The 72,089-nt window shown below is 40.2% G+C and overlaps 2 protein-coding genes and 1 long non-coding RNA gene across 4 annotated transcripts; 1 reads left to right on the top strand and 2 right to left on the bottom strand.

Moving 5' to 3' along the window:
- Positions 1-25,031: 25,031 nt before the first annotated feature.
- Positions 25,032-39,587, bottom strand: LOC137105033 (uncharacterized). Its single transcript, XR_010911769.1, has 4 exons — positions 39,374-39,587; positions 34,249-34,435; positions 33,128-33,223; positions 25,032-27,469 (listed from the first exon to the last, which is right to left on the bottom strand). It is a non-coding gene; the product is annotated as an uncharacterized lncRNA (long non-coding RNA).
- A 5,933-nt stretch (positions 39,588-45,520) lies between these two features.
- On the bottom strand, positions 45,521-50,685 carry zic4 (zic family member 4). Of its 2 annotated transcripts, XM_067486593.1 has the most exons (3): positions 49,531-50,685; positions 48,802-49,422; positions 45,521-46,820 (listed from the first exon to the last, which is right to left on the bottom strand). In XM_067486593.1, the coding sequence occupies exons 1-3, from the start codon at positions 49,955-49,957 to the stop codon at positions 46,381-46,383; spliced, it is 1,488 nt and encodes a 495-aa protein (XP_067342694.1). In that variant the 5' UTR covers positions 49,958-50,685; the 3' UTR covers positions 45,521-46,380. The 2 variants fall into 2 exon arrangements, with proteins under 2 accessions (XP_067342694.1, XP_067342693.1); XM_067486592.1 differs by having other exon boundaries at positions 48,802-50,683.
- A 2,940-nt stretch (positions 50,686-53,625) lies between these two features.
- zic1 (zic family member 1 (odd-paired homolog, Drosophila)) lies at positions 53,626-57,018 on the top strand. Its single transcript, XM_067486595.1, has 3 exons — positions 53,626-54,893; positions 55,322-55,485; positions 55,913-57,018. Exons 1-3 carry the CDS (start codon positions 53,933-53,935, stop codon positions 56,108-56,110), a joined length of 1,323 nt encoding a protein of 440 aa, XP_067342696.1. The 5' UTR covers positions 53,626-53,932; the 3' UTR covers positions 56,111-57,018.
- Positions 57,019-72,089: the final 15,071 nt, after the last annotated feature.

Genomic DNA, 72,089 nt, shown 5'->3' with positions numbered 1-72,089 from the left:
GTGCAGGGTGCTGAGATTTTAGAAAACAATGTAGAAGTTATATTGAGATAACCTTTACACAAGAGTTGATATTTCACCTGCATTACGATTACCCTGAAAGTAACCTACTTGTTATTTAGTTCTAAGCCTCCTCTATCAATATGCTTCTATCTATTTGAGAGAGGCATCCGTCAAATGTGTCTACTATGCAACTAAATGGGGCACAGGGACGTATCTATCTAACTATAACCTTTGCAGTGCTGATATTTATGATAAAGACCATTAGGCATTTGTGAGTTGCTTGCACAAGGGCTTTAGGGCTAACAACGATCGTGAAGTGGGGCGCTATCCAGGGGCTTACATGGCTGTCTGTATCATCTGTCTGCGATACAGCACAGTCTCTGAAGGAAATGTCATTACCTGCTGAATTACTGAGGTTGTGACACAAGCCTCCTCTCTAAAGCCTCTGTTATGAAACACAAAGGACAATAGGAACAAGACAAATTGCTTTCTCTATCTCTTTTTTCCCTTCTTTTCTCGCCCTCGCTTTCTCTCCCTTTGTCTTAAGAAGCCATATCTTTGATGTCAGACCCTCTGCTCTTCTCATCAAAGGCTGCACACTAACTGGACAGCTCTGTGCTCATCTTGCTGTCGGACAATCTACACTCCTACAGCAGGTAGATAAGTAAATAAAAGTATATATATTTACACACGTTGTAAATTGTACTAAATAGACTATATCATGCTTAATTCTACATCAGATGAGTTGAAAAGCTGTATCTTATAAACATATCTGTATTATTCATTGTTATGTCATTCAGTTGACAACCTACACACCACATAATGCAACTAGACTTCAGTGTCTTAGGTTGTATATTCCTAATGTGAAGCAATGTACACTATAAATCCTATTAACTACATAAACATTATGTTTTATATTATGTTCATAATTATTTTTTGCATATTTATATATTTACTCTTCCATAGGACAAATACATTCATGTGAACACTATTGTACTTTGATACCTTATGAAGACAAGGCTATATTGTTTTACTCTCACACATTTCTAGTCCAGAACTACACTCTGATTTGGTCAAATGTAATTCTAATTTCCCATTTTTTTTGCCTGAGGCAAAACTCTCTCCAGCCTGAGGCTGTTTGAAAAGCAGTTGGACACAAAAACAGACCCTGGGAACTTTGCCCATGCAGTCAATCAGTCAGACACCCCAGAGTGCTCAGACCCGAACAGCTTGTTTTTTGTCTACGGATATCAAACAACTTCTCCTCTCCCGTTAGATAATAAAAACATGTAAATAGGAGTGAGTTGTTTCTGTCTTTTTTTTTTTTTAAGTCCAGATAGTCGGTGGATATGCGCTGTCTCTGTGGTCAGGGACTGGGCAGCATAGCGGACATCAAAGGCCGGCAGAGGTTTGTGACGGTGAATGCAGCTGGTGTCTGAGTTTTGGTGCTGGACAGAGCTACAGGCAGGGCCTCAGCTGCCCCACAATAAAGACGCACAGGGGAAGGCAGCGCCTTCAAAGGCTAGACAAATACACACTCAGCCAAATCGACACACTCAGGCAAACAAGCACAAACACAACACAAACCAACAATGCCCCCTGAAAATTATTTTCTCCTACAAAATATCATACATTTTTGACAGACAAATCATGAAGTCGTGCTGAGTTTCCCCTCTTTTGTCTAATTTCTAAAAGACAGTGCTTTTTGAAAGTAACATTGCCTCTTTGCAGCTGCCTTTATATAATGTTTGTGTTTACATCAGTGCCATTTCTTATGTGCAGCAAAGTGGTTTCAGAGTGAGATCTCCATGTGGGCTGTCTAGGGACCACCAGGGCCCTAGAGGGATTCATAGGGATCACAAAGGGATGACAAATAATTGTTTTCATTCACTGGAAATGATTCATCACTACAGAATGTTGACAAATATATATTTTATAGTGTTATTTCCTCTGTCGTCTTGTTAGAAAACAGAACATTTGTGGCTGTTAAATTGTATAATGGAATTTCTTTTTTCATCTATAGAGGGAGATGAGGAGAGAAAGACTAAATGAAATCCTGATGGCATGCTGTGGACAGCATCGTGTCTGATGTGGTCCTGTCAGTCACAGTGGGAATGTTGTTGACAGCTTTTCCCTCGTGTCCACTCAGGATAGTATGTTCAGGATCCTTAAATACTGAAGTGAATAAATATAATAAAAGGGCAATTTATATTTCGATAATATCGGTTGTTATTTTGAAGTAAAGTACACTGATATTTTACCCTAATTAATGAAGCCATGTTCACATCCGTTTACAGTTGTTTTTTTGAAAAGATGATTTTAGAGGACAGTTTTTTGGGGGGCTGGGAACTCTCAGTTCCAGTTTCAGCCTGTAGAGGGCATGCCAAAACAGCAATCTGGTCAAGCTCAGTGGGGAGTCCGGAGACATACAATATCCCCACAGGAAAAAAGCACAAGGCGACTTTCATCTGTCCATAAAGGGAAGAAATGGTTTTGTTAGATAGAGGAACTCTAATATTCCAATAAAGAGAATATGAAAGTTCAGGGCTGATTAACTCAGATTTTACAACATAACCATTTTGCAGTGACTTTGGAAATGACATTTGATTTAAATCAAAGAATATTACCTGCAGTCGCATAAGCCATTTTTGTGCAGTACTCCTGCCTAAAAGGATGTGTGTGTGACGTTATTAATGGTTATTAAACTGACCATTGAAAGTACACTTTTGTCAAAATTCCCTCTCTTTGCTTTCTCTTGGAGGGAATTTAAACAAATCACTCATTAGAATAACATCCTCGTCTCTATTTAAACGGGTTAGAGGTCCTGAATAAAACATGACTTATCTATTGCGATCACGTTAGCTGAGCCATTATTCATTTAACCATTTATTTATTACTCCATTCATCTACATAAATATTTAACTATGTCTTGGCATCTTTATGGACTGCTTGCTCTGCTGCTCAATTACAAGGAGCAGTGTCCTACCATGGCCATATGCCTTCTATCTGGCAACACTATATCTCCACAATTTATGGGTGCCAACTCAGAGCAATATCATTCTGTTGGGTTTTATGTATATCTGTGCAAGTATTAATCTGGGCCTAATGACTGGCAACAATATGTTCCAGCCTGTCTGCCCAATAAGACCACTATTGTATACATATAATATGGCATTAAATAAATTGAGTGTTCTTTTTCGTTGTTGTATAGATTTAATGAGCACCCATATGGGGTCCTCATGAGAGGCACGCTGACTATGAGGGAGTCTGGACTAGTAGCTTGACTTCAATAGATGTATGGTTTATTACTCTCACACCATATATTCACACCATATATTATAAGTGTTTACAAATTTTCACCTTCTCTCCTGCAACAAAAGCTTCAGCTCGTTTGGCAAGGTGAGCATGGAAGCATGGAGAACCGAAGGGAAGCGAGAAACCATAAACACCCACCATGGGTCCTCCTTCAAAGTGATGAACAGCAACAAAAGCAGGACTGGTTGTCTGCTGCGAGACAAAAAGAGCATTTGACCACCTGGGTGCACATCACTTTCTTGTGCCGTTTCGGAAGCCTGACTATCTGGAGATGCCCCCTCTAGCATTATATGCGGCTGACTCAACCCACTCCCTAACTCACATACATACTGTAGCTTCCTTCATTCCGTAGAAGCTTGATCTGACATGCCTGCTTCTACTGCCAGAGAAATTTCTCCACAATGTGGTGTGACCTCAGAGCTCTGTGATTCTTTTGTGTGTCACGGTGCCTGCCAGGTCACCACCAACCACAGTGACTATTTGGTCAATCAAGAACACCAGTATTGCCTGTAAATGGGGGGGGCGGGGGGGGGAAGCCAGGATTACTCCTTAAGGTGCCTGAGGAAGTCTACTGGACTGGGATTTGACTCCTGGTAATCAGCACTGGATTGCTTACTTTTCCACACAATGTACATCCTTCAATTGTGCTATAAATCATTATACTGGGGGTCAGAATTCCAGAAAAAAGCCCTCCTTTTTTCAAATTTCCTCTTTCTGTGCTACCCTCATGGTCCCAACAAAGAAAAAGGCAAAAATCAAGAAGCCATGTCGAGTTCATGCTGCTGATTTAAATTGTGAGACTCAAATCAAACATGCAGCCCACATAAACCCCCCCCTTCTAAAAAAGGGCTTTTTGTCAATTACAATCAAAGGTAGTTTCACTGTTGTCTTTTTTCCCCCTTCTTTTCTTTCTTTCTTTATTTCCTAAGATCACAGAATATTGTGTACACCAACTTTTTATTAGAATCCTGAGCTTTGGCAACATATTTATCATTATTTTTATTATTATTATTATTATTAGTGATTTGTTTATTTTGTTATGTGTTTGTGGATGCAACATTAGCTCAGTATTGATTTAATAAAAGCTTCTGAGCCAAAGCCAATGATCTCTTTTGTTTACACAGTCAGTAGTGTTTCGTGCTTTCAAATGAAAGTAGAACACATATACTATTCTTCTGCACTCACAACAAGATGCATTTACACATTTCAAAAGACTCTTAGTAATATATGTTGGGCTTATGAATATAATTCTAGGACCATTGCTTTATCTACACATGCACATGAAATATGAACGTTAGTTCGATCTTGTCATTCACTAAGCTTTAGCAGGACCTTCTATCAAGAGAGCAGATGTCTTACTTAAGCTTGGATAAAATCCAAGAGGAGGGTACATACTCAATAATAAGCAATAAAAAAATCTTTTAATTAAGATTTTTGAAAGCCCCACATTGCCACAACTCTTTGCAAACATAACTTCTCTCTATCGGGTAAAGTTAGTGACTGGTGGCGTCCTGCTGGCTCAGCTTGGCCTGCGAAGTCTGGCTGGCGCATGGGTGACATGTCTGGCATGCCACTGCTGGCTCTTTTTGAAACCACAGAGTGTGTGTGTCTGGAAGGCCATGTTTCTCGTGTCTCCATCCCCCTGAAACAGCCATCACTCCGAGAGGATGTTTTCAATCCCCCTGCCCCATACCCCTTGGTGCTCGGAGAGCAGGTCAAGATTGGCCCATCAGTCACAGACCAAAGGGCGGGGCCTAGCAGCTGGTGGCCATCAACAGCCGTTAAGATGTTCAGTAGTTTCAGCCCTATCACATGTCTGACCTATGAAGATATGAATTTACCTTACAAAAGCTAAGCTTCTTAAATGAGTATATATGGGACTAATTGTTTAAACTATTCTACATGTTTGAAAAACATAAAAATGATTGAAGTAAATTTTAAGAGTACTTAATATAGAGCAACTTAACTGTCACTCTTTGATGTAGACTCATATAAATACTCACACATTGACCTCACATGGCGGACGCTTCACACACATGGGTCATATGTTTGTGCACTGACACATTCAGCTGATACGTCACAAGTTCAAAGAAGGAAACCCATGAGGCAGTCATTTGTGTGTTTACCCAGGTTTGGGTCAGTGTTTTCAGGTGTGTATGCACCTTTACATGCCCTTCTTTCATCACTCATAGAGGCACACACACACACCATTTACAGCCAAACCCATACCTACACTGACGCACACTTTCCCTGATGTTGTTTTAGCAGGGCAGAGCAGCAATGGTCTGGAACCGGCCTGTTTTTCAGTGGAGGTCCAAGTTTGGCCAGGCCTAAAGGCGGCAGCCATCTGATCCCTCCCGAGGTGCCTCTGGTCAGGGACCCGTTTGAACCTCCACCTGCTGAGAGAACTTCACTTTAGATACATTGTTCAGGCCTCTCTGAACACTGTGGAGGGGAGGTGGGACATTATGTTAAAGTCAACACTGCAGGATCAGTCCACTCTTTGTACTGGGCTTTGAGGGTGACCTCCAATCTTGGACTATGTAGAGTGAAGACAGTGCAGTAGCTCGTGTAGTCACGCTCACACATATACACACATGTACTAAGGAGAATGGGATACACTTTTATTATCCAAATTTACACCATTTAGACCATGTTTAAACTTTCATACAATAAGTCAATGTGATACTAAGCAGTGAGTAGAATTTTTGAATCCTTTGAAAGATGCTGATTACATACAAATAGCCAAGAGTTTTTATATATTTGATACCAAGGTGGCTATTTCTTTGTTATATAAGGTCACATTAATTTGGACTAATATATAACCAATTCAGTTAAACAACCAAATTTGCCTGAATTAAATTGTAGAAGTTATGCTCCTTCACAGTTCCTCTGGTTAGTCATTACTGATATCCTGTTGTTACTTATCAACAGTAATAGGATGTGTGTGGCCATTTGTAGCAATGTTGTAAATGAATAAGCAGGGCTGCTTTCAACAAACACAAGAATTTCCTCAATTCATCCGTTCTGGTAACTTGTTTTGTACCTGGCTGACTGCTTTACCCCTCAAATACACATTGCCCCACACTGTGGTTATTCTATCTCAATAGTTTTACTGCAAAAGTGCCACATTAAATATTTATATCAGTATCACAAAATCAAGTCACATATTTCTTGAGAGTAAACAGAGGTCACATTCATTTGGCAACCATGCAAAAACTGGATTGTAATGAAAGCGGTTAAGTATGTTATGTACGGTATCTTCGTCTTGACAGAAGTTTACACATATGATTCACTTGTCTTTTTTTAAGAGTTTTATTTTACATTCACAAAAACATGCAGCAGAGTGCACTGCCCTCTGTATATATACACAAGTGCTGCTCTTTGCTGCATGTTTAGGTTTTCTGTGGTGTTTTCTGCCTGTGCACTCTACTTGTCGGAAGAGGCAGGATGAGAAGTCATCCATCTCCAGCTAACAGCCACCAGTCTGGCCTCATGCTGGAGCCCCAGAGAGAGGAAGCGATCGCTCACAGCACAGGAGCACATTCCCCCTCCACACAGGGGGGACAAGGCCATTTAACCCATCAAGGCCCAGTCTACTTTTCTTTGCTATCATGTGAAACTGTGTTTTTGTAACCGTGTATGTGCATGCACAGTCATTAGTACCAGGTTCCAGTCTCTCCTCACTATGCTGCTCACACTGGCGAGAAGTTAAATAGCATTCCTGGGGTCAGACCACGTAAACAGTAGCACAGTACATCCTTCACATCCCTCTACCTCGACCCCCTGTCCCTTTATCTGTCCTTGAACCTCCATATATAATTCCTAGAGCACCCACCCCCTGTCTCTGTGTCCTTCTGGCATGACAATAGCATCCTTGGACACACAGTGTCTTGTAGTATAACCAGCCTGAGGAATTGACACTCCAAGTGTTTCCCCACACTTTTTCTAATGGCATTGTGAGCCCCCTGCCACTGCTGGGATGGAAGTTGTTTAGCACCTCACTGTTTTTACTTTGACAGAAGAGGGACACTAGAACTCCCCTGGCTATATACAGTAGGCCTAGACCAGTTCCACAGTTATCATTTCCACTGTGGGCAAGCTTCCTCATATTAAATCACATGTATTTCTCTGGGTGATAGTTTTTTTTGGCTAGCCTAGCTAGCTCTGTAAGCCCTGGGTTGGTTTGAGGTTTGAGACATACGTAGATACTGTAAATGCTCTGGACAAGGCAACTGTAGGTGACACCAAGGTGAAAAGCTCAATCTGTATATGGGCAAATTCCTTAGACAGAGAAATATGTGTAGGGAGATAATAGTTGACCATGCACCATTACAGAAATAGAACTGTCTATGAAGAATGAGAGGACAATGACGGGAACACTGGAAATGTGAGAGGTCTTGCGTGGTGAATACATATGTACTGAAGCCATTGAGTGAGAACAACGAGAACTGAACGGGTAGTTAGGTCAAGAAATGAAAGGAAATGGAGTCAATAAAGGTTAGGCAGAATGACTTTTAAACAATAAAATTGACGACCCTTGTCTGTAGAAGTAAAGTGTGGGCGTTGTGAACCATGACCAAAAAGCTATTGTTGACTAACATCAACCGAGTGCATTATCTTTGACCCCTGCGGCTGGAAATCGAAAAAGAGTGAAGGGAGGAAGAAAATATGAATTACAGACAAACATGTGGTGGTATGACAATGGAAGGCAAAGAAATGAGTCTTTACACATTCAGAGTCAATTCTCTAAATGATTGTACAGTAGCAAGTATCCTCAGGTGTATCCATAAAGTGCAACAACGTTTTTTTTTACGAGCAGTGCTGTTCGTGATAGAAAGACATTGTGGACAAAAACAGACTGCAAAGGTCATAATTATTTGCGGTCATGCTGCTCCTCACTTAACAGATGGAGACAACCTGAGTCAACATTTTTCAATTAAAACAGAAAACACAAACAAACAGAAGGGAAGAGAAAACACACCCTCCACGTGGACTCACACACACACACTAAGACGTACACACAAGCTGGAAACACGGAAATGACCTTGAGGACCTGATACCTCATTAAAAGTGATGCTCAGAGCCGGCAAACAGGGTAATTAGACAAATCCTGCTCACACTTAGCAGTAGTACACAGAGCGGGGGGTGGAGAGATCACATCATGTTTGTGTGTTGTAAAAGCTGTAAGAAAGCCTGTTTTAGTAAGATCTTTGTGCAAATAGCTGAAGCCAATTAGGTCTGTTAAACAGGAGGGCAAATGAATACAGACATACATTGAACTGACACGCTAACACATGTACACAACATATGGATGCATTAAGTTTTGGATATGGATGAATGACCACCTCACTCATTGAAATAACAGCAACTGTAGCTCCATATGAGGCGAATATAACAATTTTATTTCACTTTAGTATTTTATGCACAAAGTGCTCATAGTTTAAAAGTTTTAGATGAAGTACTTATTATAGAAAATGGATGTTTAACTATTCAAAGTACACCAAAATCAAAGGCCAACTTTCCCTTTAACCCTGTAACAAACTCTGAGCAAACATTTATTCATGTTTAATAAAGTGTAAAATGTGGTGCTAATGAACAGCTCCAAATAGTTCACTAGTGTCTTTTTTTCATGTGTCACACTGGAACCATTAGTTGTTGAACTGTATTGTAAAAGTCACCGTCCATGTGTCAATATGTCCAATACCCAAGAGGATCCTAATGGACTGGGCTTAGGTCTCTTTTGATGTGAAAGAGAGTGACAACTGTGGACACTACATCTCACTGGAGCTTTGTTCTGATGACAAAATGGAAGTACAGCATGTTTTAGCCAGTCACCTACAAAATATCTGCAATTAAATTAACTTGATTAACAGATATTAAACAGGACGTCTTTTTCGGTTGTTTATATTGTTATATTGTGCAATATTTGGGAAAAAGACTTTCAATCATACATTTTTCCTCAACAACTTGCTTTAGTGTCTGTAACTTTTCTTTATAATACTGATCTTTTCCCCCAGTGCTGCTTGTTTTGTTAATCTAAAATGACCTAAAGCTGCTGCCTGCCTGGTCTTTTCCTTGGATCAGGTCTAATTAATGTATCATTGAGCTGTCGTAAGTTTGCTAATTTGTTACTAGTGCAGCCAGGAAGAAGCTGTTGAACGAGAGTGGACTGACTTTATTCTTGTTTGTTTAACTCAGCTTTATACATTTTCTCAAATACTAATATTTAGTAGAACTAGTCAAAAATCTGTTAAAACTAAAATACAGACCTGACTAAGTTATTCTTCATGTCTTTACACTAGTAAATGTTGCGTCGGGTGTGTTGCTCTGTTAGCATTAGCTAATTTTGTATGTACTGCTGATGAGACGTTGTTGTCTTTTATTTATTTATTTTTATGCACCTCAGGTTCAGTTCTGTTTTCCACAGGTCCTTTACTCTGTAGTCTTCTCCTTATCTCTCCTTGAGAATAGTACCAAGAACATGTGTGTGTGAGTGAGTGTGTGTGTGTGGACTAGCCCTTTAACACTAAAGAAAGGTAGCAAAGCAATATTGGTTATAGCAAGTTTTCTTTCTGATTGACAGCAGCATTTTGGTAAACATCATCTCAAGCTGACAGCCCCAGAGAACTTAGCCAGAATATGACAGCCATCACAGACCCACATCCACACATGAAAAGGCTTTGTGTTGAGAAGCCCCTCTACTGAGACAGAAGAGGACATGTTGTTCGCAGTTAGAAACAGACATTTCGAGAGACTGGAAGAGAGAGTGTGTGTGTGTGTGTGTGTCTCTGTGTGTGTGTGTCCTAGGACAAGGAGTGCTGATTTAGACATAGCCAACCCAAACACAGATGCCCCAGTCCTTCCTTCCTGTGGGTAACAGAAGGAGACACAATGTGTTCAAGAAGCCGGAGCTGACAAAGGGATTAATCCGACGACAACAAATGCTGCAATCTCTGGCATAAGTTGTATCAGAAAAATACATATCATATGGTCCCAACAGCCTTGACACAGACAAACATGCATGGAGAGCCAGAAATAAAATAAAAAAATAGCACTGAAGGAAACAAATTTAAAATGGAGTAACTTAGTAGTTTTCTGCCATGGCTATAGTGTCACACATCTCAGCACCTTCAATGAACCAATTCCTTTAGCTCTGGGAATAATTCTGTAGCAGTGATTTCTTTATTGACATATAGAATCTCCCACTGGTAATCTGGCAATCTCACTATTATCTCATGCTTTCTTGCCATTGTTGGTTCTCACATCTTCTCTCTATCTCTTCCTGTGGCTGTCTTTTTCTCTCACACCCCGTCTGAATGTTGTTTTGGGGGGTTGATATGAACCTGTGAACATCTGCCTGCAATACAGTGGGAGGAACAGTCAAGAGAAACTGAGATGAGGTTGAGTTCATGTGAGCCACCCATGGCGCCGGACTGTTACGGCCATCAGTAAATCTACCATCTCACTGCTATCAAAGGTTCACTCTCTGTTTCTGAGTCCGTTTGTGTGTGTGCGTGTGCGTGTCCTTGTCTGTCTGTATGTGTGTGTTTTTTTTCTCAAATAACATAATCCCATAAGAGGGTGAGGGAGACATTTTTTCCAAGGATGAGGGAGAAAAGAGAGGAAAAAATGATGGCAGTGAAAAGAGAAAAGGCGATGAAGTGGGGGTGGGGGGGTGGCAGAGTAGAGCAGGAGAAAAGCATTAGTAGTTCCAGCCAGCTGCCAAATGATGCCCTTGATTGCCTCTCTTCTTGTGCAGAAACAGAAGGTGTGAGGGGTGATTAGGCCTGGGCCCGATCCCTGATGAACAGATGTTAATAACAAAGCCCATGTTCATTGTGGTTAATAGCCAAGCGCGCCAGGGCTGGCTGCTGAGGCTAGGGGAAAATCTGCCTCCATAGCTCTTCTCCTCTCCTCTCCCTTCATGGGAGAGAGATAGGCTCCCTCTACTAATGTTTTGGCTGTACACTAACGTAATGAGCATGGTATTTGCAAGAAAAGGTAATGATAATCAGTCACGCGGGCAGAAAAAACACAGCAAATGATGGTGCGTCGCATTCAGGAGATAGAGGAGCTCAGGGTTTGTGCTGTTAACTTTTAGTTGATGATAGCCTTTTGATGATATCAGAGATAAAGGGATGTTAATAAAGCTGGGCTGCATGGCTGAAATCACTGTTGCCTCATTTTTGATCCTATTAGGCTATTGTCTTCTGGCTATAATGACAAGAGCTATAATGGGTAGAGAACTTGTCATAATTCCGTTTCATCAAAGCCAAATCATTCAATTCGAAAGATCGCAGATGAATACTCAGCATCTAAACTTAAATCATCCTGTGCTAACAAGCTAAAAATAACACTTTCGGTATATGACGGGGGCAAAGGGTCAAGCCAGAAAGGGTTAACAGTGTGGAGAAATACATCATTATACAATCCCTGTTTATGAAAGACAGCCGCTCCCACTACAACACCACTTCCTTCCTTCAAAAGATTACACAGTTTACACATAAAACATTCAAGTGCAATGAATTATTGAAGTGAAGCAGATGTTGTAAATTGAATACTTTTTGCTTTGTTTCAATTGCTGAGGAAAAACTTGCTATTCTTCCTAAGTATGTATGTGCTGACACCAATTCTCTTTTCTCTCTGTGTACACAGCATGGAGGGAGACTCATCTCACACTCAAATATCTCTGTGGGGAATGAAAAAATGGCAGAGATGCATGCAGAGGCCACTCCTTTTATCCGGGCCATGGAAAGAGAAACATTGGCACCGCTGACAGGGAAAATGTGACATTTTCTGCACTGATACCTCACATCTTCAAATTGATGCCTTGTCTGAAATAGACAGAAGGAGGTGTAATGAATGTGCTTTGGTGACACAAAGACATGCCACCACGATATTGTGGGATCTCAGCTCTTGAGCATTCTGACTGGTTTGTCTTTTAAGGCACAGAGGGCCAGCTGTTTATGTTATTCAAATGTAGAGGGAAGGGAGAAAATGTGTGTCCAATTACTGTAGCAGGGGATACTAGTTTGGATGAGAACCTCTATTTCTAAAACTGCTCTTTATGCCATTTTGGCCAATCAAACTGCATTGCAAAGTATTTTCCGTGACACTGCTTGGATTTCTCTTTATAGGCAGCTAAAATTTGGACAAAAGATTGGAATGATTGTCACTTTCTTCAGTATTCACGTTGTCATCTCTGCATATCAACTGAATCATTTGTTCTTTATGTGAACTCTTTCACTGGTTGGAGACCATGTTGCTGTGTGTGTGGTGTACAAAGTGGCTCGTTGTAGGTCATGGGAGTGCCGAGCTGACAATCAAGGGACTGGCTGTCACTCATAGCCCCATCACCAGCCGCGCGGCGTTGAATCTTCTGACGACCACATGACTGCCATGGCACATTTCTGTTCTTTTTTGACAGGTATGTATCAGTTTGATGGATTGGCATCGCAGAAAATCTTTCATCAGGGCCCAGATATTCTCTGTAATCATCCTCATTGTGATACAAGAAGGCGCGCACACACACGTTATGGGTTTGAATGCAGCCATGGAAACCAATCACTTCAAAAAGTCATATAAGTGTTTACTGTATGTGCATGTAAATCAGTGTTACAGATTTTGTTTGAGGAACCTCTACAGCCTGGTCTTAAGTAAAGGAGCAAAGTATTGCTTTAAAAAAACTTTTTGCAAAGGACTCATTTCACACCACAGAATATGATATTGTAATATTATAATTAGTGATTGTAATAATGTGTTCATCACAGCTGGTAATGATGGAGCTTATTTACAAACCTTATACACTGTTTTGATGAGCACCTGTTTTCAATCAAACCATTTGAATTTATTTGCGTTCTGCTAAGGAGCTTTACATTTTACAATGAGGGTCTGAAAGGTTTTCATATACCGTAACTAGTAACTATATAGTTCTGAAATAGATGTACTGGGTAAAAGTACAATATTTCTTAAAGTATGAAACAGGAGAAAATAGAAATACTCAAGTAAAGTACAAATGCCTCAAAATTGTAATTAAGTAGATGTACCTAGTTTCTATAACACCACTCTTCATGTTTCAAGTCGGATCATTAAAATGGATGTTTAACAAAAACAATAGGTCACCTAAGGCAGGTTTGGACAAGTTTGTGCTAAAACTGAGTGATTCTCTATTGAGAGTAGTGGAAATTTTAATAAAAAAAATGTATTAGGAAGACCTCAAATGGCTTTTCTCCTGTATTAATATGAGCAACTTTACACTTTATAAATCTTCAGCTGTTTTGGTTTGTTTGGTCTTTTTCATTTCTTCAGCAGGCATTAAATCACACGCTTCATGGATGTCATATTAATTCACCAAGTCCGTTTTTGTTGTAGTTTGTCACGTGTAAAAGTAAAACTGTTGTGTAGTATTTCCAGATTTCACTGCAGATTTTTTATTTGCAAAATGAAAAAAATAGAGTGGCAAAAGCTGGACATTTATACTATTTTTCATGGCCATAAATATCTAACCATACACCAATCGGCCACAACATCAATACCATCTGGTGATTTAATACAAAAATTTTTTTTTTTTTTTTCATAGAGAAATTTATTAACCTTTATACTTTAAGTAAAATCTAGATAATCTGTTTAGTTCTTTTACTTGAATAAAAGATTTGAGATGGTACTTGTAGTGGAGCATTTTGTTAGGCAAATACTTGTACTTTTATTTGAGTATTGAGTTTGTGTATTTCTACCACCTCTGTACACAGTGTATCGCATTTTGCTGCATATGGGGCCCTTGTCCTCCCTGACATTAGTAAGACCAGCAGTCTTACTTTTGTTGCTGATTAGTGTATATTTGCCATATTTACCTAGGTTTAAACATTTACAGTATCACATCCATAAATTTCCGCACTTTCATCATTCTTTCATTACATGTAGATAAGCGAAAACTGTTCTGTTAATGATATAATCTGTTAGGACACACATCTCATATCGGTACGTGATTTGTCATGCTTGTTACAAGTCATCTTGTGAACTGTATTTTTTGCAGTGACTGTAATTTTCAAGGTCGGGATAAACCTATGTGCCTTTGGAGCCACATTACTGCCCAAAGGGACAGTAATACATGCTCACATGGTGCCAGCTGAAATATCCTGGGGTGCAAAAAAATAAATTTGAATGCTGAAGTTCAGTGATATCCTCCTTTAAAAAGAAAGAATTATATAGATGACAGCCCTGGTTGTTTCTTTAAATTGAAAGGAGACAATGCTAGTTAAGAGTTATATTCCCAGCGGTATGCTTCCTCTCACAGGCGTCAAGCACCGCTGTTTAATGTACACTCATGCCCCATCTACCTTCTCTTCCATTATTCCACTCTCCAAACCTCCGTCTCATGCTTTCCCCAGGCCCCATGCTGTCCTTCTCTATTTATTGAATACATCTTTTACTCTGCAACATTTTTCCACCTGAGTTGGCAGTTGCAACTTTTATGGGGGTTGTGCACACAGGGCTGTGGAGAGAAGAGGACCCTCGAATTCTCGTTGCACGCATCATGCTTCAGCGAACGAGGGCCATCTAGGCTAAAATGAACAAACAGGGAAGATGACTTAGACTTTACCTTTGTTGTTGTTCTTTTGTTTATATTATTTAAGAAGGAGTGATAGCAGCGCTTGGTGTTGCCCCTACTTCACTTCATGAAAAAATAACAAGTCAATAGAAGGCCTCCAGCTGAGAGGAGACCGAATAGGGATTTAAAAGGGTAAGTAAACAGCAACCTGATCAACAAAACAATCTATTATTCAATGCCATTTTTGGCAAGATCAGTTTTTACATGGCCCTAATTTATCAGGCAAACCAAGCAGACAAGACACAAAAATAAGCTTTCAACATGGTTAAAAAAACAAAAATCATTGATGCATCTTTGATGGTGTCACGTATCTTGTAGCCATCATCAGAAACACCCACACAGAACTACTTAATGCCCATCAGGAGTGTTGAATCTCCAGTACTGCTCCAAGAAGATAATAGTAGCACTTACATTTCTGCATGCACATGTCAATCTGTCTGTGAGACGTGTTTACATTTGTAAGGCAACATGTAAATCCTGTCAGGTGCAGTTTTTTCAAACATGATGTAACAAAACAGGACAAGTGTTGATGTGAAATTCACTCCATCAGTGTGATGCAGGCTTTGTATTCATGGCAAAGGCGAGGCTTTCCAGCAGAATTACATCAGCTTTGTGTAAATAATCAAGGGCTGACCTGTGAGGTTAAACCCTGTAATTGAAGTGATACTTCAAAGGGATGACTACCACCTTCTCTAGGCGGCACAACGCTGCATGGCGCAAGCAAGGCAGATGAGGGGGGGCAATTCACTCACATATAGGCACAGACACACACCCACACATGGGGCAAAGAAGGAGGTAATGGGGTGCCCAGATTGGATGACACTATGGGAGTGCCTATTCTGTCATACGAGTGCTTTCCCTTGTCTCTCTTTCTCTCCCTTTTCTGGTAAATGGATGACTAAAGAGCCAAATTGCATTCCAGCCACATACTGTATGAATAAGTGAAATGAACACATGGTACCTTTGCTATTTCTTGTCACCATCATGTGCAATGTTTAGAGTTCAGAGTCATGCAAAGACCTGAAACTATGTGAAACGGGGAAAAGTTTTAAAGAAGCAGTTTGGCCAAAATGCTTCCACTAACAAGAATATCAAGATGTATTAGATGCTAGTGTCTGATAAAGGTGCTAATGGGGTTAAAATGCATTATTCTACATACATTTTCCCTTTTACAGTATTCACACTACCATTTATTATTATTCATGACTATCTGTTTCCACTGGCAAATGGGGTCAAACAGGTCATTATGGTGCATTTATTCATCATTTCTGCTATGTATAGCATATAATTCATGTCGTGATTCAAAATTATCTATGAAAACACTAAAATAAATTGTGTTTCGGCAGCATCAAGATCCAGTTTTGAAATCATAAAAATAAACACTGTCCCAGAAAAACAAATTTCCACTGTTAATAAATCCACAACACTGAATGCACAAATCCAACTCTTCCCCTCATTTGGAAGAATATCAAAATCCTAAAGCTTCAGAAAAGACAATAGATAAAATTCCCCCGAAAAATAAATTTGCAGTGCAACAAAACAATAAGTGTCTTCTCAAATTTCTCTCTTCTTGCTTAACAGAATCCATATACAGGAAGTAATAAACCCCCAGTGCACATGCTGAACAAGTATTAAATTGGCAAATTGTTTTATATACTTACTTTCTTTATATACTAAAATTAAAATAGAAAATTGAATAAATAGTTAATAGTCTGAATGTGCAAATGTCCCACTTTTTGCGATGATGTAAAACCTCTCTTGCTGAAAAAAACCCCAGAAAAATCCATAAAACAAATCTTAAAAAAAAATGGAGTATAATGTAACACATCCTTATCAATAAAGGTGTTTGCAAATTCCCCTTTTCCTGTTTTGACAACATAAAAATCTCCTTTGACCCCTAGTATCCCCATGGCGACAAGAACCACATGCACCTTCTTTGCTGAGCTATTCGCATTAAACTAGCCTTGCTCTGCCACAGCACATCGTCACTGAACTGCCAGCACTCCACGCCCGTAAACTCAAAGACATTTTCCCTACTGCAATTCAATTAGAGGCTGTAAACAAGTGACAAAGGCAAAGACAGACAGATGGGTAGCCACGACTGAAAATTAATCAGTAGGGTGATGGTGGGTACGGAACAGTGTTGTCTATCAGGGCTGCGAAGACTGACTGGCACTCCTGTAATCACTCATTTACAGTAGTGATCACCATAGTGCATTGTGGGTGACGGCTGCCCACGCTGTACAAGTGTACAAGCCACCATCATCCTCAGCTAAACCACCACCACACACACCCCAAGCCTTGGCTTCACACAGACACACACACACACACACCTCCAGCAAAGAGTAGCAACCAGCGGAGAGAGGCAGATTGATCCCTGGATTCTGTGTAGCTACGGGCCTCCTTCCCTCATTAATTCTGCTGATTCCACCAGATGGGAAACAAAATATTAATTTTATTCAGCCCTAGGCATAGGCTCTGTGTTAAGGTGTTCTCTAAATCACCAGGGTTTCATCAGGATGCTCTGATATTGCAGCCAGGCTGTAAAATTGCGGGGCCAGTGGGTGGGACTATGGTTCAAATTGTCATAAAAGTAATTAATTGTATGGCAAGAATGATTAATTTATCAGAAATGGAGGAGCTGACATGACTAGCCAAGATGCCTAGCCATGCCTCCAAAGTGGCAGTACATGCTCGTTCAAATTATGCAAATTAATTGACTCTTTCAATGTGGCATAAAATGCTAGTGCAACTACATTGCATGGTACATTAGTCTGTTCATCCAATAAAACTGCATTCTTTACAAGTGAATCCTTGACTCAGAGGGCTGTGGGATACAATTCATTTTCTGCACAGATGTGAGAGTCTGGCAGCATTTGGCAGAAGGTTTCAGGCGGAAAGTGAGAGGGGTGGGTGCAAGGCGTGGGGAGCGGGGCTAGCAGAGACAGTTCGGATGTACAGTATATGTATGAGTGGTTGGTGTTTGTGTACTGACCCCACTGAGAACTGCCCTGGCATGAAACCCGGCACAATTGCAATGTAATCTTAGTAGCTTCGGTGCACTGTGCTTTCAGTTTCCCACCCCCATCACCTCTTTTGTTTCAGAATGAGATGACAACTTAGTTTCTTGGTCACATCTAAAAAAAAAAAAAAAATAGAAAAAAAAAAACATGGATCATTGATTTCATTGCAGTGTTGCAGCACTGCCCTCCCACCCGTCGAGCCATAGTGGAAATTGGCAATGACAAGGCATGTGCTCAAATGCACAATACACATGCATGCACACACATAAACAAACAAATGCCTAATTATAAGCACCGCTTTGCCACAGTCAAACTCCAGTGAAGGATGATGATTTCCTAAAAAGCACAAAATTACAGACAAATACAAAATATGAATATTTTCATTCCAAAATTAAGCATCCACCATGTGAAAATGCGTCATCACATTCAGGCTAATCACCATCAGAAGCATTTGTTCATAACACAAGAATAAATCAGGACCAGCTATTTATTTTCATCTTTGCTCCATTTCACCTGCAAACATGGCCAAATATTTTCCTTCACCTGTTTAGAATTCTGATATTATGATTGACATTCAGTTCAACATCTACATCAGTGCCTTCAAATCCCTGAATTGTGTGCAGCACCTTATCACAGGATCAAAATCTTGCTTTATGCCCCCTTACAAAATCAAATGACACTACTACCTGCAGTTCACAGTGTGGAGATGCCACCTAATGAAAGCCCAGCATACCACTCTTCCACCTCCCACTCTCCCCTCCAAAGCCACCTCCGCTCCCCTCCAGCCACTCTTCCCACCCCCACTTTGATATACATGTGTCAAGGCAATGTGACAAATAGCACATATTAATTAGGCACTAGGCCGGGCGAGATTGCTGTTATTAACGGTGGAAAGGGGTAAGGTTGGATTTAATTGCCTGTGACATCAAAGTCAAGTGACTGGTATTTCAAGCATCATTTAAAATGTTTGATATTGAGGCCATTGTACTCACATAAAGAACATCTAAAAATATAAAGGAGACTGATGGGGAGGAAAATACGTACATGCTTTTGCTGCAGCTATCTGGAAGCTAATAACATCTCTCCACTGATAAATTGACTAGATCCTGATGGAAAGTATATTCTGGTTGCCCCTCACTCCCTCTCGCCGATTTGCCATCTTCTTTCCGTTTGCCGTTCTTCATTCCCTTTTTATATCACTTGTACATTCTGGGGAAAAAATCAAATCAAAAAATCATTTCAACATCAAGTACAGACGTGGAGAGAGTAATTTTGCGTGGTTGGTTTGGAAAGCAAATGTAATGGTGTTTTTATTTCAGAGTGCCTCTGCTAAAAAAGAAATGAGAAAAGACAAATGGATAAAGCTATTGTACTTGTGTTATTACTTTGTGATAGTGGGTGAATGCTAAATAATAGGGGATTTGGCACAAAATCTGAAGATGAAAACAAGACTGATCTTGAGCAAAAAGGGATTTAAAACATGTTAAATGTACTTGTGAGGCATTACATGCAGTACAGATGAACAATTGAATAAATGTCCAAAGAAATGTTTAAAAGGTGACAAAACATAGACTTAACTGTTCTCTAGATTTTGCATGTGAAAAAAGATTTTTATAATCGTCTGTGTGTCCTGACGACTGCTTTTTTTTTGGAGGGGGGGCTCCTATCAGATTGTAGACAGTGCTTTTAGCTGTTAGCTGTTAACTGTTGCCATGGCAATGCCATTCTCCTGTTGGGCGTTCTGCTAACCCTGAAATTAGTGCCGAGGTGTGGCGCCACCCCAGACTGCGCTCTGTTCCTTTCCTGAGCCTGCCCTGATTTGCCGTCCAAAACCCTGTTGAAAAGATAAGCTTCTGACGCTCGGCTGGAAGCAGTTGCCGGCTAGACACCCCCACACTCCAAGCAAGGCAGGTGAAAGTGATAAACAGCAGATATACTAGTCAGAACCATAATCGTCATCCACTATAGTCCTTTTAGAGGTTTTAGAGCTTTTGTTGGATATGGGGCATTTCTAGATGCTTCTAACATCTGCATGTCACAGCCATTTTACTTTTACCATTCAACATGGGCCATCTGAAACAGGCCCCAATGGGGTCTATTCAGACCACTGCTGTCATGCTCCTGTCTGCATTAATCTGAGGCCCTGCTCAGTGGAGAGCTTATAAAAGCTCAACACTGGTCATTACCGGACATGGTGGCCATGTTGAAAGTGCCACTTCCTCTTTATCTCGTCCCACTCTGGTTTCTCGTTTAGCAAGGCGCAGCAACTTTTCGCGGCGATGACTTCATCCTTCTTCATTTTAATGGCCCGTTAATGCTAACATCGTCAGTACCTCCGCTCTGCATGGAAATAACCAAACCCAGTAGATAGAGTGCCATTTCTCGGCACTTGTGCACGCAATAAGACACACCAGGTGCGCTCAGTTGCAAATTAGCTGATCAACAGGGAGGCAAAACTGGCATCCTGATGATTCCAGGCACCAGCATGGCACATCATTTAGAAAATGGCCTATTATTTTTGTGCAAGCATTAAAAATAATTTACTGTCTTTAAACTCTTTGATTTCCCTAAAGACATGACAAAATGTACAAGAACTTGACATAAGGTTTGTTGTGTTGCAAAAACCAATATGAAGAAAACATTAGTGAGGAAACTTACAAACACCTACTAGCCGTATAGATTATGTGATGTGAAAAAACACCTGTGGTGCTTCCGTTTCAGTAGATGTAGTCCAAATGCTGCAGAGTCAAAGCAGTGAACGCGCTTGTATTTAGATAATACGCAATAAAATATTAAGAATTTATTGTTATATATATTTGAAAATCATCATACACTTTTATACCCAGTTTATAGTTGACCTCCTTGACCTGGTGTTAGCTACTATACATACCTTCCATCAACAAATACAGGGAAAGCAAGTGTATTTAGTAGTATATAGTTTACAGGGCTAATTCCTGCATTTATTATTTTCCTAGCATATTTCTCCTGAGCACGACTTAGTTTATCGCTCTATGATTAGTCTTTTTGTTTACAGCAAACATACGAAAACATATCAAATATTTCAGAAAAAGACCGAATCATATACTGACAAAAGAAAGAGACAGAGAAATAGGAAAAGAGTAAGAGAGGCTAGTTAGCCACAGTGCACTCAGGGGCCACTTGGCTAGGTGAAAAAGGGAAGTACATATTGATAAGATGCAGTGGTAGGCCCCTGTAGTCCCCTCCCAAGACAGGCCACAGACTGAAATGATAATGAGTGGGATTAACACCCCCTACTACTGCTGTTTCTAACCCCTCAGACCTCCTACACACCCCTCAATGCACACACATACACACTTGTTCTCCATAAGCTCTTCTGCTTTAGGCTCTGCCCTGCTCGAAGGACAGGAAGCCAAGTGCCAGCGAGGAACATACTGACGTTAATTAACAACATCTGACACAGATGCCGAGCTTGTACTTGCTCCAGAGGTGGTCCGGCACATTATTTCGTTTTGGTTATTTCCTTTCATTTTTTTTCCTCCCCCTTTTCTCCCCTTGCTTGATGCACTTCTTTATCTCCTTGACATGCTGTCCTCTCTTTGCGTTAGGGATGCGAGGCTTGAACTGGCTTTGAATGCAATTACATTTCCACTTGTCGGGCACTTTTGTTTAATTCTGAATAACCCTTTGCTCCCAATAAGGAAGCTATGAAATCATAGACGAGATACATGTGGTGATTTTCATTGACATTCACACCTTGCTTTTCTCTAATCTATTTGCTCTTTCTCATACCCCAAATATTGTGACACCAGACACAACACAGAGGCCCCCATATTGTGGTCTGTTGCTCTGTGCACCACCCAGAAGTGTGCGTTCACAAAGAATAACCATTTCACAACACGGCTCAGGAGGCAAAAGTCAAGCTTTCAATCAAAGGTAGTGAAAGAAAAGGCCGTCAGACGCTTGGTAATTAGCCGGAGCTTCTACTGTGCTGGAGTTACACCATGCCAACACAAAGAGTGCAAGTGACACATATGCTCAGTCCCGTATCTGCACCACTAATCAGCCGACCTCAAACTAAAATAGATCTGTGACTTGCCAACTTGTCTGCAGACGTGTTGATAAGTGGCACATATGTCAAACCATTATTTGTGATGCGGCTCGGAGAGAAAGAGCCTGCCAAGTGCTGCAGCCGCATACTGTACATGAACAAAGAGCAGAGGTGAGGATGTGTAATAATCCCTTGCTGTCTTGAGGGACCATTCACCCACCAGGGGCCCTGCATGCGTTCCTGAAGAAGGTCTGAAAAGATGTGGCATTTTCTAAACTGGCCAGACACTTTCTGCCTCCTCTGCTGCTTCTCTTTGGTTGCAAGGATGACCCGGACTCCCTCCTGACCTGCCTCCAGTAATGACCGTCGTACATCATGTCTTAAGTGCTGCAGCCCTCGTCAGCTGATGTCGCTGGCCTGTCCAGCGCTCATTTCCATCAGTCCCACCGAGTCCTGGACTGGGGCCACGGCAGGGAAATTAAAAACGCATCGTGTGATTCATCTTCTGAATGACTCCTAGCACATAAGAGACTTGACCACTGGGGAAAAGTCATCACAAAGGACCTTGATTGCTGTCCTGTCTCTCCAGGTGTCAGGTAGTGACGCTAAGACTTTGTTATGATTTGTTCAACAAGCAAAAGATACATTACTGTCAAACTACATGTGTGAGTGCAAAAGGTCTGCAAATGAGATATGATCATTATTCACCATAGACAGTACATATTTAATTATCAGCTCAAACCTTCAAGACAGCATGCAGGAGCAGCTTTGAATTTCACTCATCTGCGATCAATAATATCATATTTGCTGACACGTTGACAGTTTTAATTTCTCCTGAGCTGGAGGATAAAACACTTGTCAATATTACCAGAAAGTCCACAGCCCAGAAGCTGGAGGGGTGGGGCTGCTCAAACGCTATGCTGCCGCCACCTGCTGGTAAGCAGCTTTTGAAGCCTTTTCCCCCTCCCCTTTTCTGCCATTCAAAGACTAACCCCCCAAAGTAGCCAACAGTAAAATCACTCCAGCCTCAGCTTCACTCCAGCCTTTTTTTTTTTTTTTTTTTTTTTTGCAAACCCCAAAGCTGAATAAGTGTTTACTTTTTAGCCAGTAAAAATATTTCCTTTCCCCTTTTAAAAAAAGTGTCTGGTGTGTCCACATCATTTGAGTAGAAATATGGGGCTGTGTAATTCTATCATGCAAAGAGATGGGTGTAGACAGGGTTGTATTGCCTATATAAAGGTCAGCAGATGGACACGCAGACGTCAGTGAAGGATATCCGGTTTCAAGTTGTGCAAAGTTAATTCCTGTATTATATTGTGACTGCAGTGTGAAAAGTTGTCTCACAGTGAAGAGGGGCCTTATAAAGAGGTCACTGTACCTGCACAAAGGCCACGTGTTTTCCCAAATCTGTTAAAGTCGCCACTCATGCACCTCCGAGGCACATCTGCAGCGGGCCGCAGTCCAGAAACAGACAAAGAGACTTCTCAACCATTTATCTCCAAGCTGGCATAAGGTGCCTCCAACACATTACTGCAAACACACTCTTTTCAATCGAATAAAACAAATTCGAGGTCTCTGAGTAATGGTCAAATCGAACATTGACCACGGGAGGTAAGTCTAACAAAATTAATATGCAAAGACCTGCCCTCACGAGGCCTATAATTTCCTTGCAAATCATTTCTTATTTGAGGATGAAACGAAAAAAAAGGAGACAATGGCATTTTGTGCGTGCATGCGTGTGCAGCCTCCCAATAGAAGCTGCATTTAAATAACTTAACCCGCGACAGCAGGTGGGACTGGATGAAATAAGGTAAAAATGCAGAGTGGAAAAGATCCGACACTCTGCATCTTTGATATTTAGTTGACAGGCTTTGGCATGAAGCCCCGGACAACAAGTGCCTCAGAGGACGTCAGCTGTAAGAAAAAGCCCTGCGTTTGCTCTTTAGCCTACATTATGTGGAGCGGGCAGGCTGGCTGCGACATGCTGGGACATCTTTTTCATGAGTTAACTTAATTAAACGTATATCCGCCTTACATTGTTTTGCCCAGACAGACCTTTAACTTGGGAAGAAATGTCCCTCATAGACTGCGACAGCCTTTCAGCAAAAAAGACTTTTCGTTCTGTAGGGTAAAAACCGAAAACGTGAGCCTAGTAATGTAACAATAATAATAATAATAATAATATTAATAATAAAAACAATAATTCTTTAAACTCACTTCATTAGAGAATCTCGCCACTTGGCTGAGCTGCACAGGTCTATAGACTTCATGCAAGACTGCATTTATTCAGACCACGAGTCTATGAATGTTAATTGCACCGTTTCCGAATCATAAATACTAACATAAATCACCAGACTACACAATATTATGCTGTACTTTTTATGTCCCCTACGTGGTCTACAGGAGTACATCCCATCACTATAAATCACACCCCTGCAGCTTCCAGGACAGTTGCAGGGACCGAGCCGGTGCCCGCGCACTTTCCACAGCCTAGAGACCATTTTACAGTATTAATTTTAATATACATAAAATACGGCGCTGGACATTACATGTTTAAGATGTGATCAATCAGGATTTATAATGTACATCACATCATATTAAAAACCGGCCTGGGTAATTGCAGTTTCTGTGATAAGTCAATGAAAACAACGAGAGAGGCTCTTTAGAACTGTAATAAAATGTAAATCATTATTATTGTTATCATTTTTGACAGTACAATAAAACTCCCATTCTGAAAACATAATGTGAGATTTATTCTTATGAATTACTGCTTGATTATTTGTTTAACATGCAGACATTTGACAAGCAGTCAAAATATTGAACAAGTGTTAAAACGTGCAGACACTGAAGGTAAAACGTTTCTTTGGGAAGCTCCACCTTCTGCCATGTTTGCTGTTCTGACATCTTTGAAATTACAGATAAATTAGTTAAAACTCTACGTATTATTTTCAATTAAATTCAAAAGAGTTTTTTTTTTTTAAATTGTTTACTTTAAATGTTATTATGTAGATTTATTCTTTTAAAAATGTAATCGTGGGGTCATATTTTTTTTATTCTTCATAAAACCAAACAGATTCTTACATTAATAAAAAGAGACAAAGAACGAACTGTGGCCTGCTTTTAATTTGGAAACAAAACATCAATAGCTATATGTCAAAAGTATGCAAACCTTATTTGTCAGAGAAATACTTTTTTTTCCTGACAGATTTTCTATTTAGAAATAAATCACATTAAAGAAAAAAAGAAAAAAACACTCTAAAGATGTTCTCAAGACAAACATTTATTGCATTCTGACCTTTAAATTTTGAAGCACTTGGAAATACAAGGATTAGATTCAGTTTAAACACATTTAAGTTTTAGATGTTTTCATTTTCTTGTGCTCAACAGCAGAGAAGAGTGGGTGCCTTAGCCCTCCAGTGTACACGTCTCTCTATGTGTCTGTGTCATAACTGCCATCAGGGTTTCATATTTCCCTCTTCCCTCATCTGTCCCAGCATGGTAGCCGTAATATGCATGTCTCTGTACCGACACGCTCTGACTAAATGGCCACATTTGCACATCTTTTTTGCAGCCTATGTACAATCCCTTCGGCCCGTTAATGTTAGCTAATTTCTTCCTCCAAAATAATACTTTGGCAAATCATTCTTACAAAGTGCCACATCATTTATTGTGAGGACTTCGGTGAACTTCTTTGAAAAATTAATGCCTTTAATTTTGCTTGATGGCAACATCAGTGCAGCTCTGTAAATTGCACTTTAATGAGATTTTGCTACAGGGGATAATCTGCAACTGACAGAAAAAACATCTTGAAAACATCTGTAGACCTATGATTTCACTCTGACGATTCTACCCCCTGTAAATCTCGGAGCTGAGGGATGAGTAGAAAAATGGCCACTTGATAAGCAAAACTTTATGATCTAAACTACTCAAAGTTAAACTACAAGAAGTAAACTTAGAGTGTGTATCATCACCAGTTTGAATGGCTAAATAGGACAGGGAGCATAAGGAGGACGGGATCTTCCACAGTAGGATTATGAAAAGGGGCTTACTGGAACCTGAGGATAGTGAAACCAGTATTCATTATCAACTTAGAACATGCTTGAGCGAGCACACCTGACACATTTACACACAAGTAAAAAATAATCTCACAGGATAGTCATAAAATCATAAATAAAAAAACAAAAATTTACATTCTAGTGTTGAGATCAAAAGACTGTCCACCCAGCCAACTTTTGCATATGATGATTAAAAAAAAGGAAAGAAATTCCATGCAGATATTTTATGTTTGATCATAAAAAAAAATTACAGGGCTTCGATCCTTGCAACCAATCCAAATTGAGCCCAGCTGAAGCTCCGTGGTGTAGATTGCCTTCCTTTGGGGTGTCTGGACAAAGTCCCATGGCCCAGTAACTCTTCCAAGGAGACAGATTTGGACGGCATCCAGCAGAAGTATAGACCAGATCATCTGCAGCCCAAGCTAAGCCAAAGTCCCCCAAATTAAAGCTGACACATTCAATCTCGTCAACATGGTGTTTTATAATGTCTCTTCACAGCACCACGAGGCTACCTCATCTTTTTAAAATGGTGTTTTTGTCTATTCCTCCAGATTTAGACCCACTGTCCTCCATCCAGTAAAGAGAGGAATGGCACTGAGAATATGCAAGGAGAACTGTGAACTGTTTTAGGAGATGTGTCCAGAATTTCCACCTGGTCTGTAGTTTCTTAATTCTCTCTTATTTCTTTATCTATGGTTTGTCTGCCTCGTGCTTGTCCTTGCTGTCATGGAAACGATAGCTTGCCTGGGCTAATTACAGAGCAGACAGCAAACTACAAGGTGGGATGTGGTGAGGAATGCTTGTTCTAATAATGAATGCAACGCGGGATTGGAGGTGACTGATGGAGTCCCACCCTGTCTGATTTGGTCCTGCTTTTTGAATTTCCTGACACTTATTGGCCCGTTCTTATTTGATCTATAAAGAGCTTAATGTTTTCCATGTGCAACCCCACAACCCTGCAGCGGAGGAAGACATGGTTCCAAGTGTTTCATGGGGAGAGTCGGTCTCCTGTGAAAGTGGCCCCTTCACTCACTTTCCCTGTTTACATCTGATAACAAACATTACACCTATTACAGTGCGCACCCTACAATGACAAATTGAGAATGGAAAAAATAGTTCCTATGGAAGCTGAGTGGACATACTAGAACTGTCTTAAACAATCAAAAAAGCTTTGTTCGCGGTTTCATACACTGAGTGGCCATGGCTTTCATTGCTGTTTTCACAAACTTCTCCCCCCCCAAGAGTAACACAATTAAATCAGCTCCAGTGATTGGTGCTGCGGTCAATGCCAAGTTGGGATCATGCTCCCAGCACGGTCCTGGGTCTTCTGCGGTGTGAGCAGACATCTCTTGTCTGGTGGTGGCCGAGCTGCGCCGTCAGGATGGCAGCACCTGTCAGATCCAGGCGCACCATGCCAGCATCTCGCCAGGAGATCCTGAACCCACAAAGAAATGACGGCCCTGCGCTGCATAAATGTGGCATGTCTCCTCACTGCAGACTCTTCAACCAAAATATACATTACGCTCAACCACTGAGAGCAGTGTGGAAATACAGTACAGTATGCGTTTGTGTGTGATTTCATGCCTGTGTTGTGCAAGCTGGTCACAGTCTCTTGCTCTCTCTCTCTGTCTCTCTCCATCGCTCGCATGATTTCCCTGACTTGGGCTCCCCAGGGGTTTGTCATCTTGGTCATCAGCTCCACTCGCAGGTCAATTATAGCAGCAAGTGGTCGACCAAACAATGCAGGGAAAAGAAAAAAAAATGTTCTAGCCATGATCCACCACCGTGCTCGCATCACCGGCGCATGACAAGATCAGAGCAGAAAGCAGGCCATAAACAAGCCAATGAGTGGTGTGAGAGATTTCCTGAAGCACTTAAAATGGATGAGTATGATATGTTAAAAAACAGAGAAAGGGAAACTCTCTATATACTATATATTTGTATCAAGTGTAAGTTTGTGAATCTTTTTTTTTTTTTTTTGGTGTCTAGCTGGTCTCCAGTAGAAGAAACAGTCCTGCCGGGACAAATTAACTAGGGAACCTCAACACAGGCCCCGTAGACTAATGAAGAGGGCCAGAGGATATTTGCAGGGTCACACAAAGGAGGTGGTATAGATGCCGAATGAAAATTGGGCATTAAGCAGGATGCCACGGGTAGCTTCAAACTACTGCAGGCCTTGCTTCAAGGGAACCATCACTGAAAGAGGATTGCTGTACTATTTTTTTATTTATTAAATTTCCTTCAAGAAATGAGATGATTATTCACAGAATGTCTGCATGTTTAGCAGAGAAACTGTCATCATTTCTCTTACCCTGCAGACCCACAAAAAGAAAAATTAACATTTATTTCGGGGCCATGGGACTTTTATTGGCTTCATATGCAGGCTGCAAACCCACAGGAAATTTCAATTTGAAACCACTTAACTACAGCACTATCGCAGTGATCTCCAACAATGAGACATTTAGGTTTTAAGTATTAAGGATGAATCCCAGAATGCCAGTGTCAAATGCTGTGTACCAGTCAAGTGCACTGGCCACAAGGCATCACTTTAAACGCTGGCATCCACTGATGTTTTACAGTTTTAGTTACAAAGGGATTCCTGCAGTTTTTCCCAATACGAGCTCATATTAAATGAATATCATTGACCATACATTTTCAGCTAAGTCACACAAGCTTTTGTGATTCAGAAACCTGTGGTGTTATATTGAGATACTGTTTTTTTTTTTTTTTTTTTTAGTTTTATGATAATATTTAAATCTAATTCTTTTCATTTCTCTGTCATAATCTACTAATGTTTAAAACAACTATATCTGTGGCTATACATCATTTGTGCTACAGCACAATTTAGTTTCCCCCATGAAAATGCTGTGTAGTCATTTTCCATTGGATATATTATTCAATTGTTCAGATTTTTTTTTTTGTTGTTGTTGCACAGCTGAAAAGAAGCTGCAATTACTGAATCTAACTATCCGTTTACTTGATAAATTCCATTCTACTGTGTTGTTTGATAAATAAGAAAATAAGTCAGAGCTTGCACTATGTATAGTAATTAAAGTGAAAAATACTGTCACTGAGTAAATCCTTAATTGGACTCCCAGAGAGATATTGAAAATTTGTCTTTAATAATAGGTAATGACTAGGAAGAGAAAAACAAAGCATGTTGAAATGTGACTCTGGAAGTTCAATTTATCAAATACAGAAAGCAGCTAATTTAGCATAGCTCATTCAGGGAATCGCCGTGCCCAGGTAATGCACTTTTAATCATCTCCCTTCAGCACGGCAGTACAACAGGAAAATAGAGACACCTCACACACGCTCACGTTTCTCTGTGTGTCGCAAAAGGTTTCATTTTAATTAATAAGAGTCTATAAGGGATCTGCCATCATTGTGACATTTGTCCTACAAGTTAGTGCTAGCTGGTCACCTAAAAAATGTGAATACCTCTCTGAAAATATATGTTAATGAGTCCATAAACTGTGTGAGCTTATTAGCAGGTCCCAGTCAAATCATATGTACGCACTGAACTCACATCCCAGTGCTTCGACAAGTTAGAGCTGCGCACTTGTTTAAACAATCTCACATCAAAGATTACAAAAAAAAAAAAAGTTTTCGGGTGTTTACTATTCTCTCATTAACAACGCCCCCAGCCATCTGTGAAGTGCCACAAACACACCTGCTTCATTGTGGGCTTGTAATGGCTTTTCTCAATGTGCACGTGGGTCTCCAACTATCTCAAGGAGAGAGGCTTTTATAAACCTGTCATCCTAGGATCATCAACCAGACGCGCAGCACCTTGTATTCCACTCGCATAATTATGGATATTGTAAAGCATTCAAAATGATCAATTTAGCTGGTTCTGTCACCAGAGGAGTTATTAAGCCACTTTGTGTGGATTTCAGTGTTCATAATGCGGTGTATTAAAGAACACCCAACTGTGTGAATTTGGAGTTCTGTTGCAGAACGAGGACTTGTGCAGTTTGAAGCAGGAGATACAAGTATATTTGTTAGTAGAGTCATTTTAAGTGACATCCATTTTGTTTGGGTTGAGTCCAGATTCAACTAAAAGGTGTCACCGTGGTGCCATTCAAAATTATCTCTGTGTTTAAATTCTCTCCCTCGTCACATAAACCCTCTCACGTGATGAGGAAAACAAGGCAAAATTCTGAATGAGCTCGAAATATGATGTGGAATGTCTGAAAATACATTTCGGTTCATTATTAATAACTAATTGGAAAGCAGCATGCGTTGTTACTAAATGCCTGGCTATGAGTGGGAACTCTTAATAACATTGCCACCTTTGAAGTTGAACATTTTAAACTAAAAGAAGCAGTGAACCACATCAGGTGCTGAGATGAATGAACTCCAGCAAATGAACTTTGGCAAGACCTCTTTGGATCCTTTGAACTTGCTATAGGGTCTGTTTCTAGTCTGTTAGAGGAGGGGGCAATGTTGTGGTCACTCTTTGGTATGGTCATCAGCCATCGGCCCCTCCACTCCTCTCTGCCAATGTTTCTGTTTCCAAATGGGACTGACGCAGGCCTTAGATGTACCCTGCTGAGGTCCTCTGAAACCGGAGACCCTTGAAGTGGACGTCTGCCTGGGTCCAGTCTGCTCCCAGAAACCCTTACAGATACAAGGACTCCAAATGTGGTCTGCTGCTTGAAGACATTTTGGACACAGCCTGGTCGGGTATCTCCCTGCCCCCGACACACCACCACCACCACCACTTCTACCATGCTAACCACCAGCAGCTTCTTGAAGACCAGGGAGCAGACCACCCTGGGCTGGTCAGCAACCCCTGCTTACACCTGCCATAAAACTTAAAAGCTACAGTCTCATCCCCCGGCTTTGAAGTGTTCAAAGCATAGCTTAGTGACCTTTGATGCGACTTTGGCTGCAACACATGTTTTGCACCCATGTATAAACGCAGGCCTCTCAGCAGACAAGGCAGCATTGTTTACCTACATGTGCAAAACGTAAGGGCCAATGCATGGCAATCATGCATGGAGCCTCTATTCCCACATGTAAAGCTCCCTGCAGTGGGAAACAGAAGTTAAACCGGACGCTGCTTTGAGTGAACTTAAAACCACTTTCCACCAGTGCACAGTCTCCTTCTGATATGGGTCAACCCAGTTGTTTGGTCAAAGTCTTTATATTATAAAGGTCAATGTCTTTATATTATATGTCCACATGGAGAAACTAACAAAATAGACTTCTTCTAAAAGATACTTTCTATTTATTGACTGAAACACCAAGTATGAAAAACTGTCATGTAATGAGAGTGAGCTTATATTATTCTTCTCCTTCTCATCTTTTAGCAACATTCATGCATGTGTTTATTTCTAATATGTACTGAGGTGGGTGAAGCTATGTAGTGATAAGTATTTCAACAGCATTGCACCAAATGTTGTATGTATTTATCCTGTTTTCAGTGGAAAAATCTGAATTGGTAAACTACGTAAAAACTATAGCTGTCACAAAAATACGTGGGACAACATGTACCACCTTGTCTCATGAACTGAAGTGAATCAAGTGAAAATACTCATACGTGAGGAAGCTGTGGTTATCATCTAAAAGACTTAAATCTAAGTACATCTTATCTTTATCTGCATAAATTAGGTCTGAAGGAACAACTTTTTATATCCCTCCATTCAAAGGGTTTAGACATCAATGCTCAAAATCTCGGATCAGTATGGTATTGTACATCATTTGCCATGTTAAAGTAGATGTACTTTACTGAAGTATTTTACATTTCATGCGGCTTTACAAAGAGTTACAGTAAATGCATCATTAAATATATAATGAATTAGTTCTGCAGTGTGAAAAGTAGCAGAACTTCCACCTGAATCCGATACAGTATTAAAATGACATACATGAAACAAAATTGCAAAACTAGTAATAGTACTACATAACACATTTGTGAGCGTGTGTAAATGTTAAAGTGCTGAACTTTGAGTATTTTGACATTGTTGTACTGCTGTTTGTCTTTTTTTAATGATAAAAGAGAGACGAATTGTTCTTCCACTCATCATTTTCAGCAGCACGTGGTTAAAAAGGCAGTGACTTATGAATAAATATATATTTTTTTACTTCTGCAAAATGCAGCATGCTTTATTCTGGCGAGTTCTATGATACATGGGTGTTTTTTGAGTCGAGGCCTAAGTGTGATGAGTTATTGCTGTCTGCTGGCATCTTAAACTTAAAAACATAATCGCGTTTACTGTGCACATGTCAAGGATTATATTCTACCCTCTGTGTCTTCCTCCCTCTTACAGATAGCATTGCACCATTCACTGTACATAACAAACGGCTCGCTGCTTTACAAGGCGTTAAATATTTGACAGAACAGTAAGCTCCTAATTACCCAAGACCACGGCTGTGTATAAATGTCAAACAAAACGGGCTGATATATGGCCGACCATTGGGTTTACATGCTTCACATGCTAGTGTCGGAATGACAAGGCTCAAGATGATGTAATTATAACATGAGAAGCATTATAAGTGCGTGCACCATCACAGTATGCACACAGAGCTAAAATAGCATAGCGTGAGACTGGAATAACCTGGTAGCTAAACACTGGGTCGGCTTTATTTACACTATGTGTGCGAGACCTGCTGTGCTTATTCTAAGTACACCAACAATGACTCTCATTTACAGTTCAGATAGTGCATGTAGAGTTAGTTCAGACAGAATGAGGCTGCAGTGCTTTCTGATTTTTCTTGCTGATTTCCTATTCAGTACGTCGCCAATCAGAAAACTCGTTGTGCTGATGTCAGTCCAGGCCCCTGAACACTGGAGCCGGGGAAGCTGGCCCTTCGCTAACTATAGACTGAGAAATCCTGAGCGTGTTTCTTTTGGCCTGAGGGCGGCTGTGCGACCCACACAAATGTTGATGAGGATGAAACAGCCCGACTGTGTGGTGTCTGCACTGTGACCTACGGAATGTGCCTTCAAAGGGGATTCTCGGGAAGCGTGAATTTCTCAAAGGATTTGTCAGTCCCAAGGCATTATGTTAAACCAGCATTTATACACATGGGTTTACCCTGAAATTTATAGTAGGCTCTGACATGGATGCAATATGAAACATCATACCTGGTTGGTGTTTCTTGCACAGAGCAGCAAGTTGCATGGATCCAGTGTCACTCCTGGCTCGTTATTGTTGGTCATTCTGTTCACGGGAGCCGAGGCCTAAAAAAGAAGCGCTGACTTTAATTATTTTATTTTGAACAAGGTATAAACTTTGACACGCATGATGCCCAATGACCAACACAAGAAACCAGAACACGAGCAGCACATAGACCACATAGTTCCTCAGCCTAAAATGCCTGTACATGGGCAAGTATACAGCAATGTCATAACACCAACATTAAAACAGTATGAGCCAGAAGCTGTCAAGTGTGGCTGTCAACACCTCTATTTCAGCAAACATGACATGCCCTTTAAACCTTGATGGATATAAATCAAGAGGCCATTTTGAAACAACAGGGTCATATTCAATCCTTGCTGAAAATGTGTGTCCACATAAACCTAGCAACCCTGCCAGCATGGGACTCCCCCTGAGGGCACGCCGGCCTCCCATTCCCATCTCTGCCAGGCAACACATTTAAAATCGGACTCTTCTAATTGCATCCAGTAACACCTCAGTACTGTTAATTACAAATGGCGTTTTTATGTTTCAAGGGAAGAATTGTTTCGACCGAGGCTTTTATATACAGTTATCTGAATTATAGGGGCTAAAATATATCATTTACATACGTCAGGAATGTTTCTTTGGGGCTTTGAACACCAAGATTGAGACAGCTTGGATTTGCTGTTAACAGCGTGTTGCATGAAATACAAAGAATCTGTGAGCCAGTGATAGAGATGAGAAAATAATATTAGGTCTTCATGCAGCTATTAGTTTAGTAAGACAGCATAACTTGGGGTTTACCATCAGATTCTATGCCAGGCTAGGTGAGTAAACTGACTTTAAGTGGGTCTATCCATCCACTCCATCCCTAGTTAGGAAAGGAAATCAAGCACAACAACAAAACTTCCGTTCTTTCTCTAAATCTTCCGAGCCTCTTTCAGAAATTTCCAGCCCCTTCATTCCTTTCACCCCAATAGAACTCTACGGAGAGCCTTTGTACTCCGCATATCAGGCTGTGTCCACTACTCCCACTCTTTTCAATAGAGAGTAAGAGCACCGCTAAGGGCTGGAACGACAGTGTTACCCATGCAAGCAGAACATCCCTCTCTTTTTGTGCAGTGGGTTGGTGAGGGGGCAGTGGGAAGGATGCGGTCAGTCTGCTCCTGGACAATGGAGGGCTGGGCAGCTGCCTTGGCACAACAAAGGGACTAGTCTCCTGTTAGTCCTGTTTACTTTAGTGTTGTTTCTCTGCCGCCTGCGTGTCAGGGTACCTGAAAGAGCGCATGGATAAAAATGTGCTTTACAATTGAGACATTTCAGCCATAAGCTTCCCGTATCCTGTCGGGTTTATTATAGGCAGAAGGAACACTGCTGCAGGAAGTTATGCCATTTTTTTGTACCATTCCAGGTGTTCTAGGGCTGTTTTTAAGTGCTCATTGGCGCATATGTGGGCCAAAATATATTATATAAAATAACAATGCGTTCCAATGCGTGTGCACCCCAGTCTTTGATACTTTTTCGATACTTTATGGGAATAAAACCATCCGAATGAGTAAATCTTTAGGTTTGTTTGAAAGCATTAAAAAAAGTAATGTTCATTTTAATATTAAGACACAGTTTCAGAGTGACAGGAAAACGATTCAGCAAAATCTTGCCAACACTTAAAAGTCAACATCGTCCATCTTTTCTTAGCGCAAAAAAACCCTCCTCGAGCCGAGCCTTTGATCCTTTTGGTTTCCCCTTTTTTTCTTGAGCCAAATGTGTTATGCAGTAAAATTCTTTAGTTTTCCATAGAAACGTGGCCTTTCCGCGGGGATATTGATGTTTTTTTCGTCGCGGGGGTTATGATATGGTGAATCAGAATTTCAAAGCCGCGGACAATACTTGCATTCATGCTTGTTTTTTGTGCCTTTGTTGGGTTTTGTCTCGTTGTTCAAATCCTCATTTCTCAAATGAATACAAATATTTATTCTGCGAGTGTCTGAGCTCCAGTCACTTCGGATGCTTTGCAACTATTAAAGTCTTTGTTGGAGCAGCAGGTTGCAACGCCAAGACGCTCCAAGTTTTTCTTTCTTAGTCTCTCTCTCTCACACATACACACACACACACACATATATATATATATATATACACATATCTGACTCATGTAAATCTCATTTCAATTCGGTCTAAGCTACATCACATAACAGCAAAGTTTCTGAAAGTATTAGTACATTATCACATATCTCCACCAGACGTTAGTCATAAATCATGACATCCAAACGAGCGACTAAAAAACAGTTTTTATTAGTTTTATTTTCTACAAATAACCAACTTCTATAATTTTACCCCCCCCTTTGTTTAATTTTTTTTTTTTACTTTCTCTCCCTGTTGTTTAGCAAATATTCCCAACAGCCCTGAATCACAGATGCTTGTTGGAAGAGAAACCGACTTGGCCATAGCTAAAGCCTCAAATTCCTAAAGTTGGGGTATTAAATCGAGACCCATGCCTTTCTCAGCCTCTCCTCCCTCTCCTTTCTGCGGGCTGACATGTCTGATAGACCACGCTTTCTCTCTGCATTGTCGCCCTGTCATTTCAACAATGTACATCTTCAGGACACCAATTTCAGAGGCCTTTGATCTGCAGACCGAAAGGAACAAAGTTATGGAGAGTAGATGATGAGAGAAGGACTCACTCTCTCTCTCTCTCTCTCTCTCACTCCCAGTTTTAAAGCAGAAGGGCAGAAACAGAAGATCAGTGAAAGAGTAAATGCAACATTTACAAGGATTGGCCCCACTGTTATGAAACCATTTTATGTTGAATGGACAGAGTAGTTTTTTTGTGCAGGTTTTGTGCACCCTTCTATCTACCATTTCTATAGTTCCCCCCCCCCCCCCCCCCCCCCCCCCAAAAAAAAAATAAAAACCACACACACAAAGACATAACATATTAGAGAAAGTGTCAAACTCCAGCAGTAACTATATTTAGAGGTCTGCACACTGGGTGATATATGAAATCCACACATTCCATTTTTGCCCTTAAGGCCACGAGAGTCCACATTTCAAATCAGCCCCAAACATTAATTATGACATTCTGTAAGTCTCACAAGAGCTTTAACATTTGACAGCCAAATGGTTAATCCATGCTTTTCACTCTCTGATCTTCACCTCTGAGCAACACTAAGAGGAGACAGAGGTGAATAGTGTGCAGGGTGCAGTCGCTCCTGTTTCGAGTAACACTCATAACCCTAAAATGTTTTGGTTCAACAGCTACAATTATGTGTGTGTGTTAGGAGCCGCATATTGGTGCCAAAATATTCATAATTCAGCTTTTGAGGGCGTTGCATCACTGTTAGAGAAATAAAATAGGAAGTTGTAAATCATTAGATGCTGGTTGTGTATTTCATTGCAGGGGTCCTCAGAGTTAAACGTTCAGATATGACTATGTTTGACCAAATGTTTGTGAAGGCAGTAAAATGGCCAGTAATTATTTTTGTTAAACTGTGTTTTCTGGACTCTTGATTCCCCTTTTGTCAACTATACAAGTGTGTCCTGTGGAGGATCAGGGACTGTATTTCCAGATATTCCATGTTTATTCAATGCATATTTAAAATTGGTGACAGTAAAATACACTCTATTCAAATTTGTATAATGGCACAAAATTTAGGAAAACAGACAGTTTTTCCGCAGCTGTAGCATTTTTACAGTTCGATTCTTATCAGCGCAGCAATTTCACTCATAAGTTGCAGCACCCTTCACACAAACATCACATAAACTTAAACACTAGTTTGTTTGAATTATGTAAATATATGCATATGAACAGAATCCTAAAAAAATAAATGCTGGCAGTAAAAATGACAACACCTCCAATGCTCAGCAGTGTAATTATCATCATATAGAGACATTTGATGAAGCTTTATGATGAAGAAAGGGGCTTCTGCTGTCTCTGTTTTCCATGTCATCTCGCATGCTGCCACTCATGATAAATGAATACATTCCTGCTCCCCTATAGGCTGCGAGCAACGCCATCATGTCCCTCCTGTCATAAACAGCAGTCGTTTACTGGCTCCGTTAGTATTTCTATCGCTCCCAAGCAACTTTCCCGCAGTTTACTGTGAGTGCTGAGAGTAACTGCAACAAGGCTGAACACAGAAATAAAGATACTGCGAAAACTGACAACTAGAGTGTTACAACGTGTCAAAAGCCTGTTGGAAGGAGGCTCAGGCCCACCATGCTGTGAGAGGGTACATGATGTTGGGGAGCTTTGGTCCATGCGTCAAAATAACTCAAATGTATGTGAACGCATTTCCCCTGTATTGGTTGATTTATTTTGGGACATTACCAAAACAACCACAGAGGAAGTAAAAACCTTTAGAATATTAACCATAGTTTGCATAACACAAATAAATCACGTTATTAATGCTTTCTGATGCTGTTAAGTTAAACGAGTTGAAAATGTGTATTTCAAACAGTCAGAACAGAAAATATAAAGCATTTATATTTATTAAGGCACTTTATTACAAATTTACGTGTGGTAAGAAATACCGAGTGCACTTTTAAGTAATGAAGCAAATGCACTTAAAAGCTTGATGATTCAGAAACCGTTGTCAATGCATTTATTTATTGTTTTTAAATATTTTAAATATTTTGTAAAATATAATGTTTCTTTTGTTTTGTTTTTTCGAGTATGCTGGCGAGCAACGTTGTTGTTTAAGGTTTATATAAGTCATAATTAGGTTATTTTAACATTAAACATATCTTCAAAATTGAAATGTATTTTATTTTAATTCATTGTTAATTTTCTTCGTGCCAACCTCCACTGTTTAGTCACCTTTATACAGTTTACCTCCATTTAACTGTATGTGGGGCAGCGTTTGTTTACAGCAGCTTTGACAGAAACCTGGAGGATTCCCACCTCAGAGAGCTCCGCTGACCCGTGTGACCACCCAGCAGAGATGTAGGTGTGGACCTATGTGGTCACATGAATGGTAACAAGTTTGTCCCGCGTGCAATATCAAGCACGTGCGTCTAGGAGCTTCACGGGGGTCCTTAAGTGCGTTTGCATCATGTTTACAACACGCAGGAGCGAGAATTTAATCACCTATGAAAACGATTCAAACACTTTCAGTATATCTCGATGCTGGCAGTTTTTTCACCAGTGTCAGTTTTTTTTTTTTTTTTATATTCTGCAGCTTCTTTACTTGTCATTCATGGCATGTGCTACCCCCCAACCCCCACCCCCCAGCACTGTTTTTTCCCCTTTTCCTTTTGTGAGCAGACCAGCAGAAAAAGTTTACAAACACCTATGCGCCGCGGACTCACTCTTCCCTCAGTCTGACTGCGAACATCCATCCGCTCAATAGGACGTGTCACGGCAGCGCATGTCCCCTCACAAAAGACAATTGTGATTTAGACAAACATTAGGGAAAACATAAAGGCAAAGGTCAAGTCCTCTTTCAGTTCAAGTGTGCTCCGATTCACCTACAACACAACGGGCACAAAGAGTTGCAGCTACCTCCGTTTCTAAAGAGGATGTGATTACCCGCCTCGTGATGGAGCAGGAAGATGCTGATTCTCTACCTGGTTCGCATGAAAATAAAGAGGAAGCGCATTCTCCACAAATCAGCAGCAGATTCTTTGGGCTCCTTAAGGATACCCCCACCCCTCCACCCCGTCCCACACACCCTCCTCACCCCTCACCAACACACACAGAAAGAGAGGAAGAGAGTAAAAGGCAACACGAATTCCTGATAAGACATACAATAAATACATTATAGTTATTATCATGCGCCAAAATAAAAAAAAAATCTACATGTTAGGCATTGAGTCGTGAATGTTTTTATATTCATATTGCAAGTTCAATTATTTCTAGAACAGAGGGATTAGAAGAATAAGTAGTGTTAATTGCGCGGCAGGTATAACGATCAGGTCTAATCCCTCTTCCCTCCTCTTTGTATTGAGTTTTTGTGGGCTTAATGAGTGGCAGGTAGGGCTGCTTCCTGCTTTCTCACATGCTCAAATAGGCCTCTCACTGCTTGCAGTCCTGGACCCTGGCTGTGTACAGGAAACAATTGATTTTGAGCATAAAGTTAATTATGCCTAGAAATTAGACAGCCTCAACGTTTGGTGAGGACTCAGAGGTTGATTTCCTGACACCTCTTAACACAATCTCACATATCATTCACGCATGTGCGTTTTGACTATAGACCGTAAGGAAAAACTACACTTACCTTGTCCGCTTCTGCCCCGGTTATGCTTATTGGAGCCTATATGTTCCTTAAAATAAGAAACAAATGAAAAGTGTTGCCCTACGTGTAGTCATTTTATCCAGCCTTAATGCTGAATATGTAGAAGTAAATGGACAAAAGTCCTTTGGGTTTGGTTCTGCGCTGGTCTGAGTAGTTTCCTAGGCTACACAAATCAGCATTATGAAGATAGCCTAAGCTCAAAGAATGTCACAGTGGTCGGTTTATTATTGAAACCCAGAAAAAAAATCTTATTGAAACTTTCTTTTGATGAATTAACTCATGGACAAGGAGGATAAGCCCCACATAGCGTCTTCGGCACTGGAGTGGGAAGGACAATAATAATGAAAAAAAAAAAGAAAATTCTGCTTTCTTTAGGCAGAATCAAGTGCCTTTAAATTTTCTGTTTCTTTTAGAGCCTCGGAAGTAAGACTAAAATTATTATTATTTTTTTATTATTATTGTTATTATTATTATGTTTTTGCTGACTGATTAAAAGCCCGCTAGCCTCTGTGAGAGTGACTTTATCCTACATATGGTTTACGCCTCAAACTGAAATTGCCTGTCGCTGAAAGGGTTTTCTTTAATTCTATTACCGGACGTGGGCACGCTTTGTTTCAATACTGTCATATCAAAATGATTGACAAAGTAATAAACGCGTCATGCTGCTGCATCTGATTGTGCCTCGACATTTGCATTGGACGTTGAGGGGAATATGACAACCTTGACACACTGGGGATTTGCGCTGTCAAATAAACACGTCTCCAAGGATCTATATTGTTGCGCTGACAAAACCTCCCATTCATTGAATTTCCAAGTATTTCTGGTTCGTGTATGGGTTTGACCAGTGTGGGGATGTGCAGCTTTAGCAAGAGAGGGAAAAATTATATGAACAAATGAATAAATAAAAGCGACACTCTGGCGTAATTAATATCTCCCCCTCCTTTCCTCTTTTTTTGGTTTCACAGGTTCCAAGTGGCTCTTGACGTTGTAGTGGTCACACAAGCTGCGTGCACTGCTAAAATATCCGTTTTAACAAATCGTGCAGTGCATTTTTATATATTTTTAATATATATATATATATATATATATATATATATATATATATATATATATATATATATATATATATATATATATATATATATTTTTTTTTAAACGAAGTGGGCTAGTATTCAATTCAATTTCATTTAATTTCTGTTAAACATTTTTTTTAATGCGTAGAAATAACAAAACAAATGTTTTTTATTTTTCAAAAAAGAAAATAAAAGAATTTTCTACAGGCTAATGTTGCTGGAACGATTACACTCGTAAATGTCACTTTTTTTAATAGCGTCGCCAGCATTTAGTACTTTTTATACAGGCTACTGGCATTATAGATGGAGGCCATTTATATCCCATGGCGTGCCCACCTACAGCAGGTGATCCCGATGTCGTAACGTGTCAGCGGTGGCCTGACATAAGTATAATAATAGTTAATAGAGCGTGATAGAGAGAATGGTATTAAACCTAACAAAAAAATGTGTCAAAATCAGAAGTCTATGTCTTCATTAGCCTGATCTCCAAGGACCGTCGAACATTTCATTAGTTTGTAATTTATGAATGTTTGACAAATATTAAAGAGTATGTAAATATGAGAGGCATAATGTGTTTCCTGCGGGAGATGGCGAAATGACCCAAAGTCTTCGATACTGCTACACTGATCACATGCATTATGTTTCTCCTCAAACTGTGCATTTGCCTGTCTATTCGGAACATATTTCCCCATCTGACGTGTGAAATAGTGCAGATAAACCAATGATTCATAATACTGGCAGCATTTGCATCTGCTAATACTCTGTTATTTTGATATATGATGATATACTGTCTCTTTTATCGCGTGTATAAACGCACTTTTGCCATTATGGCTCTGGCTAAATCAGTAGGAGGGTTTTTGTCCTAAAACGGTCCATTTCCTTTTTTGTGAACCACTTTCAGTGCAGAGCAGGAAAATTGTCATTTTATTTTTTATTTTAACAACGCCGGCTATCTGAACTTGTGCATTTGTAGTCGTCTTGTGCAGGATAGTCGTAGAAACTTGGGGGACAAGGCCCCTGGAGCCTTGCAATCGCTGCTTTTAACTATATTATAGTGTTTTGTTGGGTTTTTGTGGATCCTAAGGCACCTGTTCGCAGTGATTTCTGCTTTTTGTCTGACATTAGTGTCACCAAACACGCTCAGGTCCCGCAGAGGTCAGCATAAGATGATAAATTCAAGTTATGATGAATGACTTTATGTCAGATCGACTTAATCGCCAAAGGGCAAGTTTCCAAATTCAGAACAATTTATTCTGCATGATGCATGGCCCACTTTTGTGGATATGAAGTCTAAGAATGCGACGGTATGATACTGAACATTAGGTTTGGAAGTGACAATAACTTTGATGTAATAAAATGTATGCATATTACAGTTCTGCAGAAAGGAGCCGGAAGAAATGTGCACCGCCAGATTACTGTTTATATTGTTGCGGCTGTTAAGAAAAAACGCACATTTTAACCCCCCCCCCCCCCTGCATATGCACACAAGATTTTTGAATAGACTACAAGAATATTTTTGAATAGACTACAAGAATATTTAGATCTACATGTTTGCTCAAGTTGTAGCAACAAGTTCCTCTGCATACATGAAATGACTTGCATCAATGAAAGAAGTCATCATAGCTCCCGCCAACTAGATAGTGCTCAGTTCAGACCACGAGATCAAATGAGAGAAGCAGATCTTAGATCAAAAGAGACCAAATCAGCGAGTCGCTGAATCATTCATGCAGCTGCATTGAGACCAAGGCCAACAGGCGTATCATACACTGAAAGGGGGCTGCTATTCAGAGTGCAGGTGTGAAGTATGTGGCACATTCTGTCATATAATGTGGAGGTTGTTAGAACATCCGTGTTCGGGCTTATAGGATAGTGGGGTCTTTGGGGGGGCTTTATAGGAAGCCCGCTCATCAATGAAAGTAAACATGTTAGTTTCCTGAAATTTGGGCATGACGGTAATCCTAAAATCTGGGGGTTTGGAGTGAAGGTGGAGGAGTGGGGAGGTGGTCTACCCCCCTCCCACACAGGATAGTGACTTAAGTTATGTTTGCCTGCTTCGTGCAAAAGCTGCCACAGGACTGTAGCTTTAAATCTGCCCTAACTCTGCTTGTTCACATATATGCGGAATTGACTTCATTTAGCTTTAAAGGTTGTCGTAAATCTTTATGATGGCGGCTCGTGTGTACTCCGCCGCCACATGTTGTTGCAGATCCACACGGAAACCAACCTCGGATAGCATCAAAATAAAATATTCAATAATAACGACGGGCTTCGTGGTTAAATTGTGGGGTTTGCATTTTGACCTCACTTCTGCGCGCAGAACAAAGTCTCCTTTAAAGAAAAACTAAATGAGTTAAAACAATAAGCCTGCAAAGCCTTATTTAAAATCGATTTATTTACTGAGCACAATAAATAAAATCCACCCTTTTCTTCGATCAGTGTTTCCGGAGTGTCAGCTCTATTATAACAACTCTGTTCTGCTTTTCCGGTCTGTTTCTGGTGGCTCTATTGCACCTGTCTCTCTGTCTTTCTCTTTATTTTCCATGCCAATTTCGGCCACTTCATTCCTGATAATTATGACCTGGTTGGTGTTGGAGGTGCTGATGGTGGTGTTGGAGCGTGGGGAGGGCGTGGAGAAAAAAAAAAAAGGGGGGGGGGGCGCTGATGAGGGTGGTGCTGCTGCTGTGTGTGTATGGGGGTAGTGAGGGGAGGTGGGGGGTGCCCGGTGAGTGAGGCTTTTTACTCCTAGACTGCTAATCCCCCTATTAAAAGGGCTTTGTTCAATAGTGCCGGACAGTTTCCGGAAGTAGGATTACCGCATCCATTATTTCACAAAGAAATTATATTTCACACTCAAATGAGCCTTAGAATGCAGCGGTAGTGGTGAGAGGGCCTTGCAAGAAAAGAAATGGATTCATTTTCTTTTTTGTTGCGCTTTGGAAGTTAAAAACCTCCCCTTTTTCTCTTTCTTATCTATTCTGTAATTAAGGGGAATATGTATTTCCTCTGAAATTGCGCTGTCGCCCCCAGTTTCCTGTTTTGTTTCTCGTACTGACATTGGTGCCGTTTTGTTGCTCAAGTGGAGCCTCTGCCCTTGTTCTCTCTTTCCCACATGCACACTCCCTCGCCATGCACGAGCGCGCACAACCACACGCACGCACACACACACCTGTTCTTGATTTTTGACCCCAGAGCTGATATCAGATCAGAGGTTGTCACTCAGCCTAAGCCCCGATGAGTGAACCCAACGGGATTCGTTGTAAGATCCCCTCTTGCAGGTCTAACTGCCTGTGGCATCCGGTGTCTGCACGTCGGGAATTAAACTTTTAAAATAAAAGCGGACTGTCGTCATATTTAATCTTTTTACGGAACAAGCATGCCATCAGACACTTTTTAAAAATTAACTTGCAACCTTGAAATCGTGCACGATAGCCTAGCAATTGAGTTAGGACAAGATGCTTCTTTGGTCAGAGTTAGAAATTCTGTCCAAGCACATTTATCTTTTATTTCTATCTGCATTAAAAATGAAATTCAGAAACACACACACACACACACACACAAAGAGAATTTGCCACATATGTGACGCACGGTCCCCTGTCCTTTTCTCGCCCCCTTCCTAACTAAACAAGCCCTTGAAATGACACTTATTCTTCACTTTCCGCGCTGAATGGAAAATGTTTTTAGGCGACTCAGTTAGGTCTTGTCCGTTTTGATGACTGGAACTAAAAGCTTTAGACGGCCCAATAGAGAGGAGCCCAACAAATCAGAGACAAAAGGCTTTCCGTGTCATCAACGTTGTTCAGACGACCTAGAAGAATCCCTCTGATATTAACTTCTACTTCAAAGACTCCCACTCTCAATTGAGATCCAACTATCTCGTTGTGTTTTTTTTTTCTTCCTTCCTTTCTTCTCTTTACGTACAAGAGCTGGTGCTAAAAGAGGCATTATCATCTGCTTCTGTGTGGTTGGTTTAGTGTTTATTCTCTGCTTTCAGCTGGGCCTCTTCTACAGGGCGAACTGTCATGCACTTAACCAAACTCATGAAAGTTGTGGCTATGTTGTTTCCACCCACTTCTGCCTTAGTCAAGGCCAGTGTGAAATTTTCCCCACATCCCAGAGATTTCCCAGCACCGCTTAGCTTTTCAGCTATTTTGTTAGCTGCGTCACCTCTCTTCAAGCTAATTTTATAGGTTTCATTTTATTTTAGAGTATTCAAATATCTGCCCGAGGAAACAAAGCTGCAATGATTCATTTGCGCGTCTGTTTTGGAAATGTACACCTATCATCACTTTTCGAGTCTAAAATATGATTTTGGTCAAATGTATCCACTGAGCAACTGGGCCCTCTTGCAATGCAAGTCTATTATGGTGTGGGACAACTGCGTTTCAGCGGCTTCTCCTTTGATTGTAGTAAAGTAGGCCTGCAGCAAAAGAATATATTTTTCTTCTTTGTACTGCCCTAGTCTGCGATATAAAGGACATAGATTACCGTTTCCTACCCCATGGGAAGCAAATATTACATTCTTTAGAGCGGGCTTTTGAGTCCACGGACTTGGCCCCATATCATTTGAGTTTGACTTGGCTATAGCTATAGAAATCTTAATTCACCATGAGGATTCACCGTCGTGAAAAATGGCTCTTTGTACAAGATGCTCTTTGAAGTCTGGATCAGAATATTGTAGCCTTTCATCAAACTCTGCCCACGTCTGCATCAAACCAGAGCTCAGCTGAAAGTAAGACTTAGGACAAGTGGAGCACATTTGTTCACCCTCTATTTACCGAGAAGCACTGTAGAAAATAAAAGCTTTAACTGTAATGTAAAGGACCTTTCATAAAATTTTATTTCTTTGTTTTATAGTAGTAATTTGAATGTGAAAAGCAGACGTGGACGTATTTATACTGAGGCTCGCTTAAAAGCGCAGTGTAAAGGGAGCAACAGATTTTAATGGAAATATCATCTTTAAACACAAAGAAAGTGACATAAAATAAATGTACATAATCCTAAAAAAAAGTCAATTTTTAGGGAGTTAAATTTTATAAACCTGAATAGCTCAACAGAGTTTTCACTTTTGTCATACAAGATTTATTCAAAATACTCACAAATTACAAGGCAATTCGGTACGCATTTTGAGTGCAGCTCGTTTGCAAATATTCAAAAAGGAGAAAAAAACATATTGACGACAATGATACAAAAATCACAAAATGCCCACTTGGATAAAACATTTAGAATTTCACGGTTGTATATCAAATACTGCAGGCTTATGAAACTGTTCAATTGTTGACCCTCTGCGCAAATGGAAAACAAAAAAATGCTGTAAACGCAAAATGTTTGTACAAATAACTGCATTAATCTGCTCTCAGACAGATCCTTTACAGAAATATCAACATCAACACATCGAAACTTACAAAATTTACAAATGTACATTTTCTCCCTAATTAAAACATGCACTTTGGTTCGATAATAGAAAATCGTTCAATATCAGATTGAAAAATAAATAAAACATATTGAAGTCGAAACTCGAATTTACAAAATCGTTTTACACCAACATGCCTAGCCTACAATGATGTACCACATAGTCTAACGCATTTACACGACTCTCTCCACAAGTGGACCAGTGGGCCGTCAGGGCGCACAGGCACTGAGCCAACCTTTGTCACTAGCTGAGGTTTGAAAATAAATTATTTTATTGTGCCTTGAAATTAGCACGTCTTTAAGGTTTGTACATTTTCCTTCCAATGTGGTTCAAATGCTTCTCTTGGCTCTGGGTGTCTGTGCGGTGGCTCATCCAGAAATAAAAACATAAAGTGGGACCAGTGGACTTTCACAGGCATATAGGCACCAAAGCCAAACCATTTTAGAGTTAGGCTTTAAAAAACGTTTTCTGTCACTTCTGGCACGGTGTTTGAGTCCAAAATTGGGTTAAAACGCATCCCTCGGTTCTGGGTTTCGGTAAGGTGGCTCGTCTGCGGGGTCTGGCGTGGAGGGCCCACTGGGTGGTGTTTGGGCGCCGCTGGCACCTGAACTGTGGCACACGTACCACTCGCTTAAATTCGCGGGCTGGGAGGCTCCAACCGGCTCTGAAAGGACCGAAGAGCCCCCTGGCTCCCGGCCCAAGTCTGAGGAAGGAGAGACCAGGGACGGGGTGGAGGACTCGTAGCCTGAGCTGGGCGGGGGGGACTTGCAGTGCACCTTCATGTGTTTCCTCAAGGAGCTGGGGTGTGTGTAGGACTTATCGCAGCCTCTCACTTTGCAGTTGTAGGGCTTATCGCTGGTGTGGACATGAGAGTGCTTTTTCCGGTCACTGCTGTTGGCGAAGCGTCTGTCGCAGCCGTCAAACTCACATTTGAAGGGCTTCTCACCTGTTAACAGCAATGGTGGCAATAAATAAAAGATTTTAAACCGTGCCATGGCATGATCAGCATGCTATTTACTTTATGAGGCCACGACAGTAGCAATATCAGTCTGATAGCAGCATACAAATCTGTAATCATAAAACACTCCAACAATGTGAGTAATGTGGCTTTAAGCAACAAGTATCCAATCATCTGTGATCAGGAGAGACAAAGACACAAATAAGGAAATAAATAAATACATAAGGTAAAAGAGTCTTTTTAAAACAATGGTACATTCACAGCCACGCTATTTTAATTCTGCCTATTTGCATTTACAGAAAACACTTGTAAAAGTTTGCCTCCTTGGAAAGACCAGACATGAGCCTCAGTCTGGGGTAATAAACAAGAGGGCTGAACCCCTACTGTCCTGGGTCTATACCTGGCGTCTGCATGCGTTAGGGAATAGTCAAAACAGACAAGCTTTAATCACAAACGTAGCAGGCCTAAAACCACCTGAAAACAATGATAAATGAAAGTATTGCCACCGCCAGGCTTCACCTATAATGTGTGCTGAGACAGTGTGTGTCCTATCTGAATCCTGTTATGGACTCGGGCTAATTTTGCGTCTTAATAATGAGTATTTCTACCTGATTATGACAAGGCAAAAAAAAAAAAAAAAAAAAAAAGACAATCTGAATAAATTACACGGAAATCATCCACTGCTGATTTTTCTCCTCCGATTAAAGCTTTTGAGAATATGTAATTGCCTCTGTCTAATTACACTTGCGGGTTGAATATCAATTTGACCTTCAGCTGCTGGGTTGAGAGAGCCAATCAAGGATATTAGTGTAGTACAAGAAACCGTCGAGGAACAGACCCCAGGGGCAGCCCCAGTCATAACCACACTTTTGGATAGGTTTTAAACATGATACCAAAGACCAGGCCCCTTGGGAGTCAACACACAGAAATAATTTAACAGATTTGTACTTAGGTAATGTGAGCAAATTATATGAATAATACATAGGGTGCAGGAATGAAGCGGAGGGGGAGTGCCATGCAGCAACCGAATTGTATTAATTTACAAGTCTGACTCGACATTTTGAGGCCTTTTTTCTCTCCCTAGCTCCACAGCACGTCACTGGGTCACAGAGTCAGGAAGCCATGTTGTACAATTACGTGTTTTAAAGTGAAATCCGCGCTTCTTCTAGCTGCATAGTAGGCACGTCGGGTCACTAGTCAGCTCTGTCAGCCTGTTGGTGCAGTATTTTGTTCACCTGCATTTTTCAACTTGTTGCTTTGGCAAAATGCTTTACCGTGCTGATAATTTCCAAATCATATTTACTTCGACAGGCATGTGGTCATGTTAATCTGCTGAAGAGTAAATATAAAGCATCAATTACTAAATATATGTAAAATTGAACGATTCCTTCCTTGCTTTAAATGTAATAATGCACTGGACTCAACCAACTATTACTATCATAAAGATTATTAGAATTCCAATTATTGAAACATCACAATATCAGTTCCTGGAGGTGCAGATGCACCTTTCCAACTTTGCTGTCAGTCACGCCTTGCCATGCACTAAACTACTTGGACCCGACGTGTGCCTCAGTCTTTGTGCTGTGGTGTAAACAAGAGGTTGAACCGTCAAACGCATGAGTGAGCTGTAGCATAATCCCCAAAGCTCAACCTTTGTGAAACTTGCGAGCCCTGGTGCAACTCAAAACAAACAGGTGGCTAGAAGCTGTTGCATCTTGATCTGTGAGCAGCACAGATTGATTAATTGCCATAGTTCACCTGCAGACTATTACTATATTTCAAATGCCAGTAAAAGTAAGGAAAATTAAATTCAAGCTAATAAAGAACGACCTGAAAATACTATAAACCTTCCCTTACTTTAGGCTGGATACGAAGCAAAGCCTACATCTTCTAATAGAAAATGAATTTTCTATATTATCGTGCAATTTATTTCTACATCATTTCATCCTGTGAATGTTGAGCCACTGACCTGTGTGCGTCCTTTTGTGAATCTTAAGATTCTCGGATCTTGCAAACACTTTCCCACAGCCAGGGAACGGGCAAGGAAACGGTTTCTCGCCAGTGTGCACTCGAATATGATTCACAAGTTTGTACTTGGCTTTAAATGGTTTGCCTTCCCTCGGACACTCTTCCCAAAAACATATGTGATTCGCCTGCTCTGGTCCTCCAACGTGTTCCACCGTCACATGCGTTACGAGTTCGTGCATGGTGCTATAAGTTTTGGAGCAAAGTTTCTTCGGCGAGTGCTCCGGCTCCAGCCACTTGCAGATCAGCTCTTGCTTTATCGGCTGCCTCATGTAGCGGAAAAAAGCGCCGGCTCCGTGGTGGTGGTGAGCGCTAAGATTCATGTTCAGATTCAGACCACCGTAGCCATGCAATGGCGCGGCGGAGAACGGATCAGCCCTGGAGCTTGCCACTTGACTCAAGTGATCAGACCTAACATACATTTCTCCAGGTAGTCCTAACCTTATTTGTCCATTCAACGCTTGGCCACCCGGTGATCCGCTTGAAGGCTGGTCGTGATGAAGTCCGGAGAAGAGGGTATGGTTCCCAGCGTCGGGGTGATGACCATAGTGTCCGGGATAGCTACCTGTTGTTGAGACAAACATTCCGTGGTGAGAGGCTGAACCAGCAGTCTGGTCAGTCAGTACTGGCATGGCTTGAGCTGTCAGATCTCTCCGGATGAGGAAATCCCTACCTGCGGATAAAGCCTGGGCTGTGTGAGACATAGAATAAGGGACCGATGTCGCCTGAACCGGGCCAAAAGCTCCCGTTTGACTGGAGACCACTTCACTGTGGCCTGCCATATGATGATTGTGGTGGTGGTGATGGTGGTGGGAATAATGATGGGCTGGGCTGATTTTGAGGGCCGCGGAGTGCCCCATGTGTTCTGGCCCGAATGGACTCGGCCCCAGGCGGGGTTCCGCAGTAATCTCCCCAGGGTGCGAGTGAGCCATTGAGTGTGGATGGCTGCTGAACCCCGGGAAGCCTGTCACGCTCTGAGGGGTATGGTGGTGATGATGGTGATGGTGGTGAGCCCCTGCCAAGTCAACTAATCTCAGCGCCGTGTTCCGTTTGGAAAACGTAGGGTCCATCACGGGGCTTCCCAATGCATCCACGCTCATTACTAACTAATTTTAGAATAACTTGACAGCAGGCAAAATAATAATGATGATGACAAATATATATTTTAATCGCAATGAAAAATAAAGAAAAAAAACTTCATAAAGTTAGGTCTATCTGCAGACTACATGGAATCCCATTCGGTTGAGAGGCAGCAGCAGGACGCTTTGATACTGAATAGAGATTCATGGTAGGCGCTGCAGCCCGTGGAGCTAAACAATCACCCTGCGCTCTAATTGGTCAGAGCTCGGTGATTGACGTCACAAGTGACAGTTTCCAACGTGAAGAAAAATGTCTTAGTGACAGCAAGCGGCCAGAGCGCATGCGTAGTGCCTTGGGCAACGCTTGAGAAAAATATTTGTTATGCAAAGGTTATTGTACAAAAAAAAATAAAAAAAAAAAACTCCTAAAAAGTTGATCCAGATATACAGTCGTCTCTCTTTGTGGCAGCGAACAAAGGCTGCGCGGCTATGAAAGAGCAATTTCCCCTCTTTGATTGTGCGATTACAAAACAGACAGGCTCGGAAGAGTATGCATATTGTCACAATAAAAGTTGCACGGATCATAAATAATGTAGTGATATCTTCATTTTGCCTCGCAACGTATTAAGGACAACTTTACGCACAACTTCATGCACGCTACAGATCGACGTCAGCCGGCAAACGTGCCAACTTAAGCAGAGAAATCCACGTGGACGTTTAAAACAGTCTGAAGTACATTATCATTAACATGCGCCTTGCTTAAAAAAAAAAAAACATAGTTACACATTCAGCCGTCTGCGTTCAGCGCGTACTACTGTGTTTACTCCGTGCTCTGCTTGGTAGGATGCATATGTGTAGGAAGTGTGAACAAGGCGAGCTGCGCCCATTGTCCCGAGGAAAAAAATATAATGGACGGGACCTGTTGTTATGATCCGGGGTAATTTTGCTTTAAACCCAGGACGGCAGCAGATGAGGGTCACAGGAGGTGGTGCGGTTGCAGGCTGAAGTTCATAATAAAAAACCTGTGGGTGCTGTAAGTATCGGTTACTACAATCTACAGTAAAGTATGAAACTTTAGGTTAGTGCTTTTAGTTCTGGTGCCTAGTTAGCAGACATGTGGATCATAACTACATGCCGTACGGTTTTTTGAAAAAACTAAATAAATCTACAACGCATTGATTGTTTTAGTGGACTTTGTTTAAAACATCAGCCGACGAACGGACAAGTTGAAAAAGGAAACGTGCACTCGTGAAATGCGTAATGTTTTGAGGTTAGTCACTGTTTGTTTAACAAACATGCATGACCCAAACTTTCACTTATTTACTTGTTTGTCAGCACTTCGTAATCAACATTTTTGTTGTTTTATTGTAATAAAACACTTATAATTAACAATTGTCTCTTTACAATAAAACTGAGAGCTATGGTTCATGTCTTGAAGCCAAACTATAATCCGGTACTTTTCAACGTTTAATGTTATTATTATTAATATTATTTTTTTGCATGTTTGTCTTGAACGTTTATTGTGTAGGTTTCAAATATGAAATGTGTTCATAAGGATTATTCGACTTCTGCGGGGATCATAACTGATTAGAAAAGGTTGTAATATTACAACTTAAATGTAATCTACGCACGTGTTTCTAGCAAAATCATATGCACATATGAACTTATGTGAACTCTGCACACTTTGTTTTCTGTGTCATTTTATAAAATATTAACTAGCCCAAAGCAATTCCGTGGATATGATTAATAATAGGACACAGAGTCATTTGAATAATAATTTTGTACTCTAGTCATAAAACAATAGCCCTTTTTGGATATTTGTCAGTATTAACTTGGAAAAATGTTTGCTGACAGCGTCACATCCGGCACGTTAGAATTTGAGTCAATATTTTGCTACAAATACAGTATTAAATGGCCTTTACGCGTGGGGTTCATGAGGCTCACAGCTGTAGCCTTCAGAGGCATCACAGCACCAGCGAAATGCATGACTTTGAAGTGCTATTTCTGGTCCAACTTGTACATGCACTCAGGAAGAAGTAAGCATGGGAGTTGTGTAAAATCCCAAACAAAATAGTTGAGATGTCTCATAACACACCGCTTTTGCTGCTTTGGCTTAGTTGCGTTAACTGTAAATCATAAATAGCTCCTGGTAGCCATTTTACATTCTACAATATGACTACAGCACTTTAGGATCGTGACACTAAACTCTTCTGGCCTTTGAATTATTATGCACTGTGTAGACGAAGATATCAAAAATGTTACATCATATTAAAATACATGACCTTTAAATACACTTGCAGATATTCAGCACTATGACAACTCTTTCCATACTGCGCAATTTCAAATGTATCCTTACTTGTGCAAATCTGACTTCATGACCTCCAGGCTGAACTCACCACTTTTTTCCCCCTTTTTTTAAAAAAAAAGAAAAGATATGTCATTATTACCGTTTTGCACCTGTTGATAGATCCCTCCAAAAGGTTGGGACTACCTAAACCGTCGGGTGTACGACTACTTGTTGAGAACAGCAGAACTTCCCCTTTCCTTGGTCTCCCAAGACTTGACTACATTGTAGAAACTAGCCTAGTAGCCAAGAAGATATTTTAATGGTTCGCATGGCACGTCTGTGCATGTGGCTTTGAACACTAGCAGCCGGAGTTTCCTGCGGAGAGCGCCGCAAATCCCACTTGATAACTTCGACAACCCACAACGTTTTACACACAGCTTATGCATCACTGGTCTGCTAAAATGATGGATAGTTGATGAAGTTAAATACTGGCCTATATTATATATATGCATGTGTATATGTGTAACTTTATGAACGTGAGGTGTCGGTGAGCATGATGATGTGGAAATCTAAAGCGCAGATGTTCCACTGCTGTGTGCTTCAGTGGACGAGGGAACACTGTGTTAAAGAGGAACAACCACAAAACACACGCAGAGTGCGCACAACAGACGCACAACAAAACAGGTCGTTGATTCCCTCCCTGAATTGAAGGAATAAATTGATAATGACAGACCTTTAGAGAGAGTGATGACAGTGGACAGACTATGTATCCAACGCCGCCCCCCACCCCCCAAAAAAGTTCATGTTCCTATACCTGCACCTGACGCACGTATATACACACCCCTTTGGATGCTGTGTACTTTGTCTGTTATGCCGTCTCGGTTGATACCTGCAATTACTTAGATGGGTTTCATATAATTTCTCCTTGTGGCCTTTTATCTGATGCAGATAGTCAAACAGAATAACTTGTATCTCTCTGAGTGTTTAATCCTGCAAAAAAAAACTTTACCAATTACAGTACAAATGAGCTGCTTGGCAATATAACGTCCCCCTCTCAACAAAGACAATCTGACACATTTAGTTTATAATCTCGGTGCAGTGTGCGGCTGCAAAACGTGCTTTGACTTTCTACGAGGCCAATTGTCGTCTTGTGTTTCTCAACTTTTGTTTTGTTGTTATTCAGCCCTTTTAACCAAATTCACAGTCAGCAATCTCACAATATCTGGGATTGATGATGCAAAGAGGCCAATAGAAGTGTGGGTCCTGCACCGTGGATTGTTATTTGGTGAGTGGATGTTATTGGGAGGAAAGGAGCTCAGCCAATGAGCGCGCAATGTCGGGGCCACATGACTACCCCCCTCCTCTCCCATTCATCAGGGCTGGACTGTGTTGTCTTTTCAATTCATTTATCTGCAGGAATGATTGCGACTATCAGTCTAGAGCTCACCGCCTGACTGAGGAGGTGAAAGTTGCGCCACAGGAAGATAAACCGCAAAAGACAATATTGCATGTATACATGATTTTGCGAGAGCATCGGATGAGCGGTATAGGGGAATTCCTCGCGTCTTAGAAAGTAAACAGAAAATCGGTGGATTTCAGAGTTTGCTCAGTCGAGTGAGGTCCAAGAGACAGAGAGAGGGGGAGGAAGAATATCTGTGCGTGATTTTTTGATTTCTGCTCTCAGTCGTCTCGGCGAGTCTAGACTGAAGATGCTCTTGGACGCAGGACCGCAGTATCCCACTATAGGAGTCACTACTTTCGGCTCCTCACGGCATCACTCAACAGGCGAAGTCACAGAGAGAGAAGTGGCGTTGGGGATAAATCCGTTCGCCGATGGGATGGGTGCCTTCAAAATAAACCACAGCTCCCATGATATTGGCTCCGGACAGACGGCATTTTCCTCCCAGGCACCGGGCTATGCAGCAGCCGCCCTGGGACACCATCACCACCCTACCCACGTTGGCTCTTACTCCACGGCGGCGTTCAACTCCACCAGGGACTTTCTCTTCAGAAATCGGGGGTTCGGGGACGCCACCGGGGCGCAGCACAGTTTGTTCGCCTCGGGAAGTTTCGCAGGGCCACATGGACACTCAGATGCAGCGGGGCACCTGCTCTTCCCAGGACTCCATGAGCAAGCGGCGAGTCATGCGTCTTCCAACGTGGTCAACAGCCAGATGCGGCTGGGCTTCTCGGGGGACATGTACGGACGGGCCGAACAGTACGGCCACGTTACAAGCCCGCGGTCCGATCACTATGCTTCGACTCAGCTGCACGGCTATGGCCCCATGAACATGAATATGGCCGCACACCACGGAGCAGGGGCCTTCTTTCGATACATGAGGCAGCCGATCAAGCAAGAGCTCATCTGCAAGTGGATCGAGCCGGAGCAGCTGACAAATCCCAAAAAGTCGTGCAACAAAACTTTTAGCACGATGCACGAGCTTGTGACCCATCTGACAGTGGAGCATGTGGGGGGACCAGAGCAGACCAACCATATCTGCTTCTGGGAGGACTGCTCCAGAGAAGGAAAACCATTCAAGGCCAAATACAAACTTGTAAATCATATCAGAGTACACACTGGAGAAAAGCCCTTTCCGTGTCCGTTCCCCGGCTGTGGCAAAGTATTTGCTCGATCGGAAAATCTAAAAATTCACAAAAGGACTCACACCGGTAAGATCCGTGCAGACCCAAATCCATGCTGACAATATCCCATCCAAAACATGCATGCGATCCGGGATATTATTTATTAGGCAGCCGGGAGTGTCTTCAGTCCAGCATGGCATGTGATTTAGTGCAGTTGTCGACAGAAAATAATTCATAGGCTTTTTAAAGTCTTGTTATTTTATAAGGAAAGGTGTCATTATATTTGTCATACATTTAAAAATGTAATTAAACACAATTATTGCTTAGTCTGATTGGGATAGGTCAAATTAAACCAGCAAATATTTCAAGTAAAACGGGATTTATTTGTAACAGATTTCACTTTTATTAAGTTATTTTTTTACGACTAGATACATTTTTAATAACACTGTGCAATTAGGTAATGTGACATCCACTAAGTGTTAAATGTTGTATTCATTTATTTCTTCTTGATTTAGGTGAGAAGCCTTTTAAGTGCGAGTTTGAAGGCTGCGACAGGCGATTTGCAAACAGCAGTGACCGCAAGAAACACATGCACGTCCACACGTCGGACAAGCCATATCTCTGCAAAATGTGCGACAAGTCATACACACACCCCAGCTCCCTCCGAAAACACATGAAGGTAAAAATCCAGAAGCTTCCCCCCCCACGTGTTCACATGTCTTAAGATTATAAAATTGAGTTTTAAGCTGTGAATTTGCATTTGTGTTTTGTAGCATTTCTAGACTGCATTATGTAAAAAATGTGTAATATTATAAAGAGTTTTGTTTTGTCCAATCCTTTTTTTTTTACAGAAATACAAAAGCATAAGTTAATTTGCCTTGACACTTTCTTTCTTTCTTTCCTTTCAACCGACAAATCAGATTACGATCCTAATGAGAAGAATAATGCTTTTTGCTGTGCTTTGTTTTAGTATTTTTCAAATGTCCAAAACGGTCAAATCAAGCGTTTTCCTTTTCTCTTTTTATGCGGTTCTTGTGTTTTGTATTTGCACAATATCAAATCGAAAACAAAACATGATCCTCACAACATGGTTCTCATTACTGCAGGTCCACGAAGCCACCAACCCAGGACCGCAGCCGTCTCCAGCAGCCAGTTCAGGATACGAGTCCTCCACACCTCCCACCATAGTATCCCCGTCCACAGAGAACCAGAGCAGCAGCTCCATATCACCAGCAGCCTCTGCAGTACACCACACAACCAGCCACAGCACGCTGTCGTCAAATTTCAATGAATGGTACGTGTAAATATTTTTTTTTTTTAAAAAAAAAAAAAAAGAAAGAAAGAGAAAAAGAAAAGACTGCTTGGAATCAAAGACTACAAAATCAGCCCGTGAAACATGGACTGAGAAAAACACGGGAGGCCCCCACGATCAATTAAAGGCTGTCTTAATGTCAATGAAAGCGAATGCATGGACTAAATGGAGGCAAGGACAGCCACCAAGTTAAACTTTTTTTTCCCCCCCTCAATATTTCATTGACTCTTTATTTTTACTGAGAGACTTGCTCAAAAGAGATCTCAAACAGCATGCTATCTGCGGGTAGAGGCCTGAATTTTTGTACATACGGATTTCACCAAGTTGGACAAAAAAATGTAATATTTTATTTTGTAAATAGTTCTATCACAGTTTAAGGGAATGTGTGAAAATGTGGTCCCTAGATATATGGAAAATGAGATGGTTTAAAGAATATTGCGATGAATAGACTTCACTGAAAAGAATGTTATAGTTGTGTACCAAATGTGAATTATTCAGTATTACTACAGTCTACACGTCGACCTAACCAACTCTTAGTATTAATGTGCTTTTGTAGCCTATTCAGTGCAACATTTTCGTCCAAGGTCCAGTTTGAGTAGCACAGTATCATTGTTGTTATTTAATGTCATGTCGATAAATCGTGTAGTGAAAGCCTGAAATTCCGTGTCAATCTGTTTATGTACGTGATAAATATAAAATCTCTGTCAATTGCTTTGTCTGAAAGGAAGTATTATTACATGTAAGTAGCTCAATTTTCCATATTTATCCGCATGTAAAGGACCGGTAACATGTTAGAAATGATCGGTATTTATGGAGAAATGCGCTCGTATGTAAAATTTAGTTTACAAAAAATGTTTGGATACATTTCGTACTATATTAAAGGATTAAAAAATACAATAATGCAATGCATTGGAGGTTATTGGTTTCATTAGTGCTTCACGTTGATCTGAACAAAATAATGGGTTCTTTTTACACAACGGAAAATACTCTGCTGCAGACTTAACAGACCCTTTCCACCATGGCAATGCATTTAATACAGTTTCGATTAAATAATTAGGGCATGTTTAGTTGGGGAAAAAATATTTCCTTTGTGTATGCATGCATCTGCAACTGTGTGTGTGTGTGTGTGTGTGTGTGTGTGTGTGTGTGTGTGTGTGTGTGTGTGTGTCAGAGGCAGCAGCTCATTTAGAGCTAAAGGTTGCACCGTGGTTTAAACGCACTGTCACAACTTTACTGACAGTCAATAATAAGTAAAGTCACTCCTCCCTTCTGCATCTTCTGTTTATCCAAAATTAACATCCAACACTTTGCCCTCCGGTAATGTGCAAATTAAATCGATTAATCACGGCGATTGTTCCTCAGTGTAAACCGGAATAGTTTGCGTTACTTAATTGTTCGGGAATCTAATTTTCAGACCTAATTTATTTTCTTTTCAGCGTTTGTCGGATTTCGTAGATTTAGGGAGAGCTGAGGAGTCAATGTGGCCCCTTATTGTTCCTGGCTGCAGCTTGCTTGACCGCCCCATTAGGCAGAGATCACATCAGCAGCCGCGAATGATCATGGTTAACACTGCCAGTGTGCACGGAGCCACGATCTGTCAGTCTGCTGCTTTGTCAGAACTGCTGCACACACCCCAAAAGAGCCAAATCGCAATTTTAATCTTCTAAATAAATATATATATATATATATATATATATATATATATATATATATATATATATATATATATATATATATATATATATATATATATATATATATATATATATATATATATATATACACACACACTCACACACACAATATCAGCGGCAGATGAAGTGTGTGTTTGCGTGTTCGTGTTTGCGCATGCCCGGCGTTTTTATCAGCCAAAATAAAAACATGCACGGCTCCCACCATCTTAGATGATTTGATGAAATGTATTGAAATGTATTCATATTTTCTTTTCACGGACTATTACATTTGGAGATAAATGAAGGATGGTAATAAAATGACTTTTTCGACTCTATTTAACACTATCTATCTAGGTTCCAGTGCTGCGGCTTCGCTGATGCACTGCTAGAGAAAAGACGCCGTATGAACTCGTTTGAGAAAGTCACTTTGCAGCTTTATAGAAAAATTTTCACATGTAACTGGAAATATAAATAGTTTAAAGTGGGTGTGTTAAAACGAGCTCATAGGGTTTCTAGGCAGGCGGGACATTTCACACGTGCTCCAGATTTGAAAATAAAGCTGATGCCAGACTGACAAATGCAGTTGTGAAAGATAGTGGAAACTAGAGCCACCTGAAACTATTTTATTCGTTATTTGAACTTCGGAAAAAATAAAACACTCCTTAATAATCATGGAAAATATTGGACTATATCGGAGATTTGTTTGGATTAATGGTTATTTGCCTCATTGTGGCCACAGACTTGAGTTCATAGTCTACACTCCTTTTTATTTCCCTGCGCCAAAACCAGCCAGACGCTGCGTCTTTGACTGAATGCATGCAAAGCGTGGATCTTACACGGTTTAGTTTCCACTTCATGGTTCTGTCCTCATACTTTACACTGAACCTATGCGAAATTTTTAAATGCTCGTTAAAACAAAACAAAAAACAAAACAAAACAAAACAAAACAAAAAAAACAAACAAAACAAAAACAAAAAAAGTTGAGGATAAGCTGCAGCTCGTGTTCTCTCAGGGAGTCTATAGACCTGATGCTGACTCCAGATCTAACAGGAGCGCAGGAAAAGCATCTACTTTAAATGTATTTACGTTCAAGTCTGGAAATGACAAACACTCAGGTACTGGGAAAGCGCAGGCGCCAGCATCATGAATATTTATTACCAGCACTTGTGGCCAGTAAACCGAGCCTGACGTTTGTGTTACTAAGGTAGACAGCTTATCTGCGCATCAAATATCAGACAGAATAGTGCTTCAGCCTTTCTGTGTATGTTTGCTGCTGCATTTTTAAAGCCAGGAATAACATGGGCTGTTCTGTCCTGCTCTAGTAAAAACACAAAAACAGTAATAGTTGGTAAGGGTTGATCTTAGTGCTTTTTTGGTTCGATTTGTTTTGGACTTTTTTGACATTTCCCTGAATATGGCAGCTCTATTTTTAAACACTGTATTGACAGATAACTGCAACGTTTAAAATGACTATTTTTCCCCCCCTAAAACTTGCAAGCAAATGGAAGAGAGTCCACCATGAGAATAAAGCTATAATCCCGTGCCCCTTGATGGATGAGGTACCCAGGCTTTTGCCAGCTCCCTGATCTGCATGGCCAGCTGCCATCACTCAACCAGGGCTACATCGATAAGTGAAATATCCACAGTTTAACTGTTTGGTTACCGAGAAAATGTGCCTCTATGCAAAAGCGATACTACAGGTCATGTCTATTTACAACTTAAATAGCTTTACACTCCCAAGTTGGAAGTCGTGAGTTACCTTTTAAAAACTATATCCTACAGCCTCCATCTGCTGAGCTTAAAGAGTCCTAATACAAAAAGGTCAAATTCAAGTCAAGGCCACTTAAGTTTACTGGCATGCAGACATTTCAAAACGCCTCCAAGAAACCCTGTCGTATTTGCAGCCTTGAAACGATGTCATTGCCAGTAATGGAGCAATCAAGCCCCAGTGAACGTCTGAGTTTTTATACATTGATGATTCAGACATTGATTTTACAGAAAATGATTTATAATCCTAATGTATAATATGTTACTGGACCGCAGAGGGGCCCAATCCGTCTTTCTGCTCTGATTGTGACTCTAAGCGCTTTTGTTTAATTTTTTATTTTTATTTGCATTACCAATAAAGTCGAGGCCACCACTAAAGGCAGACAAAAAACTAATGTAATAATTTTATTTTAATATAAAGTTATCACACTTCAACACCTTTAAACAGGCTTTTGTTTTGACGTCAAACACTCCTCTAAATATGATTGGGCTAAAATCCAGACCTATGCGAAATTCTGATCCAATATTTCCACTGTTTTTATTAAATCTCTGTTATTTTGCCCACAGCACTCACTCTTACTTGTAGTTTGTGTGTTTGACTCCACCTGTCCACTGGGACCAGAGCTGCACTGGAGCAACTCGCCGCTTTACCTGCGAAATGGACTCATCCATCTTGAAATGTTGGCTGTAACAAAACACAAATTATTTGTTTCATTTTTGCCCAGTCTGCTGGCCACAACGTTGCCTTATGATAATCCAGAATGGAGCTCATATCGTCCACAGCTCATTTTATTTAACCCGCATCACTGATTGGGACATTAATCTCGCCTTTGGCACCACAGTCCCAGTGCCGGGGTTGGAGAGGGTTCGTTATAGTGAAACATAGGCTCACGGTGACCCCCGTTGCATCAGTTGTGTTCTCTGACATGCTATTAAGCTTAGAGCATGGAGGAGATTTGTGGAGGCGCTGACACCCTGTTGTCGCGTCTCCTTTGACGTGTTGCTAAATGAGGCCACTCCAGTTAGCTCTTTGGGACAGGGTGAGACTGCTGCACACGTCCACAGTCAGTCTGAGCCCCGTTTGTTCAGGACAACGTACACATCCAATATCCATACATCCAACGCAGCATTTGGGAAACCCGTGGTCATTCTTATGATGTAATGCCTTGCTCAAGGGAACTATGACAGTGATCTTGTGTGTGTGTGTGTGTGTGTGTGTGTGTGTGTGTGTGTGTGTGTGTGTGTGTGTGTGTGTGTGTGTGTGTGTGTGGTGGTGGGGGGGGTCTCAAATCAGTTGTTGAGTTTCCTGTTCCTGTTTAACCTCTTTGAGAGTTTTGGACAGTGGCTGCACTCAGTTCAGTGATCAATCCGTGTGTTTTTAATTACATGTGTATTTTTCAAACAGTTTACTGAAATACAATTAATTAAATGTGAGCATTTTCTGTATTTTTCAAAATCGAAATACATTTTACTCATGTTTACAAATATAAAAACATTTAAAGCTTAATTTCAACATAGCTTATCATAAAGAACTCAGTTTAGAAGTCGCAGGTTTTATTTCTCCGCTTAAGATGTGACCTTTTGTTTAAACTTGGGACCATTTGACTGAATATTTGAGCTGATTTATAATTGGCTATACTTTAGAACATGTATAATGAATCCATCATCCTGACTGAAATCTGCCAACATTTTAATTTTATGTGAAAAACTAAAATGTAACACGTGGCGTGTTAAAATACTGTGTAATGGAGAGATCCTCTCGCTTACAGAGCAGCTTGTCGACATCTGCTTCTTTGATGAGTCTGATAATGACTTATTATTTCACAGTGAGGATGACCAGACAAAGTTAATCGCTGACAGATTTTGACTGATTCCACATTAGAATGTTTTTTCTCAAAGGTTGGATCCTGTGGTATGCTCTTTTTCAGTGTAGCACAGAATGTAACAATGGCTCTCATCTCTATTTGCTTTTGTTTTGTTTTGTTTTTTTATACATATGGCATGTTGTTTTAATTTGGTAGCAGAATGATACAGTTGCAATTTGGACATCGTGTTCGAAGCCTCCATCCTTAGCAATGACCATTTTCCACAAAAACAAGAATTTTGCAAATACGTTTCTGATTAGGAATTTGGCCTATTTTCTAACCCCCCCAAAAAACATAAACAAAACAAAAAAAGCCAATCAACCGACGCCATTTCTTTTCTTCTAATTCTAACCTCATTCTTTTCTTTGGCCCTTTTCGGGTGGTTATGGATTAGCTCATGGTTCATGGTTTACAGTACAGCCCTTAAAAAGTGTAGTTAAAAGATCAGAATGAGTTTTATCCAGTTCAGTGAATATTTTCACATCACACAGTATTCATAGACATAAACACTATGTCAGCAAAACCACTAAACTCAGTAGCCTATGCACAACATATTTTTTTCTCTCAGTTGCCTAAAATTCATTGTTTTCCTGTTGGGCTGCTGCCCAAAACCTTCAAATATTTTTCAGAGAGAAGAGGCAATAAATACAGGTTGTTTTGCTTGCCTGGTGCTTAGAGTGCAAATGTTTTAAATCGAAATGGATTTTTTTCCCTCTTTCCTTATGAGTAAATCATCCCTGTAAAAAATGTGTGCAATGAAACAAACTGGAATTATAATTCCTCTGTTTAGTTGGCTCCTGCATGTAGAGTTGTTCCTATTTTCAATGCTATGCTAATATCAATGCTTATTTCTGCAAACTGTTTGGTGCTTTGTAATTGTTTTGGCTCACTGTTATTCAGCCTGACTGCTCCTGGAAATAGAGCCATCACTAGAGTCCAGTGTGCACTTTAGGTGTGTCTGTGGTGCGAGTGTGTGCATCTGTAGCTACTTTCCTTATTATTGCACTGTTTCTGACACCAGGCCAACTCAGAAAAGAATACAACCGAGGTGGTGTCATCAAGCCAAATCCCTAAAACCTCTAGGAAAATGCCACGAGTCAAAGGAAACATGTCAATAGAAAATTATCTAAATCCTCAATATACACTTTTACTGACCTTATTGAGATATACAAGCCATTCTGACCTCTTGTAGCGAGTGTACAGTACAGTGAGTATCAGTGTCACCGACTGATGCAACACTTTAATCGTACCTGATATGTTCACCTCTCTGCACTGCATTCATTTATCACTGTAATGGCATCACAGAAAGAGAGAGATTAAAAGTAAAATTTGGCAAACAAATTGTGGTATGTAAGGTATCATCATAACAGTACGCTTGGCATGGAAGATTTTTCAACAGCTGCATCAGCAGGACACAAGTGGAAATGCAACTTGACTAGGAGCCAAGGAAGACCTGGAAGCTGAATGTGTCTGTGTGTGTTTGCATGGCTGGCCACTGAGTGCTGAGCTCTACTCGGAAAAGGAAATTAAATATCTATGTAATGTTGCCAGTCTGCAAAGTCTGTGAGAAGGGATATACAGAGAGCACTGACAACATGCAATTAGTCACTGAAAAAGTGTGGTCAAGCAAACAATAAGAAATCTTTAACTCTGTCTGCTGGCAATTACATTACACACCAGTGCATATGGAGTATAGATATGCAAGACTATCAAAATTAAATGTCAAGTTTTACTTAATAAAATCAGTTGAGTGAGATGTACCAAAGTCCCACCTCAACTATTCCCTGACGTACAACACATGGCCTGGCCAGTGTGCAGCAGCTGCTACCGTAAGTATCCCATGGTTCAATTTTCCGTCTTTGACTCCGATATTGCCTGATGTCACAGTTAACTCGGTGGTTCTACGTGCTTTAGGTGAGAATAGATGAAAATCTGTGTAACAGGGTCACATCACTTATAGAAGCTGCAGTAACCTTTGTTCTCCGTTGACAGGGATGTGAACAAACTGTGTGAAAGCAGCGCTCCAACAATCTTAAATACATACCAAGGCTTGTGAAATTCATTTAGTCTGTGATGTTAAGTTTAAAGTACAGACAGGTTGAGATATTGGAAGGTACATGCGGACCAGTTAATTACAAATGTGAAGGGTGATGTCTGAGGAGGAGGTTGAGTAAAGGGGCTATTCTGTATTAAAGCAAAAAACAAAAAAGAAAACCCAAGCTAAGATATTCACTTTACACCTTGATGTTGTTTGTTTACCTTGTGAAGGTAGAGGGGGTCTGAAAAACTGTATTTTCTGTTTGTAGCAGTGCAGCTTTATGTTAACATCCGGCCGGGAAATAAATCCATCTATTCTAACTGAGTGATCAACCATTTGACAGTTGCAACTGTGTGAATTCATTATGTTTGCTAATAATAATTCCTAAATAAAATGTCACACATTTCCAACATAATAAGGCATGTGTATGCCATTAATTCCAATTGCCCGTTGCTCAGTCATAGTTTGATTGATAATGATTGGCCCAAATTTGCTTGGTCCAGGTGTTTGCTATTTATTATTTTCAGCCCCTCTTCAATTAATCACTAATTGGTGTTTCCACCTGCAACAGAAATTACACCACAAATGTGGCCAAAAACCCATCCAAAATTGGATGAAAATATTAATCATTTAAAATCCTAGAAGTTAATGTTCAAAATTGTGAAAAGGAGACACTGTTGATTTCACAGCATGACACAGTTTGTGTTTCAAGATTTTGAAATGAATAACAAAAACAAATGAGCAGAGATGATTTCAGTGTTTCTGTCTTAGCTGAGGAAGGGTCATGGGAGATGTAGCATGTCTGCATATGGAAACACATCATTGTTAGAGTGAAGTTTCTTCAAATATTGTTGCAAAAATAAAGATTGTATTGCAAAATTGCATTGTGTTTATTATGAATCATTCAAAGTTTGAATTCTGCTTTCTATTGCTTTCTATTCAGTAACACAACTATATGTTGCTCATATTCACTATGTGGACTTCTGCTTTACTGAGGTCTGGTCACTGTACTCCACAGAAAGGGCAAATCAAATGTTAGCACTAACAAAAGATCAAGTGCTAAAAAACAGGGAGGCTTTTAGTGACAAATAATGTCTAAACATGGCAAAGAATTGTAGGAATGTTGTAGAAAGCTTGAGGGAAGTTTATGTTTCCGGAGCACAGAGGAAAGACTACAACAAACCCACATCAGAACAGCAGCGTTGGCATTGTACAAGTTATGTTGCACTCGTGCTAACTGAGAACTTGCCAGCAGCATTTACAACTTAAAAATGAATGTGTGCACTGCAAATATTCATCATATGCAGAGAGGAGTTTCTAAACACTGTTATGTTAATATAGAACAAGTGTTTCAGTCCACTGTCAGTAATCAGTCTGTTTACCAAGCAAAGAAAATTGCAGAACTGGTGTTTAAGTAACATTTATTACATGACTTGTCTGGAACCAATTTAGTTTTTTCCTTTTTTTTTGGTTTGTTTTTAAAAACATGACAACTGCCTGCACTGAAACCCCACTCTGCTACTTGGTACAAAGCGATGCACAGCAGTGGGCTGTGTCTAATGGAGAAGTGTTTATACCTCCCTAAAAAGAGCATCCAGCTCAACTTCCCTCCAAAGGTTATTTCCAAACTCATGCAAAGGACGTATCTGCCATCATTTCTTCACAGAAAACAGAGGCCCTGTCAACAAACAGATAAATGCTATCCAATGGTGAGTGGAGTGATTGTTTGAAAGCAGCTTTTTCTGCAAACTGTTTTCATTTTATTTTATTTTATTACTACATTTAGAATTTTCTTTTTTAGAAAGTAATTGGTTTATGCTTAAAGCCACAATCTGTAATTGAGTCTCACTGTTGAAGCTTACACCACTGGATTTGTTTATGTTTTGATTTACGTGATTGAGGATTTTTTTTCCCCCTAATGCACAAATTGATCCACTGAAGTGTTAAATCAGAGTAAAAACATCAGATTTTAATGTTGGGGAGCTTGCACATGTTTTACCATTTAAGTTTTCTAATGAAGTTCCTGAATTTCAACTTTAATAAACAAATTATTTCCTCGGTTCTAATCAAACAATCTGATCTGTCTTACACTAGCCCTGCTATCACTTCATGGACCTAAGCCAAGAAGTCATTGACTTTTCTGTGTGATCAAAGTGTTCAAGTCCCAATACCCTGTGAGTTTAGGTACGGAAGTTAAGTATAAAGGTGAGTGAATACAAAAAGTACTAAGACAGCTGCTTCTACCTCCCTCTTTGTGCTTTGTGAATCCGGATTAGAGACCATAGAAACCTCTTTAAAATAGTGTTAGCATCAAGCCCTTCAAGTTAATTATAACCAAAGGGAGTGTGGGGAAATTAGTGTTTAGATCCTTAACCTTGTTAAACAAAATTGTGTTGCACTTTACAGCATATTACACATCTACTTATGTGAATTATAAATGTTACATTAATATATATAGGGGAGGAAAAAGTAGCACCAAGTGTTGACATGATGTGGAGTGAGACAGACAAATGCAGCTAAAGAGCATTTTCCCATGATTACTTTGAGAGGTCCATGTGAGGATCTGACTGATGATATGTTGTTCAATCATAAATAAAAGTTACATGAGTTTTTGGCTTGATGCTGCTTCTACTACAACCCCACCCAACCTCATGACCACGTGCAGCGTTTCAATAAATCACTCATTCCTGACACTGTTGCTAATGGTGTTTGACTAAAATCTCCAATATGCATTGCAAAACTTTTTTCTTATTTAAAAGGAAACATCCAAAGTTAAAACACAATCCCTCTTTTTTTAAAATATGTTTTTCCTTCTTCATCTTTTGCAATTAAATCTATTCAAGTTCACGATTGTTCCATGTGCAGATGGTTTGGAGAAGAATCAATCTTTGTCAGCAGTGCAATAATGCAGACATTCCATACTGGGACACTTCATGAGCAGAGGAGGCACATGAGAGGGGGAGTTCCCTAAATCAAATAAAGGCTTGTGTTCTGGCTGAAGTCTGAGAACCAGCACCCCGGTGAGGATGCAGGGGGAATGAAATTATACACAGCCCCCTCGTTGGACTGTCTGCATTTTTATATATTACAGTTATGTTGTTAAGTTCTGTTAAATACAATTTAATCGTAACATGCGATAAAATGTTAATCTTTGTGACAATGAAGTCTGTATGAGGTTAATTAATGAATGCGTTGGAGTAGATTTTTATTTTATGGTTGTTGTTGAAAAAGACTTTCACTATTGGTCAGATCTTTGCTTTAGTAAACAAAAGGCAAACAGACTTTTCATATTAATGGCCTTTATAAATTGTATGATCAGGTTTGTGTATTTTGTCACACGGAGAGTGAGCTACATCTCAATTTATGATACGTCCCTAACTTTCTGCATCTGTCTTTTATAGCAAACTTTCATCCAATGAACAATCCAAACAAGGATTCCAAAGTCATAAAACGCTGGCAGCACTTCTAATTCAACCCCTTGTACCTCCTTTGACTTTAGGTCTTCGCTTGATGTTGACATCACATGTAGAAAATTCTCGGGCACACACTGGAATAACACATGGAAAGTGTTGGGATTTCAGGGGGACATGGGATGTGGAACGATAAGACTGGATGCCCTTCATCTTTCACTCTGAATACAGGCCTAAGTCAATTTTACTCTCAGCGTGATACTTTCTCCAGCCCAAGTTTTGAGTAAATCCAATCAGCTGTCCGCTGGATTGAGATGTAGTGTGCCACTGATGACAGAGTTCGCTGTAAGGGGAGGATGCAGTCCAGCATTTTTAATAAGACACTGCCCTGTAAGCCCCTCATAAAGCAGTGATTATCGCTTAAAGGGGATTCCGCTTTATGACTTAATACACATCAATTAAATGTGAAACTGTTAGAAATTACTTTGTTTAATTTTACACAGTGCTCCTCTAGGACACAACTAACGCAACTTTCCATTCAAATTACCATTAATACTTTCAAAATATTGAATAAAATGTAGTAAAATTATACCAATTTTTGGGTGATTTAGATATCAACTAAAATTTCCTCAAAGTTATCTGAGCCATACTTAAATTTTAGACGATCGCACTTGCAAAAATGTTCATATTTATAGGGCATCTGTCTTGTTTTGTGTGCACCAGAGAAGCGAGCTCTGGGCTCTTTAGCGTGGCACTGCCTGAATGTTTTGGCATTGCAGCATAGCATGAAATCCCTCAGTCTGCCAGGTGCGAGCTCCCAAATCATACATTCCCCCAAATGTGCATCAACAGTTTTGACAGGTTGCCTGTACAGTGCTATTCCACACTCAACAGTGCTGCTGTTCCAAAAAGACAGAGCACACTGCATCACATATGCACACAGCCCACCCACTTCATACACTCTACTGCTTTTTTCTTCTGGCACTGGTGGGGGGCACCTTCCTATCTCCACCCCTCTCTCTTCCTCCCTACTCATTTTTTGTGATTGGCTTGATTCCATGCTCATTAGCATGTCCCATTATCTTCTGGAATATTCAGGGGAATGTTTCCAGTTGCTGCCATTCCAATTATAATAATATACAACATGGTTTATGACTTTCAAGTTTCTGGTCACATGTGATGGCTGTAGATTTTTCAAGGGCATCTGTTCTAAGCTGGCCCAGATGAGAGTCAACACGGCAAAGAGGGGTTGGGGGGCTCAGAGCAAGCTGGAAGGATCCACCTAGACTTTGTTGAATAAAGTCCTTGCACCTGGATATAATTGTCCTTCTGCTGTGCTGGGAGTTGCTACTGTCACAAAGAGACCAAATTAGAGGCCCGAAAATGGCGACTTGTCAAGACACACAGACTCACCTGGTATCATATTTTAACAAGACAAAAACTTTGCATGCATTGCTGCTTAATGATAATTTAGTTCACAAGCTCTTATAAATTTACCAGTCTGATCTACTGATATGGATGAAATCCAGTTGAGCAACACTAAACAATACAGCAGTGTATAATAGCTTCTTAAACTGCTACATGAATCATTTGCATGTGAACTAAATCACAGGCAAATTTAATTTTATAGTATTTAAATCGTTTTCTTTTGGTTTTGAATAAAGTGCTTTTTAAAAGGAAAAATAAAGTTCGGAGAAGTCCACGTCTCTTTTGGTATTATAGCAATGCTCATCTATTATATGTGTCATTAGGAATATGAATCCATGATAAATAAAGGATTTACATTAATACAAAATCATGAAAAGAATTAACATGTTGTAATAATGTTAATATCTCATATCTCTGTTCAGTGCAACCAGACTTTAATCACTTCTTGAAATGACTCCCTTGATCTTACACATATCTAATTTTTCAGATCTATAACTTAAGCATGGTAAGCCCATCATATGTGGAAACTCACTTATGGAGGACATGTAGCCGCTTTGGAGTCTCACTGATCGTGTGAGAGAAATAGAATTACATCTTAACAAAATAATGGTTTACGGAGATGGCAAGGATAAAGAATTACAACCATGGGGGGCCTGGACAATAACTACCAACACTGATGAATCTTGCGGAAGATAACACCAGGCCTAATCATTCCTCTATTTATATTCCCCTATAAATTCCACCTCTATGTGAAGTTTATGGTATTCATTTTCAGCTGTGACAAATTATCACCGTTACATTGCAAAAAAAAGATTATCATCTGTGGTTTTTAATTCAACTTTTAATCATGGGAATTTTTTCACCACCGAAAAACAGCTTCATTTATCACACTTTTCTTTACATTATGGCCACCTTGCACTTTTCATCTCATAGGAGTCAAAGCTTATACAAAAAATTAAAGTCCTTCTAGCAGATTGTAATTAATATCAGATTGTGTGTTAAAGCTGGCTATTATTATTATTATTATTATTATTATTATTATTATTATTATTATTATTATTATTATTATTACTACATATTTTGTTTTCACAAAATCATCATTGGAGTATTAGTTTGACTTAAAATTGGTAGGGTGTTTAAACTAAGTGGTCAGCGTATGGTGTACAATAATTGCTGGTGAAGCCATATAAGCATTGTGGCAGCTTCTTGACCTCCGGATGTTGAAACAAATTCCTAGAAACAAAGTTTTATGCTATTCCATTAGTTCAGATTGGAAGAAAGCATTAAGCGTTGTTATTTATTATTAAATATGTTCTATTTTTCAAAATCTCATGCATTTTTGGCACATATTAACAACGTTTTAGCGATAAAGAAAAAACAATAACAGATTAAATGATATCACAGCATAAAAACAAGTGTTCCGAGTATTGCACAAAAACATCCAGTTGCCTCATTCACACACAATGAAAGAGATTTCGAGGATGCGAAATCAGGAGTAATCCATCAGTTTTTTCCTTCTCCGCACCTGCACAGCGACGGACATCCTCAGGGGACCAAGGCTACAGACAGTGTGGTGCGTAATCTAATGGTTGAATCAGCTGGCAGGTGTGCCCCAGAAGCCGGTTTGCCACCTGCACACTGGACAGTCCATAAATGGTTTAACTGTTATATTGCTTAGCTGGAAAGAGAGAGACACCTGGTCCAGTCTGAATTAAATGCTTAATGGACCTGTCTTCTTCAACTGGAGAAAAACATACATTTTAAAAAATTGCATCAAAATGTTGAGTCTCCTCAATTACAAGATTCAGACACAGATAAAGATGAAATAACAAAAGAGAAGAAGCTTATTTAGGTCCAGTTTACTTTATGTTTCCACCACAGACATTGTTCACAGCCTTTTGATTGGCAGTGACAGGAAAAAGAAAAAGTTGCTGAAAAGAGGCTTGTAACCAGCTAAGTAACCCAAACAGCCGTTAACCTGACAGGACCAGCGCGAGCACACACAAACACACACACCTAATCCTGTTACCTCTTGTTCTATAGATTGTTTGTCTTGTTTATTGTGCAGAGGTAGTTTTCATTAGCTTCAACTTTAACAAACTACAATTCATTCTACATGCTACAATGCTACAAAGCATTCGTAATGCTATAAAAGCATTTGAAAAAATAAGATTCTATCCCATAGTCACAGGTGAACATGAGTGCATCTGGTGGTTTAGTTCCAGGGGGATAAAGGTGGTTGCAGGTGCAGCCTGACTGACACATCCCTCAGCAATTCATACAATTTTATTGTTATTAAAATAGCTGGACCCATATTTGGAAGCCCTTTCCGGTCCTGCTGTCGGCTTATTCAAGATGACACATCGTGATCATCCCATTAGATTTTAGAGGGTGTCAGATGATCATTGAGGATACTTGAACAGAGATGTGAACAGTGGAAGGCAAATGTGGCATTGATTTGTTCAACTGAATGTCACACAACATGAATTCAGTCTCTGGGCTAAAATATTGGAAAGAATTGATCCTTGAATATTCATTTAAATATGGAACTAATTACATACCTTTAGTTTTCCTTTATGTTTTAGGAGATGGGTGATTCATTGTTACAATAAATCACTGATAGTTTAGGCCAATGTTTTGTCATTACGGACAAATGTTTCTTGTGCTCCATGAGCCTCTTTCCATATTCTGAGCATTAGAAGACAGAATAAAGGCTAATAGCCAGCAAGCAAATGAGGATTTCTTTGAAGCACCTAACAATTGAAGGCAGTTGAATGAAGTAATATGTTGCTAATTACTTTGCCTTGTTGCTGTCAGCTGTAGCTGAGCTGTGACTGGTTACAATGAAGATTAAAACAAATTATAAAAAAACCGAAAGAGGTCATTTGTGAGTTACGAGGTTAATGGAGACGGGAGTTGATAGAATCACTTTTTTTGAAGATCAGTACTCCAAGCTTGTTTATGGAAGATCAAACTTTCAGTAGTCGTGTTATTACAACCCGCTCTATTAACTGGGGATAGATGTGAGAATTAGAGGTAACTTGTTTAAATATGATCCAATTTATACAAGAACTTTACTGAAGCCTAAAGAATAAACTGTTTTGACTGATGTAAATGATTTAAAGTGACCTTTTTCTAAAACATTAGATTTAGCACAAAAAACAATTACTGTGTTTGTGTATGGACTATATTACTCAATGTGCTTGTGTCACATAAGGGTTCAATCACTGTCACATTTATGGTAAATGCAGTTGGCTGCCCCTGGGGTGCAGGTTTTAATAGACCCAGATATGACAATGTACACATTTCTCTTAGTTGTAACATTTATAATGAAGTCTTATAACAATGGGAGGGAATAGTTGTAACATGTGGGGGGTGAAGTTAGAATGAAGTAAGAAGATGATGCAAAGCATCACATTAAAGTAGAGAAGCTAATACTTCACAATAAGTCAAACTACTCCATCTACAATACAATAAACACTAGGCAAAAATACAACAATCTTAAAAACAAATTGTCATTGTTTTTGGTCATTAAATGCCCAATGTTAGTATTTATTCATGTTAGTCATGTTTAGTTAGCCTGCGATACAGGACGACAGGAAACAACATGCATATGTTTCATTAAGCAGTTATCGCTATACTTCACAACAAAGCTCCTTATCATAACATCACAAACATTTAAAATAAAATAACTGTACCATAATAACTACAGGAACTTCAATTCATTGTAAAGATGACATTAAAGCCGTCTAGAAAAACGTATAATGTTCCGAGACAAAAAGTTTGTTTC

Source organism: Channa argus, chromosome 19 (assembly GCF_033026475.1).
Source record: "Channa argus isolate prfri chromosome 19, Channa argus male v1.0, whole genome shotgun sequence".
NCBI lineage: Eukaryota > Metazoa > Chordata > Actinopteri > Anabantiformes > Channidae > Channa > Channa argus.
The sequence above is the reverse complement of the archived record's forward strand: the minus strand, read 5'-3'. Positions and strand labels throughout refer to the sequence as shown.

What these genes read in the sequence shown, in the direction of transcription:
- zic4 (XM_067486592.1), bottom strand. Translation starts at nt 49,957, where the DNA reads ATGAGCGTGGATGCATTGGGAAGCCCCGTGATGGACCCTACGTTTTCC. An exon ending in TCACAAAAGGACGCACACAG is followed by an intron (nt 46,821 to 48,801) that starts GTCAGTGGCTCA and finishes TGCTGTTAACAG; the next exon opens with GTGAGAAGCCCTTCAAATGT.
- zic1 (XM_067486595.1), top strand. Translation starts at nt 53,933, where the DNA reads ATGCTCTTGGACGCAGGACCGCAGTATCCCACTATAGGAGTCACTACT. An exon ending in TCACAAAAGGACTCACACCG is followed by an intron (nt 54,894 to 55,321) that starts GTAAGATCCGTG and finishes TTCTTGATTTAG; the next exon opens with GTGAGAAGCCTTTTAAGTGC. An exon ending in CCCTCCGAAAACACATGAAG is followed by an intron (nt 55,486 to 55,912) that starts GTAAAAATCCAG and finishes TCATTACTGCAG; the next exon opens with GTCCACGAAGCCACCAACCC.